At 44.0% G+C, this 72,089-nt stretch overlaps 1 protein-coding gene across 1 annotated transcript; it reads left to right on the forward strand.

The window, feature by feature from the left end:
• The first annotated feature begins 4,269 nt into the window (after positions 1-4,269).
• On the forward strand, positions 4,270-50,792 carry LOC115203995 (patatin-like phospholipase domain-containing protein 7). Its single transcript, XM_029769164.1, has 35 exons — positions 4,270-4,458; positions 16,213-16,304; positions 16,492-16,575; positions 17,279-17,366; positions 17,620-17,699; positions 20,590-20,678; positions 20,755-20,895; positions 21,001-21,160; positions 21,514-21,594; positions 22,303-22,431; positions 22,707-22,787; positions 23,191-23,407; positions 23,496-23,584; positions 23,735-23,890; positions 24,246-24,323; positions 27,988-28,193; positions 28,298-28,429; positions 29,125-29,248; positions 30,081-30,194; positions 32,348-32,414; positions 32,555-32,704; positions 33,224-33,287; positions 33,449-33,617; positions 34,603-34,785; positions 38,154-38,272; positions 41,781-41,937; positions 42,629-42,745; positions 43,047-43,116; positions 43,266-43,382; positions 43,631-43,779; positions 44,169-44,321; positions 44,730-44,846; positions 48,177-48,264; positions 48,867-48,985; positions 49,319-50,792. Exons 2-35 carry the CDS (start codon positions 16,215-16,217, stop codon positions 49,436-49,438), a joined length of 4,098 nt encoding a protein of 1,365 aa, XP_029625024.1. The 5' UTR covers positions 4,270-4,458; positions 16,213-16,214; the 3' UTR covers positions 49,439-50,792.
• Positions 50,793-72,089: the final 21,297 nt, after the last annotated feature.

Raw genomic sequence — 72,089 nt, forward strand, 5'->3', positions numbered from 1 at the left:
ACGCCGTGGAGAACGTTCTGCTGCCTGCAACATCCTCCAGCATGACCGGTTTGGCGGTGGGTCAGTCATGGTGTGGGGTGGCATTTCTTTGGGGGGCTGCACAGCCCTCCATGTGCTCGCCAGAGGTAGCCTGACTTCAATTAGGTACTGAGATGAGGTCCTCAGACCCCTTGTGAGACCATATGCTGGTGCGGTTGGCCCTGGGTTCCTCCTAATGCAAGACAATGCTAGACCTCATGTGGCTGGAGTGTGTCAGCAGTTCCTGCAAGAGGAAGGCATTGATGCTATGGACTGGCCCGCCCGTTCCCCAGACCTGAATCCAATTGAGCACATCTGGGACATCATGTCTCGCTCCATCCACCAACGCCACGTTACACCACAGACTGTCCAGGAGTTGGCGGATGCTTTAGTCCAGGTCTGGGAGGAGATCCCTCAGGAGACCATCCGCCACCTCATCAGGAGCATGCCCAGGCGTTGTAGGGAGGTCATACAGGCACGTGGAGGCCACACACACTACTGAGCCTCATTTTGACTTGTTTTAAGGACATTACATCAAAGTTGGATCAGCCTGTAGTGTGGTTTTCCACTTTAATTTTGAGTGTGACTCCAAATCCAGACCTCCATGGGTTGATAAATTGGATTTCCATTGATTATTTTTGTGTGATTTTGTTGTCAGCACATTCAACTATGTAAAGAAAAAAGTATTTAATAAGATTATTTCATTCATTCAGATCTAGGATGTGTTATTTTCGTGTTCCCTTTATTTTTTTGAGCAGTGTATTAATAATTCCCTAAAAATTGCATGTCATTGTCTTTCAGAACTGTTGCAATAAAAAACGTTGAAAAGTTGTTAAATATGTGTTACTTTGGTATACATTGAGAGAGGTAGTGGAGAGAGAGAGTAATATTACACTATTAACTTCTTACATCTAGACATTCCGCTAGCGGAACACCGCTCCAATATCCAATGATAGGGCGTGGCGCGAAATACAAACTCCTCGAAAACTTACATTTTTCAAACATATGACTATTTTACACCATTTTAAAGACAAGACTCTCATTAATCTAACCACACTGTCCGATTTCAAAAAGGCTTTACAACGAAAGCAAAACATTAGATTATGTCAGGAGAGTGCCCAGCCAGAAATAATCAGACACCCATTTTTCAAGCTAGCATATAATGTCACAAAAACCCAAACCACAGCTAAATGCAGCACTAACCTTTTATGATCTTCATCAGATGACACACCTAGGACATTATGTTATACAATACATGCATGTCTGTTCAATCAAGTTCATATTTATATCAAAAACCAGCTTTTTACATTAGCATGTGACGTTCAGAAAAAGCATACCCCCCGCAAACTTCCGGGGAATTTACTAACAATTTGCTAAATTACTCACGATAAACGTTCACAAAAAGCATAACAATTATTTTAAGAATTATAGATACATTACTCCTCTATGCACTCGATATGTCCGATTTTAAAATAGCTTTTCGGATGAAGCACATTTTGCAATATTCTAAGTACATAGCCCAGCCATCACGGGCTAGCTATTTAGACACCCACCCAGTTTAGCCTTCACCAAAATCACATTTCCTATAAGAAAAATGATCTTACCTTTCCTGTTCTTCGTCAGAATGCACTCCCAGGACTTCTACTTCAATAACAAATGTAGGTTTGGTCCCAAATAATCCATCGTTATATCCAAACAGCGGCGTTTTGTTCGTGCGTTCTAGACACTATCCCAATGGTAAATCACGGTCACGCGCATGGCGCAGAACGTGACAAAAAATTTCTAAATATTCCATTACCGTACTTCGAAGCATGTCAACCGCTGTTTAAAATCAATTTTTATGCAATTTATCTCGTAGAAAAGCGATAATATTCCGACCGGGAATCTGCAATTAGCTAAACAGCCGAAGGAAAATACTGCACTGGGTCGAATCGCGCATGCGCCTAATTCTATTGTCCTCTGATGGGACACTTGGAAAAGGGGATTCTGTGTTTCAGCCTGAGGCTGCCTCGTCATCGTTCAGGTTTTTCCCGGGTTCTGAGAGCCTATTAGAGCCCTAGGAATTGTCACGTTACAGCTAAGATCCTGACTCTTCAATAAACAGAAGCAAGAACAACAACACCTTGTCAGACAGGGTACTTCCTGCATGAAACCTTCTCAGGTTTTTGCCTGCCATAGGAGTTCTGTTATACTCACAGACAACATTCAAACAGTTTTAGAAACTTTAGGGTGTTTTCTATAATAATATGCATATTCTAGCTTCTGAGTTGGTGTAGGAGGCAGTTAAAAATGGGCACATATTTTTTCCAAAATTCTCAATACTGCCCCCTAGCCCGTAGAGGTTAAGGACTATTGGAAGACTAGTCCAAATGAGAACTAAAAGAGATCATAATAAAATAAAATAAATAAAATCAATCCTTTATGACAACAGGCACAACCCAGATATAAAATTATTTTTTGGTAGGTTGCCGAAATGCCAGGTGCATACACTTACAGGATATCCGTGCATTCATAACAACCTAAACATTACGAAACATATTTTACATAAAATAAGCCTCATGTAGCAAATTAGCTATGAACAAAAATATAAACGTAACATGCAACAATTTCAAAGATTTTAGCGAGTTACAATTCACAAGGAAATCATTAGATTAAGGCCTAATTGATTTATTTTAATCTATGGATTTCTCATGACTGGGCAGGGGTGCAGCCCCTGTGAAAATGGCTATGACAAATTACCTGGTATACATGTGCATTTATAGCTAGCTAAGATATTATTTATATTATGGCACCATGTTTCAGCTCACTAACAATTGCTAAGGTGAACAACAAATTCCACTATTGTGGCTAATACGTATTGTGGCTAGCTTCACATAGATGACTTATTACATCATAACAATATACTTCTCCTAATTTGACTGTAGTTAAGCTAGCTGCTAACTTAGATACCTGTGATTGTTGAGACCTAATTTTGCAGCCAAACTGCTTCAAAGATGGATGAGGTCAATAATTAGCCAATGTAGCTAGCTAGCTAACTAAATGACAACCCTATTAATTAAGTATCCACTATATTGCTTAATAAATGATCTAGTAAGTGATCCTGCTTACAGATATTTAGCTACTGTATCTAGCTAGATAATAATGGTTTATGATAATTGCAGTTTAGTTCCTTATCTAGCTAGCTAGCTAAGTGTAAAACTGAGAGTTTGTCTGTAAAATGCAGCTAGCTAACCCCCTTGACTATATTAGTTGTAGCCAAGCTAGCTAGCTTGATACTCACTAACGTTATCTTTTCCAGCCAACTGGACATTCCTCTCGCCCATCCCGGGTTGAATCCTTCTTGGTTGTCTTCTAGGTTCAAAACTATATGGCTGTAGTCCAGTGACTTATTGTCAAAAGCAACCTAGTTGTAACACAGCCACCTGGTGCAGGCAGTCAATGGCTCAGTGTCCTAAAACTGTTCACCTGTCTTTACATCAAGGAAGGACAATTTTGCATTTGTTATTTTTGTTGCGCTTGCAACACAGCAGCATATAATAGATTGTATCTCCTATTTCCCCCCCAAAAAAGTGCCATCATATTGATACATATCTATATGCGCTACACATTTATTTATTTATATGTGCATTTATTGATTTATGTGTGCATTTATTGATTTAATTCTAATTACTGCAGGTTTGGTCCTCCATATTCTCATTGACCTCCATACAAAAATTCCTCACTTGGTTGGCTTATTTTGGAAAGGAATGTGTAGCATTGGGGAAAGTAGTGGTATGTGTTAATTGTAGGGGTGCCCATGGGGCTGGGGATCAGAAATGTCCCATGCGAGATAGGCAGGTTGAGGTTTCCAGGGTTAGAGTAGTGCAGAAGCTGACATATGCTGAGGCAGTGAAGAAAGTAGAGGAAGATGGGTCAAGGCCAACAAGTGATATATGTTTCAGTAAGATTAGATTTTTAGCATTTATATCAATGGTTATCAACTGAACTGCAGGGATGGAACGTACATTGCAGAAAATGGAGGTTGTGGTGGCAGCTGCAGAGAGGTACTTGGGTGTGCGAGACTTGACATCAGACGAGTTACAGGATGTGTTAAGTGGTGGTGTCCCATCCTTTCAGGTTGTTGGCCTGAGGTAGGACAAAATACATTTTAGTAAAACCTCTCGCTTCGCCTCTTCCTCTCTGACCGTGCTCGTGTAAACAGGAAGTACATAGCTAACTGAGAATATAAGCACGACTCTGATAGGATGAGTGCATATAACGATAGCCAATTGGAATTAATGACACTGTGTGTAGTTCTTACGGCAACAGCAGGGATTGACTAGTGATGTAAATGGGTGGGGTTGGGCAGCCAGGATGAATATCTTATTTTATTCAACTGTATCATATGGCTAGCTATGTTGGACGAGAAAGAAAGACATAGCGAGTCAAGAAAGTTCTAAAGTAAGTTTCCAGCTCCTACATTTCATGGGCTTTATCTATATGTGATTAGACTTTGTGTGGTTTCAATTGATTGTGACTGTTCCCAACGTTAACCAGCTTTTCTGCTTACTAGTAACGTTAGCCAGGTAACGTAAGCTAGTACATGAACAGTCTATGCATGTCTTCTTGTACACACCAGCGTGCACGTAATGTTTATTGTAGCTAACTTAGCTAGGTCAAACGCAAGTCAGCTAACTAGCTAGCGTCTCGCTTGAAGTTGCATGGATAGTGACAGGGACGTCTATCGTTCAGCCTGCTGCCAGAAGTTCTAACTTACCTCTAACGTTACTAGAGGCTCTAGGACTTGATCATGACTCTCAGTTTCGTGATAACTCCCACTCTTTCAGTCCATCAAATGTCCATAACTCCCTCCCCAGGCTCCGGGGCCCGAGAGGGGGGTATTGTTCGTGACCGGTGGAAAAAGTAATACCCAATTGTTGGGTAAAAGTAAAGATACCTTAATAGAAAATGACTCGAGTAAAAGTCTTCCAGTAAAATACTACTTCAGTAAAAGTCAAAAAGTATTTTGTTTTAAATATACTCAAGTATCAAAAGTATAAATCAAATTCCTTATATTAAGCAAACCAGACGCAACCATTCTTGTTTTTAAAATGTACGGCTAGCAAGGGGCACAGTCCCACTCAGACATTTAAAAACGAAGCATTTGTGTTTAGTAAGTCTGCCAGATCAGAGGCAGTAGGGATGACAAGGGATGTTCTCTTTAAGTACGTGAACTGGACCATTTTCCTGTCCTGCTAAGCATTCAAAATGTAACGAGTACTTTTGGGTGTCAGGGAAAATGTATGGAGTAAAGAGTACATTATTTTCTTTAGGAATGTAGTAACGTAAAAGTTGTCAAAGATAAAAAGTAAAGTACAGATACCCCCCAAAAAACACTTTAGTACTTTAAGGTATTTTTACTTAAGTACTTTACACCTCTGCTCATGCCAGTACCACATGTTAATCCTTTTCCCAAAAACCCGTTAGTCTCAGGAACCGCTCTGCCACATCCACAATAACATCCATCCTTCTGGACCTCTTCTCCACCTTAACTGTGCCACCTTCACATGCAACATCTCTGGGTCCTGCTGGTGAGAGCCCGCCCGTAGAGAATGCCTACCGACCACCGTGGACTCTTCAGGACCACTCAATCCCTACACCTTTCTCACTGCTGCTGCATATGAGATGATCTGATTAATCCTGACTCTAGCCACCTCATCCTCGTCGGGCACTCCAAAGATGTCCCTTCATGGTTCCCACCACAATTGCAACACTTCACTTTCTCCTCACTTCTACAATACATTATAACTCACATATCCCAACTTCACCTGGGTAGGGAGGGGCTCCGCTTTAAAAAAAGAACAGACCGACATTTCACTTTTGCTCCATTAACCACTCGATTCAACCGACGTGCATCATTCACTCCAGGAATATGTTTAATCTGTGCAACATCGACTTCCCACGAGATACCAGATATTACCACCTTGAAGTGCGCCCTGTTCAGAAGAGACACGGAAAACTTCTCGAATCAGGTGAGATGCAACACACGTACCTTCTGATCCTCCGAAGTACATAAAACAAGCCTGCCTTGTGATTCTCACAGCCTTTACTTTACCCAGCACTCTCTCCACCAGTTTGGATATCTCAAATTAATTCTTCAAGATTGGTAATCCAATCAACTGCTCATCATCAACAAACCGTATTCCTTCCTACAAGATACAAAGGAACATTCTCAGCACTATACGCTACTTTGCATTTTTTGTTGTCATATTTTCTTTAATTCTACCGCCATTAGATTCAAGATCCTTAACAGCTTCTGCTTCCGCCATCTTTTTCTCCTCCCGAAAACAAAAGGTTAAATTGATACACACCTTTTTAGGGTTAGTGTTCCCACAAGGCCATATCTTCATGTTACATTACATTTCAGTCATTTAGCAGACGCTCTTATCCAGAGCGACTTACAGTAGTGAATGCATACATTTCATACATTTCATTTCATGCATTTTTTTTTTTGTACTGGCCCCCCGTGGGAATCGAACCCACAACCCTGGCGTTGCACACACCATGCTCTACCAACTGAGCACATGTTTACGGAAAACAGACGGAAGACCTGTTTGAATGAACTATTTGTGTCTAACACCTGTGAGGATATGGAAGACGGACACCATAAACATGTTGTCTCTGAAAAATACTGTCGGCTGAAACTGTTAAAACAGTGTTACAGTAAGCGGTATTTTGCATTGGTGAAATCATTTTGATTGATATTATTTGTTTCTAGAACCGTACCGCAATTGAGAATCGATTCACATTTAGATGGAGTATTTGGCAGTTTAGGCTTCCAGAGCCAATTCACCTTTAAACAGAGCATGTAAGGTCCTTGGACTATAAGGGGTAACGTTAGCCCAATAATGGACTGAAGGAGTCTAATTTACCACTAGTCTAGAGTACCTGGTTAAATTGTGCTTAGGAGAATTTTTAAACTCTCCATTTTTAAAGTTGGAAAAAATAGATGTCATTCCTGTAAAAATGTGTGTGCTACATTTTACTATCATATATATATATATATATATATATATATATATATATATATATATTTATTTATTTATTAGCGTATTATAGATAACATCATTAAAATATGTCAAAAAATAAATATATATTTATTAGCGTATTATAGCTAACATTAAAATATGTAAAAAAATAAATATAAATATATTTATTTTTTTATTGGCACATTTTAATGTTAGCTATAATACGCTAATTCCCCTATGGTCAGACAAAACGTGTTAATCATTGCACTGGTTAGCTACTAACGTCACATTACACAAGCTTGCATTTTCACCAAAACATTTAGTGGAATTAGCTACACATTCGTTTTTTGCTTCAGATTGGTGATGTTTATAGAAAAGTTTAGTCATCACGAATACATTCAATTGATTGCTTTAATATATTTGGTTTTGGTGCCGTTTATTTTGTTATACACGCCTGTCCGTCGCCGTTATCATTTTAAGCTCAAATGGCACAGAAAGTTCCATTAATATCCGTCTGTGGACTGCAGTAACTACACAACACACCGAGTTCACTGCCATTGAAAGTACTTGTAGCGTGCACGCTAGCTAGTGCACATCTTCTTTGGTATAATGGCGTTCGCAACAATGATGTGCATTCCACCACCTGTCGATAATGATCCAATAAGGAAATGAGGGGTAATTTTTTTAAATCGGTAACAATGTTAATTAAACTAAATCAGCTTGCTTTTCGGTTTTAATCAGGTCCCTACACAGGCTTAGAAGGTTATTGTGACAGCGGGACGTTTCCTGGCAACCGTAGTCCATGCAGTGCTTCTGCCGTTAAGTCTTAGAGGTCCAAAAACTTCTCGTGTGCAGATATAATGATGTCCAGCTTCTTGGACACTTTTGCAGTACAATTAATAAATGCCACAAAATCCACCTTCACAATAAGTGGACCTAGATCACTTGATTGACATATAACGTTGGCAACTGGTTGTGGTGCATCCACCGCCATATCTTCTTCAGAACTGTGGCCTCTTGCCCCTTCGACGCTCTTCACCGCCTCCACATAGGAGGTCTGCTGTACAGCCCTGATCCTTGGCACCTCAACCTCTTTCACCCTAACAGGGCACTCTGGGAATTCCGAAATATGATCCCCACCACAGTTGTAACATTTTACATTCACAGACTCTTCAATAACATATTCCTTCCGTCTGCGAACACTTGACACATGGCCAAACTTTTTACACTTCTTGCATTGCATCGGGTTTTGCACGAATGCTCTTACGCCATATCTTATATATCCAACTTTAAATATGGTGGTAAATACTCATCAAACCTGCCAACCCCTCTTTTATGCTACTGCTACTCTCTGTTCATCATATATGCATAGTCACTTTAACCATATCTACATGTACATCCTACCTCAATCAGCCTGACTAACCGGTGTCTGTATGTAGCCTCGCTACTTTTATAGCCTCGCTACTGTATATAGCCTGTCTTTTTACTGTTTCTATTTCTTTACCTCCCTATTGTTCACCTAATACCTTTTTTGCACTATTGGTTAGAGCCTGTAAGTAAGCATTTCACTGTAAGGTCTACACCTGTTGCATTCAGCGCACGTGACAAATAAACTTTGATTTGATACAAATAAACTTTGATTTGATACCGATAAACTTTGTTCCTTTTTCCCCATTTTCCATACGGGTCAAGCCACGTGCATTAACTACTCCTGGCATTTTTAGCCCAAGATATTGATTATCAATGTCCAGCGGGACACCATAGTTTTACTGATTGCGTTTTTTCTTTCTGTTGGTGACCACCATATTTAAATCAACATTCCAAAATGTCACTGACTGTCTTCTGCAGGTTGTCCTCTAAGCAGTGATGTAAAAATATCTACGTTTCCATTTTTTTTTAGTTGTGGAAGTTTCAACAGTGCATACAACCTGATATATATATATTTTCCCTCATCCATATGAGTGATTTTATTGCCACTTGTCAAAACAACAGGGTTTTTCTTGCGTGTGCAGTTTATAAAGTGCTAGATTAAAAAAAATACAAGTCATATGATTACTGTTGTTGCACATGTATGTGTAATAAAATGTACTATGTTTTCAATATATCACAAACTGTTTCTGCATATTGGTTACTGATTTGGACAGGGAGATTTTTGGCTATTTATCAAAATCTCTTGTCAACAGGAAGCGACAGCATCATTTTCAACTTAAATTTTAGGAATATAAATGGAACTTTCAACACATTTCCAATGGCATTGCACTTACTCAGGTTAAATGTTGAATGAGTCCAAAAACATGTCACCACAGATTTGTCACTATAATTGGCAGGATTATGAACTAGCTAGCTAAGTGTTTTGGGAGTAGCTACAGATTGTACGCCAGATAATGTGCTATAACCAAAGAGTTTTGGTGTCCATTACTGGGTTGCTACAGGAAAGCCCCATACAAACCGCCGCCATAGATTTTTCAACTAACCTGTTCTTGCCGATTTACTTTCTTCTTTCTGGATTCGGTGAAGATACTTTTATCTTGGAAATGTCCGTTTCCCAGTTGCAGGTGGCTGTACAAAAAACATACATTCAGAAAGATCCATATTTTGTATCGAGTGAGATATGCCTCTTGCATGTGTGTAGATCTTTGTTTTGGTCGCACTGTGTGACGAGCTATCATCTACTAGTACGAATGGCTGCGTCGCATAGAAACAACTAGATCCTGCAAAGATGCTGGGAAATGCTAGATGTGTGGCAGTTAAGATTGCGAGGAACCTCCTCGCGTGGTACAAAACAGGGATTTAATATCTTTGACTTTTGGCTGTTTTTTGTAGAACCACCTGCGACTGGAAACGGACGTTTCTAAAGATACTTTTTTTTCACAGAATCGAGAACAAAGAAAGTGTCGCCAGTAACGGGTTAGTTGAAAAATCGATGGCGCCGGTTTGTATGGGGCTTTCCTATAACACCCAGTAATGGACACCAAAAATCTTTGCTTAAACGGTGCTGTGAAAAAGTATTTGCCACCTTTCTGATTTTCTCTATTTTTGCATAATTCTGACACTCAATGTTATCAGATCTTCAACCAAAACCTAATATTAGATAAAGGGAACCTGAGTGAACAAATAAAAATGTTGATACACAGAACAAAAATATAAACGCAACATGCAACAATCTCAAAGATTTTACTGAGTTACAGTTCATATAAGGATATCAGTCCAAAAAATAATTAGGCCCTAATCTATGGATTTCACATGACTGGGAATACAGATGCATATGTTGGTCACAGATAACTTTTTAAAAAAAGGTAGGGGCGTGGATCAGAAAACCAGTCAGTATCTGGTGTGACCACCATTTGCCTCATGCAGCGCAACACATGTCCTTCGCTTAGAGTTGATCACGCTGTTGATTGTGGAATCGTGTCCCACTCCTCTTTAATGGCTGTGCAAAGTTGCTGGATATTGGCGGAACTGGAACATGCTGTCGTACACGCCAGAGCATCCCTAACAGCTCAATGGGTGACGTCTGGGAGTATGCAGGCCATGGAAGAACTGGGATATTTCCAGCTTCCAGGAATTCTGTACAGATCCTTGTGACATGGGGCCGTGCATTATCATGCTGAGACATGAGGTGATGGCGGAGGATGAATGGCATGACAATGGGCCTCAGGACCTCGTCACTGTATTTTACATTTTACATTTTAGTCATTTAGCAGACGCCCTTATCCAGAGCGACTTACAGTAGTGAATGCATACATTTCATGTCATTTCATACATTATTTTTCTGTGCTGGCCCCCCGTGGGAATCAAACCCACAACCCTGGTGTTGCAAACACCATGCTCTACCAACTGAGCTACAGGGAAGGCTTGTGCATTCAAATTGCCATCGATAAAATGCAGTGGTGTTCATTGTCCGTAGGGTATGGCAAGGCATAAGCTAACTAGAGGTCGACCGATTTATGATTTTTCAACGCCGATACAATACCGATTATTGGAGGACCAAAAAGCCGATACCGATTAATGGGACTATTATTTTTTTACATTTTTTAAATATTTTTTGGTAATATTTTTTTAATTATTATTTTTTATTTATTTAATTATAACATTTTTTTATTTATTTTTTAATATTTTTTTTATTATTAATATTATAATTATTTTACATTTATTTGTAATAATGACAATTACAACAATACTGAATGAACACTTATTTTAACTTAATATAATACATAAATACTATCAATTTAGCCTCAAATAAATAATGAAACGTTCAATTTGGTTTAAATAATGCAAAAACAAACTGTTGGAGAAGAAAGTAAAAGTGCAATATGTGCCATGTAAAAAAGCTAACGCTTAAGTTCCTTGCTCAGAACATGAGAACATATGAAAGCTGGTGGTTCCTTTTAACATGAGTCTTCAATATTCCCAGGTAAGAAGTTTTAGGTTGTAGTTATTATAGGAATTATAGGACTATTTCTCTCTATACGATTTGTATTTCATATACCTTTGACTATTGGATGTTCTTATAGGCACTTTAGTATTGCCAGTGTAACAGTATAGCTTCCGTCCCTCTCCTCGCTCCTACCTGGGCTCGAACCAGGAACACATCGACAACAGCCACCCTCGAAGCAGCATTACCCATGCAGAGCAAGGGGAACAACTACTCCAAGTCTCAGAGCAAGTGACGTTTGAAACGCTATTAGCGCGCACCCGGCTAACTAGCTAGCCATTTCGCATCGGTTACACCAGCCTAATCTTGGGAGTTGAAGTCATAAACAGCGCAATGCTTGAAGAATTGCAAAGGGCTGCTGGCAAATGCACGAAAGGGCTGTTTGAATGAATGCTTACGAGCCTGCTGGTGCCTACCACCGCTCAGTCAGACTGCTCTATCAAATCATAGACTTAATTATAATATAATAAACACAGAAATACGAGCCTTAGGTCATTAATATGGTCGAATCCGGAAACTATCATCTCGAAAACACAACGCTTATTTTTTCAGTGAAATACGGAACCGTTCCGTATTTTATCTAACGGGTGGCATCCATAAGTCTAAATATTCCTGTTACATTGCACAACCTTCAATGTTATGTCATAATTACGTAAAATTCTGGCAAATTAGTTCGCCACGAGCCAGGCGGCCCAAACTGTTGCATATACCCTGACTGCGTGCAATGAACGCAAGAGAAGTGACACAATTTCACCTGGTTAATATTGCCTGCTAACCTGGATTTCTTTTAGCTAAATATGCAGGTTTAAAAATATATACTTCTGTGTATTGATTTTAAGAAAGGCATTGATGTTTATGGTTAGGTACAGTCGCAAATGCGCTTTTGTTAAATCATCCCCGTTTGACGAAGTTGGCTGTCTTTGTTAGGAAGAAATAGTATTCACACAGTTCGCAACGAGCCAGGCGGCCCAAACTGCTGCATATACCCTGACTCTGTTGCAGAGGTGACACATTTTCCCTAGTTAAAAGAAATTCATGTTAGCAGGCAATATTAACTAAATATGCAGGTTTAAAAATATATATATGTAAAACTAATAATGACTCAATAATCCATGCATTCTGGGAATGTCCAAAAGTTATGGACGGGAGCTAGAAAGTTCACTGTCAGAAGTATTACAATGTAAAGCTACTTTGAGTCTGTTTGTCTGCATATTTCAAGACATACTATATGGGGGTTTGGTGAGATACCCAATGGGTTTGATGATTCTCTTCTCATTATTAACACAATGGAAAAATCAAATGTATTATTTAAATATTGAAATAGCATGGGCGACTGAGGAAAAACATGTGGCAAACAATAACGCAATCACAAAGGATGGGGGTGTGAGCATGCGGGTCAGGGCAGATGAGATGGATAGTGCCTTCAGAAAGTATTCATACCCCTTGGCTTATTCCACATTTTGTTGTTACAGCCTGAATTCAAAATGGATTAAATATATATTTTGTTCTCAACCATCTATACACAATACCCCATAATGATAAGGTGAAAATATGTTTTAGAATTTTTTGCTAATTTATTAAAAATAAAACAATCGAATTGACATAAGTATTCACACTCCTGAGTCAGTACTTTGTAGAACACCTTTGGCAGTGATTTACAGAGTCTTTCTGGGTACGTCTCTAAGAGATTTGCACACCTGGATTGTGCAACATTTGTCCATTTGTTCTTTTCAAAATTCTTAAGTTGGTTGTTGATCATTGCTAGACAACCGTTGTCAGGTCATAGATTTTCAAGTAGATTTAAGTCAACTGTAACTCGGCCACTCAGGAACATTCACTGTCTTGTTGGTAAGCAACTCCAGTGAAGGTTTGGCCTTTCGTTTTAGGTTATTGTCCTGCTGAAAGGTGAATTTCATCTCCCAGTTTCTGGTGGAAAGCAGACTGAACCAGGTTTTCCTCTAGGATTTTCCCTGTTCTTAGCTCCATTCTGTTTATTTTTTATCCTAAAAAAAATCCCCGTTCCTTAACGATTACAAGTATACCCATAACATGATGCAGCCACCATCAAGCTTCAAAATATGGAGTTGTGGTACTCAGTAATATGTTAGGGGCAAATCCAATACAACACAACACTTTGTATTCAGGACAAAAAGTGAACTGCTTTGACACATTTTTTGCAGTATTACATTTGTAAACAGGATGCAATGTTTTGGAATATATTTATTATGTACAGGCTTTCTTCTTTTCACTCTGTCATTTAGATTAGTATTGTGGAGTAACTACAATGTTGTTGATCCATCCACAGTTTTCTCCTTTCACAGCCACTAAACTTTGTAACTGTTTTAAAGTCACCATTGGCCTTGTGGTGAGATCCTTGAGCAAGTTTCCTTCCTCTCCGGCAACTAAGTTAGGAAGGACACCTGTATCTTTGTAGAGACTGGGTGCATTGATACACCATCCAAAGTGTAATGAATAATTTCACCATGCTCAAAGGGATATTCAGTGTCAATTTTATTTGTTTTTCTACCCATCTACAAATAGGTGCTCTTCTTTGCCATGCATTGGAAAACATCCATGGTCTTTGTGGTTGAATCTGTGTTTGAAATTCAGTGCTCGACTGCCAGACCTTACAGATGTGTGTGGGGTACAGAGATGAGGTAGTCATATTGGACACAGAATGAGTCCATGCAACTTACTATGTGACTTGTTAAGCACATTTTTAATCCTCAACTTATTTAGGCTTGCTATAACAAAGAGGTTGAATCCTTATTGACTCAAGACATTTCAGCTTTGAATTTTTTATTCATTTGTAATAAGAAAAATATTCCACTTTGTCATTATGGGCTATTGTATGTAGGCCAGTGACAAAAAAAATCAGAATTGAATTCATTTTAAATTGCTGTAACACAACAAAATGTGGAATAGTCAAGGTGTGTGTGAATACTTTCTGAAGGCACTGTAGTCGTTTGTGTGAGTCTAAGTTGTTGTTTGTACAGTACCAGTCAAAAGTTTGGACACACCTACTCATTCCAGGGTTTTTCTTTATTTTTACTATTTTCTATATTGTACAATAATAGTGTAGACATCAAAGCTATGAAATAACACCATGTGGTAACCAAAAAAACACAAATCAAAATATTTTATATTTGAGATTCTTCAAAGTAGCCACCCTTTGCCTTGATGACAGCTTTGGACACTTGGCATTGCCTCAACCATCTTTCCTTAATGCGTTTGAGCCAATCTGTTGTGTTGTGACGACAAGGTAGGGGTGGTATACAGAAGATATCCCTATTTGGTTAAATACCAAGTCCGTATTATGGCAAAAACAGCTCAAATAAGCAAAGAGAAACGATAGTCCGTCATTAATTTAAGACATGAAGGTCAGTCAATCCGGAACATTTCAAGAACTTTGAAAGTTTCTTCAGTTGCAGTTGTAAAAACCAAGAACTGGCTAATGAGGACCGCCCCAGGAAAGGAAGACCCAAAGTTACCTCTGCTGCCGAGGATAAATTCATTAGGGTTAATTGCACCTGAGATTGCAGCCCAAATAAATGCTTCAGAGTTCAAGTAACGGACACATCTCAACATCAGCTGTTCTGAGGAGACTGCGTGAATCAGGCCTTCATGGTCGAATTGCTGCAAAGAAACCACTACTAAAGGACACCAATAAGAAGAAGAGACTTGTTTGGGTCAAGAAACACGAGCAATGGACATTAGACCAGTGGAAATCTGTCCTTTGGTCTGATGAGTCCAAATGTGAGATTTTTGGTTGCAACCGCCGTGTCTTTGTGAGACGCAGAGTAGGTGAACGGATGATCTCCATGTGTGGTTCCCACCGTGAAGCATGGAGGAGGTGTGGCGGTGCTTTGCTGGTGACCCTGTCTGTGATTTATTTAGAATTTAAGGCACACTTAACCAGCATGGCTACCACAGCATTCTGCAGCGACACACCATCCCATCTGGTTTGGGCTTAGTGGGACTATCATTTGTTTTTCAACAGGACAATGACCCAGCACACCTCCAGCCTGTGGAAGGGCTATTTGACCAAGTAGACTGATGGAGTGCTGCATCAGATGATCTGGCCTCCACAATCACCCAACCTCAACTCAATTGAGATGGTTTGTGATGAGTTGGACCGCAGAGTGAAGGAAAGGCAGCCAATGAGTGCTCAGCATATGTGGGAACTCCTTTCCATACTTTTGGGGGGGGGGGAAGCATTCCCGGTAACACTTTTTTTAAATTTAAAAAAAAAAAATTCTCGTTACTATATGATGTCTTCAATATTATTCTACAATGTAGAAAATAGTAAAAATAAAGATAAACCCTGGAATGAGTAGGTGTGTCTAAGTTTGTAACCCTAAACATTTAAATATTATTTAAAAAATAAGAATTCTCTGATACAAGGCAGAATTCATGGTTCCTTCAATGATGGCAAGTCATCCAGCTCCTGAGGCAGCAAAGCATCTCCAAAGCATCACACTACCACCGTTGGTATGAAGTACTTTCTGTGGAATGCAGTGTTTGTTCCCTTTATCTAATATTAGGTTTCGGTTGAAGATCTGATGACATTCAGTGTCAGAAATATGTAAAAATATAGGCTCAGAAAGGGGTAAATACTTGTTTGCGGCGCTGTATCACATTTAAAAACCAGATAATCTGTAGCTGGAATGTGCGAGCTACTTTAGCAACTTTCTCCATCCTTGCTTTTCTCACCCCATTTTTTTTGGTGTGTGTGTGTGTGTGTGTGTGTAGGAATGGCTGGTGAAGAGGATCCTGATGACCAGTGCAGTTGGACCAGTGCATTGAGTCACAATCTCAACGATGACATGTCAGGACTGAAAACGGTATCTTAAGTCCAGCAAAATGCCATGTTCTATTACACCATGTATTTTCAAACACTCCTATCACAATATTGATTCCTGTGTGTGTGTGTGTGTGTGGTTGTGGTTACTGGGTCTATAAATCTTTGCATTTGTCTGCACTCTACATCAATTCTTTATTTTATGACTTTGTTTGCCTGTTTCTCCACAGTACTTGGCAGGAAAGGTGCCTAGCAGGGAGGATATCAGGGCACGTGTCCAGCAGTTTGTGGAGGAGAGGATGCAGACTACCATGGTACAGAGATCCACTAAGCTTCATGAAAGTGAATGTGTACTTAGCTAGGGTGTATTTATTGTTGCACACCGTAGAAAAACTTTTTCGCAACAGCATCCATTTTTTTTGCTAGACAAATTCAGGTTGGTCCCTCCCTGTTTCGCTCTGTTAGCTTCTGTTTACCTCCGTTCGGTTCTGATGCTTCCTAGTGAGTACACCCGGGTGTATTCACTAAGACGCTAACGGAACGAAATGGGGAGGGACATACCTGAACTTGTCCAATAGAAACTTGTTTACATTGCAAAACGTTTTTAGTTTGTGAAACGTTTTGGTACTGTTTGCTACGGTGTGCATGCACTAATGAATACACCCCAGATAAACTTCTATTTCCATGCGTGCAAAACATTTTAATAAAGCAAAAAACCTAACATAATAACCATAGTAAAGTCTCTGGCCTTCTGAAAGTAAATCCTACATCAACAATGTCTAGTAAATCCTCCTTAGACACCAAGAATAAACAAAAAGAGGGAGGTCTTTGATGTAGCCCCCCCACAACCCCCTTTGGTCTCTCCATGACTTCTTGATCAGACTTCAGTGACCATGTTTGTTGTTGTTGGAATGTTCTGTGGTTCCCAGTGTCTGTGTCTGACACCCAAACTAGCCATAGAATAGAACAGTGTAATTGAATGGATCTTTATGGTAATAACTTTGTTTTGTTGTCCAGTTGACTGGCGTGCTGATCGGGGCTGTGGTGGCAGTTTCTCTAATTGGCATCGTGGTGCTCTTCCTCTATAGAAGATACAAGCTGGCCAGTGAGTCATCTATCCTCTTCCTCCCCACTTCATGGGACAAACACGAGGGGCAATGAAACTGATATTAAACTTGACATTAAAGTAACTGAACACATTTTGTGGCAAATGACAAAGTGCAACCACATCAGCATAATAATAGGAATCCTATGTTTTACAGGACATCATTCATTGTTCATTCGTTGTATGCTCAGTAGCCACTGTTGCGTAAGTGCTGTTATCTTTGTTGATAGCATGTTGTTGTGTCTATTCGAAGGTGGACAGCAGGCTGTTCCCCGCTATCGCTTCAGGAAGAGAGACAAGGTGCTCTTCTACGGCAGGAAGATTATGAGGAAGGTTAGTCATTATTGGTCTGTGTTCCAAATGGCCCCCCAGTCCCTTTATAGTGCCACTACTTTTGGCCAGGGACCATAGGGATCTCTGAGCGCAACGGCTAAGGTGTTTAGTTTACAGTCTCTGGACCCGGGTTGGAATTCCGGCCAGGGCTATCACCCGAATTCGCGACAATACTACTTTTACCTGGGAAAATGGAAGTGAATCTTCACCAAGTCACTCAGCTCTATGCCATGCATTACATATCAGGGCCCCTATTCATAAAGCGAATAAGAGTAGGAGTGCTGATCTAGTGTCAGTCTTGCCTTTTAGATTATAATTATTACAATTGCATGGACAGCTGGGAACTGATGCTAAATCAGCAATTACTACTTTTCTGAAACACTTTATGAATACAGGCCCAGGAGTTTCAACACTCATATAATGCTGGAGGGCCCTCAGCCAATACTCATTGCTATCCAATAAAATGTCAGGATATTACATATCAATTTTAATGCACTCATTGCAATTATCAAGTTTGAAATCCTTTAGCACACTCATTTAGCACTCGTATGGGGTTCTTGGAATTGATACTGTGATACAGTTGCGTCAATATACAGTGCATTCGGAAAGTATTTAGACCCCTTGACTTTTTCCAAATCTTGTTACTTACAGCCTTATTCTATAATTGATTAAAAAAAAGTATCCTCAGTCGACACAACATCCCATAATGACTAAGCGAAAACAGGACATTTTTGCAAATTTATGAAAAATAACTAGCAGAAATACCTTATTTCCATAAGTATTCAGACCCTTTGCTATGAGACTCGAAATTAAATTGCACTCGGCTGCTTCGTGTTAACATCGATCATCCTTGATGTTTCTACAACTTGATTGGAGTCCACCTGTGACATGATTTGGAAAGGCACACACCTGTCTATATAAGGTCCCACAGCTCATGTCAGAGCAAAAACCAAGCCATGAGGTTGAAGGAATTGTCCGTAGAGCTCCGAGACAGGATTGTGTCGAGGCACAGATCTGGGGAGGGTACCAAAAATGTCTGCTGCATTGAAGGTTGCCAAGAACACATTCTTAAATGGAAGAAGTTGGAAGCACCAAGAGTCTTCCTAGAGCTGGCCGCCCGGCCAAACTGAGCAATCCAAATTGAACAATCAGGGGAGAAGGGCCTTGGTCAGGGAGGTCACTCTGACAGAGCTCCAGAGTTCCTCTGTGGAGATGGGAGAACCTTCCAGAAGAACAATCATCTCTGCAGCACTCCACCAATCAGGCCTTTATGGTAAAGTGGCCAGATGGGAGTCACTCCTCAGTAAAAGGCACATGACAGGTGCCTTTTTGGCAAACTCCAAGCAGGCTAAAGGCTCTCAGACGATGAGAAACAAGATTCTCTGGTCTGATGAAACCAAGATTGAACTCTTTGGCCTGAATGCCAAGCGTCACGTTTGGAGGAAACCTGGCACCGTTACGGTGAAGCATGGTGGTGGCAGCATCATGCTGTGGGGATGTTTTTAGCGGCAGGGACTGGGAGACTAGTCAGGATCGAGGGCAAGATTAACGGAGCAAAGTACAGAGAGATTCTTGATGAAAACCTGCTCCAGAGCGCTCAGGACCTCAGACTGGGGGCGAAGGTTCACCTTCCAACAGGACAATGACCCTAAGCACACAGCCAAGGCAACACAGGAGTGGCTTCGGGAGAACCCGGACTTGAACCCGATCGAACATCTCTGGAGAGACCTGAAAATAGCTGTGCAGCGATGCTCCCCATCCAACCTGACAGAGCTTGAGAGGATCTGCAGAGAAAAAAACAAACATTTTAATACATTTTTAAATAGGCTGTAACGTAACAGAATGTGGAAAAAGTCAAGGGGTCTGAATACTTTCCGACTGCACTGTATATATTGACACCCTTGCACTTTTATTGAATAATTATTTATTTCTTCTAAAATCAGGTAGAGAATTTTTTTTTTAAACTTTTGGTCACTGTTACAGTTATTGCAGAACCAATTTATTTTTGTAAACTTAAGTTTACAATTTTAATTAGAAAAATAAAGACAAAGGGCATGTGCAAAATTATTGGCACCCCGTAGCTAGTACTTTGTTGTACAGCTTTAGGCCAAGAGAACTGTCAACAAATACTTGTTGTAGCCATCAATGAGCTTGCTGCACCTTTCTACTGGCAAATTGGCCGATTCTTCTGCAGCAAACTGCTCTAATTAAAGTTTGAGGCAGCAACAATCAATACATTACAGAATTAAAACACAACAACATGATCCAGCCTTAAAAAAAGCATTTACACTCCTCTGTAACAGTCTCCCATCAAAATTTTAAATTCATTCAGTGGCACTAACATATCTAGATGAAGCATGGATTGTAGACTATTCCATGCCTCTGGTGCACGAGAAGAGAAGGCAGTCTTGCCTAATACTGTGAATGTCTTGGGGACATTTAAGTAGCAACCACCTAGCAGACCAGGTATGGTAACTGCTGGTGGTGAAGGAGACCAGACTACAGAGGTAAAGAGGGAGTTTACCCAAAAGGTCTTTGTAGATTAACACACAAATGTGTATCTTTCTGCGCATATAAAGTGAGGTCCAACCTACCATTTGGTGCAAGGTGCAATGGTGGGTGAGTGACTTGGCATTTGTTTATCATGCATCCTTGCTCTTTATTACAGAGTCCAGTCTCTTAACCATAATTGCTCCAGGACAAATAAGCACCACAAAGTGCAAGGGGTGCCAATATATTTGGCTGCAACTGTGTCTTCTGATGATAAGAAATGTCAGTTACATGTTTCCCCACTAGAGGGCAGAACGAAATAGCATTTTGTGCTTTTTTGGGAACTCATTCCTTCATCCCCTTCCTTCCTTCGTTGTCTCTTTCTCTCTGTCACTCACAGGTCCAGACCCTTTCCTCCCCTCCATCTTCTACCTCGGTGTCCAAGCAGCGCCCTCGGAAGAGACCCAAAGTCCTGAGTATAGCTCGCAGGTACCATCTCTACTCAAAACCGACCGACGAGGAAGGGATGCACTAGTCTCTGCTATTTAATGTGTTTGTGTTGTAGAATCCTGCGTATCCGTAAGGAGCCCCCTACTCTGCAGCCCAAGGAGCCCCCTCCCTCCCTGCTGGAGGCGGACCTGACTGAGTTTGATGTTCAGAACTCCAACCTGCCCTCAGAGGTCCTCTACATGCTCAAAAATGTCAGGTAATCACAACCTTGTTGCACACACGCACACCAGTAGCATTGTGTGTGTGTGTGTGTGTGTGTGTGTGTTCTGTGTCACTCTTTGCGGTCTCCCTCTGCTCTCAGGGTGCTGGGCCACTTTGAAAAGCCTCTGTTCCTGGAGCTGTGTCGTCACATGGTCTTTGTGGAGCTGCAGGAGGGGGAAGGGCTGTTCCGGCCAGGCGACGACGACGACAGCATCTACGTTGTCCAGGATGGACGTCTGGAACTCTGCATCCACGAGAACGTAAGACTGGGCTAGAATACCTGCTGGGAATACACAATGAAACCGACCAGCTCAGAGCCAGCTAAGTCAATATCAGACTTATTTTTATAAATTATTCTGTCCACCTAGGGGAACAAACATTAGACCAACAGAGGACATTTTGTTAGTCCCCACAAGGTGAAATGCTATGTATAGAGGGTTTAGGATCAAGGTTAGGGTTAGAATTGGGTTTAGTGTTAGGGTTAACGTTAGGTTTTTGGGTTAGGGTTAGGTGCAGTGAAAATAGGATTTTGAATGAGACTGAATTGTGTGTCCCCACAAGGTTAGTTATCTCTGTGTGTGTGTGTGTGTGTGTGTGTGTGTGTGGTGTACAGGATGGCACAGAGCCGGTTGTGAAGGACGTGCTCCCGGGGGACAGTGTCCACAGCCTGCTGAGTATTCTGGACATCATCACCGTGAGTTTACTGCGGTCTTATAGGGCACCCTATTCCCTTTTATAGTCCACTACTTTCAACCATAGGGCTGTGGTCAAAAGTGGTGCACCATACAAGGAATTAGCTGTCATTTGGGACGCGTCTTATATCTTCCCTCCATCTGATGCGTGTCACACCCCACCTCTGTCCTCCTCACCTCTGTCCTCCTCACCCCTGTCCTCCTCACCCCTGTCCTCCTCACCCCTGTCCTCCTCACCCCTGTCCTCCTCACCCCTGTCCTCCTCACCTCTGTCCTCCTCACCTCTGGCTTATCCTCCACCCACTTCTCCATCCATCCATCTCTCCAACGTCCCCGTCCTGTCCTCCATCTCTCCCTCCTCCCTGTCCTGTCCTCCATCCATCCATCTCTCCCTCCTCCCTGTCCTGTCCTCCATCCATCCATCTCTCCCTCCCCCCCATCCTGTCATCCATCTCTCCCTCCTCCTCGTCCTGTCATCCATCTCTCCCTCCTCCTCGTCCTGTCCTCCATCCATCCATCTCTCTGCTTTTTGTCTTTTAACTACTGTACCTCGATTCATCTGTTCATGTTTCCCCCTCTCTTTTCAGACATCTCTCCTCCTCCTTCCTGTTTTTCTGATTTCAGTGTTCCATTCACCTCCTCCCCTGTCTCTTTTGTCCTCTCTCTCTCTCTCTCCCCCTGTGTGATTGGTTGGTTCCTGTGTTCCTCAGGGTTACCCCGCCCCCTATAAGACTGTGTCAGCGCGGGCTGCGTCTCGCTCCACTATCCTGCGTCTGCCCGCCTCAGCCTTCCAGTCTGTGTTTGAGAAGTACCCCGAGACTCTGGTGCGCGTCATTCAGGTACGGCCCCAACCCGAACACACTTCAAACAAACAACTCTTTGGATGAGACCCCCCCCCCCCCTCTAATGGCAAGGGCTGCATCCCAAACTGCACTGTATTCCCTATTGGCCCGTTTGGGACACACCCAAGGGTGAATACTCTGCCTAACCTGAGTTGAAAGCACACCCTGATTGTTCTGGAGAAGTCTTTATGTTAGCTGTATCACAGGCATTGTGTCGTGGTGTTTGATCCACCTTGGTGTTTGATCCACCTTGGTGTTTGTGTGTGTTCCAGATAATCATGGTGCGACTCCAGAGAGTGACTTTCCTGGCGTTACATAACTACCTGGGCCTAACCACAGAGCTCTTCAACCCGGTAATACACACACACACGCACACACATCATCATAACGCTATCCTCCGTGCAGAATCATAAAGCTCAGTGAAAAATGAATAACATGGATCCCAAGCCTCTTTTAAATAACGTAAAGGGCAGTAACACTGATGGAAGAGCAACGGCAAGAGGGTTTAAAAATTATGTCACTCAGACCCTCCCTGACCCAATCTTCTCCAACAACCACATTATTCTACAGTGGAATTCTGTCATACAGATTGGATTTTCTCTAGTATTCTATTGTTCACCCACATCATATTGCATTCTCTTTATAGCCAATCAAACATGCATCCAAGGACACATTTGTTGTGTTATTAGTGAAATGCATGATTAAGTTGATATGGTGTGAATAGTTCATGTAATATTTTGCCTCTTTGATTGACAGGAGCGCCAGGCGGTCCCCTTGGTGGCGGTTGCTGGGGTGATAGAGGGGAGTCCGGGCAGGATCCCACGCAGACCCCACTTTCAGGAGGACCCGGTCTTCGCCCCCATCCCCACACCTGCACTCGCAGAAACCTCCTCGGACACAGACGCCGGGAAAGATAGCCCCTCCAACACCTTTAGGAAGACTCGCTCTATCTCTATGCCCACTGACGGCACAGGTAGGCTTGTCCCCTGCCCAGTGCTGCAACTACATTCACTTGTGACTTCACACGTACACTATGCCCATCAATACCTCTCTCTGCTCAGCGGGGGTGACAGGGATCGACCTGAACATGGCGTACGAGCGAGCCAGAGTCACCATAGACGAGCGCCCCTCCAGCCCTGTCATTTACAAGGTGAGCCTCCTTTCTCCCTCTGCCTATGGGCGCTGGTCCAAAGTAGTGCACTAAATATGGAATAGGGTGCCATATGGGGCGCAGTCACTGACAGACCTCTGCCTCACTCATGTCTGAACCCCCTCCCTCTCTCCCCTCACCTTCCTCCAGTCCATCCTGAAGAAGAGCGTGACCATGCAGCACACGCCCTCTGCCGTGTTCCACTACACGGACAGCGGGGGGCGGTCTGACACCGTCCACCCCAGCAAGGTCAGCTCCATCTTCCAGGCTGCCAAGAAAGACCTGCTGGGCATCATCCAGCTGCAGGTGAGACGTTTCGGACAGGGAGTACCATATAGATCTATAGTATATTGTTAAATACACTGAAATATAATTACTAGACATTCCAATTTAAGTCATTCCAGTGTGATGGGTGGATCGGCAGCCACATATATTCTGTCTCACAGTAATGCTCTCCATAGAAATAGAATAACTAGAACAGTCGTTACCTTTCAAGTCATTCTTCTGTCCGTGTGTGGCTCGGCGGCCATATGCAGTTCTACATCTATGGAGAGCACTACTGTGAGACAGTACCGGGTGTGTTCCGTCAAGGTCTGAATCCCTAGCAGTCTCTCACACCTGCCTTAATCCTGCTGTACCATAATCTCTCCCTCTCTGTCAGGACCCTGGTCTGTTGGAGGGCAGGGTGACTCTGCACCAGGTCAAAGCAGGTTCTGTGGTGGCCAGACAGGGAGATCAGGTCAGAGCACCATACTGTCTGCTTTACTTCATCAACCATAAGCTGGTTCTCCTCTTTGGTCATACCTATCCACACCTGGGTTCATATACTACTGGGAAGCATTCCTTTATCTGTGCTTGATTGAACGTCGGTAGCTTAATGGACCAATGGAATAATCCGAACACTGGGGAAATTACAACATTTCCTCCCCAATGACGCGTTGATGCAATTCCACAAAATACGCAACATGTGCAGCAGAAGATTGAAACAACTTAAATGGGACATTATACAAACAGGTTGTCACATGAAAGCCTTTAGGCTAATGTATTTACTTCACACACATTCGCCATAAATTCAAAGCACACGCGTAATTGACACTGGATTGGACAATTGACAGCACACGAAACCCGAATGCGTTTAGAGTTCTCGTCAGAACTGAAAATTCTATACCCTTCTATCCCCCTCTGACCCAAAACTTAAAGCCCAGGATTGGTCCAACATCACAGAAATGAAAGAGCCAACGCGGCAGATGCGGGCGGCAGTGAAGTGAGGAGACGAGGAAACCGTTGTGCCTAGAAAAAGCGCAGAGACAGAAACTCTTTAGTTACGATCAACTGAATGATGAAAATATTGGAATTAAGTAGGCTAATGCAATTTTAATAATTGATCAAATTCTGGCTTCTACTGAAACTCCCAAAGTCATATCCAACCGTCATACTAATTTAAAGCAATAGTCGTGTGTGTGTGTGTGTGTGTGTGTGTGTGTGTGGTCACCTAGGTTATCATTTCAGCACTGTTTTGATTGGGATCGCGCTGCTTTGAGACAAACACGGGACTCGTTTAGATAAATTTGACATTGATTGATTTTTGTTTTAACACTGAATCTCCATTTGGATATTTGGTAACAATTAGGCTGGGAAAATGTTAGCTAAGTTAAGGTGAGTGCTAATGATCATATTTACTCTTGTTTGCTCATATACAGTTGAAGTCGGAAGTTTACATACACTTAGGTTGGAGTCATTAAAACTCATTTTTTTAACCACTCCACAAATTTCTTGTTAACAAACTATAGTTTTGGCAAGTCGGTTAGGACATCTACTTTGTTCATGACACAAGTAATTTTTCCAACAAATGTTTACAGACAGATTATTTCACTTATAATTCACTGTATCACAATTCCAGTGGGTCAGAAGTGCACACACATTAAGTTGACTGTGCCTTTAAACAGCTTGGAAAATTCCCGAAAATGATGTCATGGCTTTAGAAACTTCTGATAGGCAATTGACATCATTTGAGTCAATTGGAGGTGTACCTGTGGAAGTATTTCAAGGCCTAACTTCAAACTCAGTGTCTCTTTGCTTGACATCATGGAAAATCAAAAGAAATCAGCCAAGACTTCAGAAAACAAATTGTATACCTCCACAAGTCTGGTTCATCCTTGGGAGCAATTTCCAAATGCCTGAAGGTACCACGTTCATCTTTACAAACAATAGTACGCAAGTATAAACACCATGGGACCACACAGCCGTCATACCACTCAGGAAGGAGACGTGTTCTGTCTCCTAGAGATGAATGTACTTTGGTGCGAAAAGTGAAAATCAATCAAAGAACAACAGTAAAAGACCTTGTGAAGATGCTGGAGGAAACGGGTACAAAAGTATCTATATCCACAGTAAAAGGAGTCCTATATCGACGTAACCTGAAAGGCCGCTCAGCAAGGAAGAAGCCACAGCTCCAAAACCGCCATAAAAAAGCCAGACTACAGTTTGCAACTGCACTTGGGGACAAAGATTGTACGTTTTGGAGAAATGTCCTCTGGTCTGATGAAACAAAAATATAAATATTTTGCCATAATGACCATTGTTATGTTTGGAGGAAAAAGGGGATGCTTGCAAGCCAAAGAACACCATCCCAACCGTGAAGCGCGGGGGTGGCAGCATCATGTTGTGGGGGTGCTTTGCTGCAGGAGGGACTGGTGCACTTCACAAAATAGATGGCATTATGTGGATATATTGAAGCAACATCTCAAGACATCAGTCAGGAAGTTAAAGCTTGGTCGCGAATGGGTCTTCCAAATGGACAATGACCCCAAGCATACTTCCAAAGTTGTGGCAAAATGGCTTAAGGACAACAAAGTCAATGTATTGGAGTGGCCATCACAACGCCCTGACCTCAATCCCATATAACATTTGTGGGCAGAACTGGAAAAAGTGTGTGCGAGCAAGGAGGCCTACAAACCTGACTGTTACACCAGCTCTGTCAGGAGGAATGGGACAAAATTCACCCAACTTATTGTGGGATGCTTGTGGAAGGCTACCCAAAATGTTTCACCCAAGTTAAACAATTTAAAGGCAATGCTACCAAATAATAATTGAGTGTATGTACACTTTTGACCCACTGCGAATGTGATGAAATAAATAAAAGCTGAAATAAATCCTTCTGTTATTCTGACATTTCACATTCTTAAAATAAGGTGGTGATCCTAACTGACCTAAGACAGAGAATTTTTACTAGAATTAAATGTCAGAAATTGTGAAAACTTGAGTTTAAATGTATTTGGCTAAGGTGTATGTAAACTTCTGACTTCAACTGTATTAGCTGATTTTGCAAGCATGTTATACAAGTAGATTTTTCTCTTCAGCCTTGTCCTATTCCTGACCAAAAGCCTTTGTCTTGTCTGATAATCAATGTGATTTTGTTTCACTGAATCTGTCTGTATATTTGGTTAATTGACCTCTGGCTGGACAAGTGGAAGTGGCTCATTTATTAGTTTGCGCATCTATCACTGATCAGAAACATTGAGCATGTGATAACGTAGCCTAAATCAAGTGTATTATTGACGCAAGTAGTAGCCTTATGTAGAGCCACGGCTATTTCCCTGACGTCCCAATCCCACTGAAATCCTGACTCCTGTCTCGCATGAAAATTCCTAACTTTATTCTGTAATCCGTAGGTTGCATGTCAAAATACCGCTATGACATTTCCCCTGCTTCTCTGCACTGTCTCGTATCGCTGCCCATATGAGAGCTTAGTTAGAAAATGTGTGATCAACAAACTGTATGAAGGTCGATATGGATATATGTATTTTTAAGAGTTGGTCCCCGTTAAGAGCTTGATATTTAAACAATTTCCTCTCTTCATCTCCCTGTTATTCATGAGCTGATCTGCTATCTGCATAATCATCAACTCGATTTTTGCCAAATCGGAGATATTCTGTCATTCGTTAGAGGTTATCTTGCAAGCTTAGCAACTTTGGTTATTTGTTTGTCTGCCGTTAATAAGTTTGTATGATTTGTCAACGCTATAGCCTACTCGTGGTGCATTCTGAGCGCGCTCTGTGTTGAGGTAGCCTAGGCCTACTGCTGAAAATGCGCTGAATTAATTGAGGAACATCATCACGCTCCGAATTGATGAACATCCTGTTTCGCAATTCACAACAATGTCATTGGTGATCAAAGTTACACTCATGACCAAATATCAGTTTCACTTGCTGTGAAATCTTGATATCGAGGCGCAGCCAAGTCGGCAATGTGGCCCAGCGACAATCTTATTTTGGGAAGAACCCTGGCATAGTGACCATTTCTTGGTTTTAAATTGGCACTTCCAATTTTTTGGCTATAAATTATTCCCAGGATAGGAACTTGGTCGATTTCCTGGAAAGTATTCATCCCAGTGTGTTTTGCAGGAGGTGAGTGTGCAGTTTGTGATCTTGGGCCTGCTGCATGTGTACCAGCGGATGATCGACCGCGAGGAGGACACATGTCTGTTCGTGACCCACCCCGGGGAGCTGGTGGGCCAGCTGGCTGTTCTGACCGGCGAGCCCCTCATCTTCACTGTCCGAGCCCACCGAGACTGCAGCTTCCTCTCCATTTCCAAGACCCACTTCTACGAGTGAGGCACAGGGACTACACACTGTCGTGCACATGTATTTCACACGCATACATGCACGCACACTCCAACATTTACGTGTGTGTGTCTGTGTCCCCCCCTCTCAGGATCATGCGTGCAGAACCCACAGTGGTGCTAAACGTAGCTCACACGGTCGTTCGGAGGATGTCGTCCTTCGTCAGGCAGATAGACTTTGCTCTGGATTGGATGGCTGTGGAGGCCGGCCGGGCAGTCTACAGGTAGGTAACCCCTCTGTCCACACCGATGTCTATCACGCTCAGTTCAGCTTTACTGCCTTCACTGATCTGCAGTATTTCCACCTCATCTAGAGATGGTACATCTACAATGAATCCCCAAGCGTGATTAGTCTTAAAGGGATACTGTGAGATTTCAAGATTTTAGGTCGTTTTTCTACTTCCCCAGTGACAGACGAACTCATGGATACCATTTTTATGTATCTGCGTGCAGGTTTGGAGATGATTAAAGTTAGCATATCTTTATTTTAGCGTAATTGCTGGAAGTCTCAGTAGCCAGCTCCTCTCAAAAGCAGGGAAATAGACTTAACTACTCCAAAGCTGGGTGGTTGGTCATTTATAGTCTCACACAGTAATCGTTATTTTATCATCTTTTTAATTTGACTGATAATAATAAGAAACAAGATTCTATCCACTTCCTTGTTCTCTGTCGCATAGAGATTTATAGAGATGGCAGCGCATCTGTCCCGTTATTGCGTCTGTTAGCGCACGGGCAGCGCCATTGAGCGCTAACTTCAATAATCTCCAAATGGCACCCGGAGACATAAAAATGGTTTCCATGAGTTCGTCTGACTCTGGGTAAGTAGAAAAAAGACAGAAATCACGCAATATCCCTTTTAACCTCAAATATGATATTACTACAATCCAATTGGCTACAGTTGAACAATTCTCTCTCTCAGACAGGGGGATAAGTCAGACAGCACCTTCATAGTTCTGAGTGGCCGTCTGCGCTCCGTCATCATGAAGGAGGACGGCAAGAAGGAGCTGACCGGAGAGTACGGCCGCGGTGACCTCATCGGCGTGGTAAGGGGTCAAATGTCTGATGGCACAATGGGTGGTACCATTTTAAAAACGCAGCGGCCGTAGAATAAACAATCCCAGGCTTTTAAAGAATTCATAGTTTTATTGATTGTAGATGTAAGCAAACCCATTTAGACACCGACACGGTTTCATGCAGGGTCATGAGTAAGCCCCACCATGACAGGGCTATACACACACCTCGAAGATGTTGTGAGTGTGTGTGTGTGTGTGTGTGTGTCTCTGCTGTCCAGAGAGGATTTAGCTCTGTTTGGTAACCCCTCTCCCTTTAATTCACTGCATCACGCTCCCATTGGCTGACGTGGATTTGCATCGCTGTGGCAATGCCTATGCTGCTAAGAATACCTGCCCGAGGCGAATCGTCCGATGCCATGGTTACCGGCTCCAGACGGTAGCCGTAGTTACGGTGTCCATGAGGACAGAGTCAGGAGAGCGTGGAATGCTAGGATACAGAATTAGACCATGTGTGTACCAGCAGCACAGTGTTATTACAGAGAGAGAGATCAATCACTTTGATATGAAAGGTCACTGCCTGGCTGGCTTGTTGACGCTGATGAAAATGGACACGAGAATCACCGGGGCTTAAAAAGTCTGGCTCACCATGCTTTTCTTGATCCGTTCCTCTGATCACATTTTCTGCACCAGTGAGTGCTTTTTTTAACTAAATATGTTCCTATTTGTAGGGCTAAGATCACTTCAACTCCATATGAAAACAAGGAATGTGCAATGATTATTAAATCAATTGCAAGAGTGTTAAGGGGTGAGTTCGGTGCATAGTTCCTGTATAATGATTGGTTGTGGTTGTGTCCCCGCCCAGGTGGAGGCCCTGACCCATCAGAACAGAGCGACCACGGTGCATGCAGTACGTGACTCAGAGCTGGCCAAACTACCAGAGGGAGCACTCAGCTACATTAAGAGGAAGTTCCCACAGGTATGTAGGTCAACTGGCTTCATAGACTTAGATAGACGACTCTAATACCCAAAAGCACGTTTTAACATTGACAGCGACATTGAGGACTTTCACCATTTGTGTAGTTAACTGGGTGGGAAGGATCATATTCCATTAAGGTCATCCGGAGGGATCAGCCAATGAATTGTGAGTATGGCTGTTGCGGTGACCGTATTACCGCCACACCGGCGGTCACGAGTCATGAAGGCAGTCAAATTCCACATGACCGTTTAGTCACGGTAATTAGGTTTCTCCATGCTCTGATGCTGCTGATGGTCATTAGTAGCCTACCAAACTTGATAACTGCCTGGTACTCAGCACTCTATTGTCCCTCTAATCACTCTGACGTCAATGCAAATAGTTTGAAAATCTAATCAGACACTTCATGAGCTCATGCTGCTGAACATTTCTATAGGCTATGCAGTTGCATGAGAAAACAGTGATGGCCTCTACTAAAAAGAGGAGGAGCCCATCAGCTTTCTATAGGCTAGGCCTACTATATTTATTTGTCAACTTTCCTAATATTAAGCACATTGTTTATCTTTTACAACCGGAGTAGCCTTTTGTTAAGAAGCCTTTTGGACTTAGACTTGGCGCTCCGGTACCGCTTGCCATGCGGTAACAGAGAGAACAGTCTATGGCTAGGGTGGTTGGAGTCTTTGACAATTTTAGGGCCTTTCTCTGACATCGCCTGGTATAGAGGTCCTAGATGGCAGGAAGCTTGGCCTCCGTGATGTACTGGGCTGTACGCACTACCCTCTGTAGTGCCTTGCGGTCTGAGGCCGAGCAGTTGCCATACCAGACAGTGATGCAACCAGTCAGGATGCTCTCAATGGTGCAGCTGTAGAACCGTTTGAGGATCTGAGGACCCATGCAAAATCTTTTTAGTCTCCTGTGGGGAAATAAGCTTTGTCTTCACGACTGTCTTGGTGTGTTTGGACTATGACAGTTTGTTGGTGATGTGGACACCAAGGAACTTGAAGCTCTCAACCTACTCCACTACAGCCCCGTCGATGAGAATGGGGACGTGCTCGGTCCTCCTTTTCCTGTAGTCCACATTCATCTCCTTTGTCTTGATCACATTGAGGGAGAGGTTGTTGTCCTGGCACCACACAGTCAGGTCTCTGACCTCCTCCCTATAGGCCGTCTCATCGTTCGGTGATCAGGCCTACCATTGTTGTGCGGACTTAAAATGTTTTAAAAATCAAAACATATAGCCCGTTTTGTAGAACAACAAGTTACATTAATAACTCTAAATGAAGCATATAGGAGTACCTGTTTCTTTGTTAACCGCTCAACATAGAATAGCCGCATGTGCAGACTCCCTCAAATCGTTTGGAGAAAATATTGATATTTTATTCAGGTTTGTTCAATTGTATTCTTCATACTATAAAATAATGCCACGGAATTCTAAGCAAATCTTGTCTGCTTAATGAACTAGTGTAGCCCACAGCCATATGGCATAGCCAGATCAGGACCTAACATAAGGACAACTCAGAGTATGCTATTCTGTTCTTCTGAAATAGACTACATTTTCTTCATATTATGCTTCTTTAGACCTGTCTAAAATAAATCATTGATTTATTGTGAAGGTTTAGGCTATATTACATGGATTTATTAGACTTGTTAAAATGTAGGTGTTTCAAAGGTCTCCATCAGTGGCTTGTAAGCTATGTGTGGAAGCCAGGAGATGCTAAATGTGTTTGTTAATTAATGGTCAATTACCACGAGACCGACAGTTATTTGCTTGACAATCACCGGCTGACGAAAATAGGTGACCGCCACATACCTATGAGCAAACGTTCCATAATTGAAGGTGGCAGTAAATCACCAACCTTGGGTTTTATACCTGTTCAAACAGGTATAACAGGTATGCACCCTTTCAGTTTGTTTACCAACTCATAGAAGTAGACGAAGAAATGGACTACTTTAAACTAGAGATGGCCTCTATGGTGCTGCCCGTGCTTTCACAGATGCCATGATGGGACAGATACAAAGATGAGAAGTCTAACTTGGTCTATGACTGGCTTTCACTCACTCACTCACCCACACACACTTCTCACTCACTCATTCACACACATGACACTCCTCCACACACACACACACACGCTAACGCTCTCTTTCTTGTGTTTTAGGTAGTCACGAGGTTGATCCACCTTCTTGGCCAGAAGATCCTTCAGCAGGTCAATGGCCCTCTGACAGGTGTGTAGGCGTGCGCGTGTGTTTACAGGCATCTTTTGTACCCAGAAGGATCTAACGCCTCATTTACCTGCTATGTGTAATATATCTTTATGATAATGTTGCTCTCTCCATCCATGGCTGTGTGTCTGTCCTCCTCCCAGCTCGGAGCCTGGCCCTGCACACCCCAGGCAGTAAGTGGGATGCAGGGAACCCGGCGTCCAACCTGTCCACTGTCACCGTGCTGCCTGTGTCTGAGGAGGTACCTCTCACAGCCTTCACCCTGGAGCTGCAGCACGCACTCATCGCCATTGGTAACCACACACACTTTCCACCTCTCTCTTCATCACGTCAGTTCAAGGCTGTCTAGACATTGCAGTTCAGCAGCGCTGCCCTTCTATAGATTTCTCATCTATATAGATAGGGGGGGGGGTGACATTGTGTTTATGCCCAGGTGCCCTTTCCTATGATTTAATACTCTGCTGGGGCTGAATTAATGATCTCCATTCATGGGGACCTTGAATTGGCCGTCGTCCCTCCTCAGTAGAATGAGCTGATTCTGTGTCCCGGTGGCCAGTTCATCTCTTAGAAAGCTTTAGGGCCTGGGGAATGAAATGAGTTAGTACAGTTGTACTATGACTGTGTCTTTATTCCTTGTCTTTTCATTTTGTATTATCTTTATCTTTAATTCTGCATTGTTGGAAAAGGACCCGTAAGTAAGCATTTCACTGTTAGTCGACACCTGTTGTTTACCAAGCACGTTGCAAATACAATGTGATTTGATTTAGGTATGCCCGTTCCACAGACCTGACCTAAATTGTCCTTCTTCATAGGCCCCACACTTCTACTGACCAGCGACAGCATCAAGCAGTGCCTGGGAGCGGCCGCACTGGACAGGTGAGCTTGACTGAACGGGTTTGTGTGCATCTTGAACTACCCACATGCATTATAAAGGGTTCCTTATATTTTTTAAAAGAAGTAAATCATTGTCTCTCTCTCACTTCACCCTCTTGTGTCCTGTCTGATCTGTCTGTCTGTCTGTCTGTCTCATCTGTCAGTGTTCATGAGTATCGTCTGTCCAGTTGGCTGGGCCAGCAGGAGGACATCCACCGCATCGTGCTCTACCAGACGGACTACACCCTGACCCCCTGGACCCAGCGATGTATCCGCCAGGCCGACTGCATCATCATTGTGGGACTGGGGGAGCAAGACCCCGCTGTGGGGGAGGTACGGGGGGAACCAGGAGGGACTGGGGGCTCTGTCTGGGAGGGGAACTGATTTTGGGAAATGGAATTCTACTGAGCCATCCTATGAGTCTGTCACTTGTAACACATTTGGACTGTTACAGAATCATTTATGTGCTTCCACAGAGGGTGTAGACAGAGAGTGGAGCAATACGTTTGTGTGCGTGACCACATTTACTAAATCTGCCTAGCCTTTGAATATCTTCAAGGGCAGCAAAAGCTTCAGAAGCAGAGGAAATAGGCCCCTCTCCTGGGGTGTAATCCTTAGTGCACATCGAGGCAAACAGTTGCAACCAAAACAAGCGTTTCTATTGGACAAATTCCGGTAGGTTGCTCACCGTTCTCTTTGAGTGATGGACGGAGAAAACAGGGAGGGACCTGCCGTTTTTGTTGCAAAACTAGCATTAGGCTTTTGGAGAGGTTAGCGTGTTAGCATGATGCTTAGGGAGAGGTTAGCTAGCTTAGCGTAATTCCATGGTGCTTAGGGAGAGGTTAGCTAGCTTAGCGTAATTCCATGGTGCTTAGGGAGAGGTTAGCTAGCTTAGCGTAATTCCATGGTGCTTAGGGAGAGGTTAGCTAGCTTAGCGTAATTCCATGGTGCTTAGGGAGAGGTTAGCTAGCTTAGCGTAATTCCATGGTGCTTGGGGAGAGGTTAGCTAGCTTGGCGTGTTAGCAGGCCACTTTGTTTGATGTGGGATTAGGGTCAGTGCAGATCCTTGGGTTCTTTAGTCATGTCTGGGGCTTGGTGGCAGGGTCGACCTCGCTGACCTCTTATCCCTGATATGATATCCATTTACTAAGATAAAGAGAGGAATACCAACCAGTCACAGACTCAAGTGGCTTGATACTATTGTGTAAGACACTCCTCTCCTCTCAGTATGCAGTACATGCCTGTTTAATTCTGGACAAACTATGTCCCACTTCTCCTTGGCCAACCTCTAGTTGACCCCTGGCCTTTGACCCTGTAGTTGGAGCGGATGCTGGAGGGCAGTGCGGTGAGGGCCCAGAAGCAGCTGGTGTTGTTACACAGGGAGGACGGCCCCCCGCCCCAGGGCACTGTGGAGTGGCTCAACATGAGGAGCTGGATCTCCAGACACCTGCACCTCTCCTGCCCACGCAGAGTCTTCTCCAAGAGGAGCCTGCCCAAACTGGTACACACACACACACCTGATCTTCCCAAACTGGTACACACACACACCTGATCTTCCCAATCTGGTACACACACACACCTGATCTTCCCAAACTGGTACACACACACACACACACACCTGATCTGCCCAAACTGGTACACACACACACACACACACACACACACACACACCTGATCTGCCCAAACTGGTACACACACACACACCTGATCTGCCCAAACTGGTACACACACACACACACACACACACCTGATCTGCCCAAACTGGTACACACACACACACACCTGATCTGCCCAAACTGGTACACACACACACACACACACACACACACACACACACACACACACACACACACACCTGATCTGCCCAAACTGGTACACACACACACACACACACACACACCTGATCTGCCCAAACTGGTACACACACACACACACCTGATCTGCCCAAACTGGTACACACACACACACACACACACACACACACCTGATCTGCCCAAACTGGTACACACACACACACACACACACCTGATCTGCCCAAACTGGTACACACACACACACCTGATCTGCCCAAACTGGTACACACACACACACACCTGATCTGCCCAAACTGGTACACACACACACACACCTGATCTGCCCAAACTGGTACACACACACACACACCTGATCTGCCCAAACTGGTACACACACACACACACACACCTGATCTGCCCAAACTGGTACACACACACACACCTGATCTGCCCAAACTGGTACACACACACACACCTGATCTGCCCAAACTGGTACACACACACACACACCTGATCTGCCCAAACTGGTACACACACACACACACCTGATCTGCCCAAACTGGTACACACACACACACCTGATCTGCCCAAACTGGTACACACACACACACACACACACACACACACCTGATCTGCCCAAACTGGTACACACACACCTGATAAGGATGTGGCAAATGGTACATTTTTTCTTTAATGTTTAAACTGCCATTTTTATTCGGTTTTCCGTTAAAACAATAAGAAAATGTATAAAATTCCAGGTGAATTCACAAGGCTGCTGCCAGCTACAGTTTGGGTCTCTTCCAGAAGGTGAAGCACTGCACCTGTACTACCGTTACTGCACCTGTACTACCATCACTGCACCTGTACTACCATCACTGCACCTGTACTACCATCACTGCACCTGTACTACCATTACTGCACCTGTACTACCATTACTGCACCTGTACTACCATTACTGCACCTGTACTACCATCACAGCACCTGTACTACCATCACTGCACCTGTACTACCATCACTGCACCTGTACTACCATTACTGCACCTGTACTACCATCACTGCACCTGTACTACCATCACTGCACCTGTACTACCATCACTGCACCTGTACTACCATCACTGCACCTGTACTACCATCACTGCACCTGTACTACCATCACTGCACCTGTACTACCATCACTGCACCTGTACTACCATTACTGCACCTGTACTACCATCACTGCACCTGTACTACCATCACTGCACCTGTACTACCATCACTGCACCTGTACTACCATCACTGCACCTGTACTACCATCACTGCATCTGTACTACCATCACTGCACCTGTACTACCATCACTGCACCTGTACTACCATCACGGCACCTGTACTACCATTACTGCACCTGTACTACCATTACTGCACCTGTACTACCATTACTGCACCTGTACTACCATTACTGCACCTGTACTACCATCACTGCACCTGTACTACCATCACGGCACCTGTACTACCATCACTGCACCTGTACTACCATCACGGCACCTGTACTACCATCACTGCACCTGTACTACCATTACTGCACCTGTACTACCATCACGGCACCTGTACTACCATCACGGCACCTGTACTACCATCACGGCACCTGTACTACCATCACGGCACCTGTACTACCATTACTGCACCTGTACTACCATTACTGCACCTGTACTACCATTACGGCACCTGTACTACCATCACGGCACCTGTACTACCATCACTGCACCTGTACTACCATTACTGCACCTGTACTACCATCACTGCACCTGTACTACCATCACTGCACCTGTACTACCATCACTGCACCTGTACTACCATCACTGCACCTGTACTACCATTACTGCACCTGTACTACCATTACTGCACCTGTACTACCATTACTGCACCTGTACTACCATCACTGCACCTGTACTACCATCACTGCACCTGTACTACCATCACTGCACCTGTACTACCATCACTGCACCTGTACTACCATCACTGCACCTGTACTACCATCACTGCACCTGTACTACCATCACTGCACCTGTACTACCATCACTGCACCTGTACTACCATCACTGCACCTGTACTACCATCACGGCACCTGTACTACCATCACTGCACCTGTACTACCATCACGGCACCTGTACTACCATCACGGCACCTGTACTACCATCACGGCACCTGTACTACCATCACGGCACCTGTACTACCATTACTGCACCTGTACTACCATCACGGCACCTGTACTACCATCACGGCACCTGTACTACCATCACGGCACCTGTACTACCATCACTGCACCTGTACTACCATCCCGGCACCTGTACTACCATCACTGCACCTGTACTACCATTACTGCACCTGTACTACCATTACTGCACCTGTACTACCATTACTGCACCTGTACTACCATCACGGCACCTGTACTACCATTACTGCACCTGTACTACCATTACTGCACCTGTACTACCATTACTGCACCTGTACTACCATTACTGCACCTGTACTACCATTACTGTATCTCAACTCCACCTGGCGAGGTTTCCATTTCCTTCTCATTTAACCTTCAGTATTTCCATACAGGACTTCGCTGCCGTCGCTTGCCTTTCCTCTGCCGTTTTTCCAACTGTTAACGACGATGTCATAGTGGTGAAGTGTCGACTCCTCGACTCCTTGCACGTCGACTCCCGGTATCGACTCCCATTTAGTGTCAAGATTTGTTTCCTCTAAGAATTGACTCCTAAGATTCAGTATTTTTGGAGACTGATTTGTTGACGTATCTGCGCGTGTGTATTGGCTCGCTTCGTGCACCTAAACAGAGGAGAAGTTGAGCATCGCGTTTCAACGCTCTTAGTTGTTGCGGAAATGCTGTTTACTTTCTGCATCGACGTAAAACAACGGAAAAATATTTTTCTTAACGTTAAGCATCCCAATTTTGTTTTAACATTTTTAATGTTCACGACCCTAACCCATAACTAAGGAAGGAATTGCCTCACAACCCCACAGTTATTTCCAGTGTCCCACCGTTTGAGGAAACCGTGTTTAATTATCTGCTGTGTATTGCTCTCCTCTCCAGATTGAGATGTACCAGCGTGTGTTCCAGAAGCCGGCTGACCGCCACTCAGACTTCTCCCGCCTGGCCAGGGTCCTGACCGGGAACGCCATCGCCCTCATACTGGGGGGAGGAGGGGCCAGGTACGCCCCAATGACCCCTGATCTCTAACCTCCGTCCTCTAGGTCACTGACATCACTAGGCCCCATGTATAGTCTTTTCTATGGGGGAGGGGGTCTTTCCTAATGCATGAAACACAAAGCAGACTGCTTCCACTTTTCTGCCAAGTGTAATATCTTGCTCATTTCATTTTCCCTTCTTCTCCTGTCTGTCTCTCTTCTCCTTCCGTTTGTCCTGTTTTTGTGTTGTGTTCAGGAGATGTTTCAAGGTTGGTTCCTCTTGTCTCTCTCTCGCTCTTAACTCGTGCCTGTTAAATGCTTTGGACTAATATTTGTCTTGTTCCCCTTGGGGAATTCAGACTTGAGTTAAGCACGCGTAAATGGAAGGTCATTTCCTTTTCATGCCCCTTTCTCTACGCTTATTCTGACCTTGAATTTAAGCATGAGAATAGCATGCTATTCACCTGCTATTCCTTTGGGGGGGAGATGCACTGTATTCTGACCTTGATTTAATCCCCTAATAATTCCACCCTCTTTTCACACGAGGAAACCATGAATGAGGTTCAGCGACCCTGCCGGTTCCAAGTGGAAAAAGCATCTGCTTTATTTTTCCCCGATTTTTAGAATCTCAATGCACTGTAATTTAGACATTTATAAGAGCTAGGTAAATTAGTAATCTGTTTGGAGATTGTAAATACACGTAGCAATTGTTTTAGATCATTTTCCCTTGAACACGAAGGTGAAACCATACCAGCAAACTGAAAATCATATCAACGTGACATGTATTGCGGGCCATTTTCCACAGTAAATAGGCTATAAATAGCTGTGCCGTCATTCCAAATTTTTATTGTATGCCCTTATAATTTGCTGGGATAAAATCTGTTTTTATTTGACAATTTCTAGCATGTTAAATATTAGCCACTATCGGGAGCCACCATTTGTAATACCCACATACATTTATAACTGTCACTTTAGTGTTTCCTACAATTTGTATCTTGCATCATTCCATTCCAATGTACCTTTCTTTCCCCTGTCACATCAGTGTAGTTTTTCCTGGATTAGTGGATCACATTAGGCTAACGTTGTGCGCTTAATTTGGGACATGTAGCCTGTTTGAATCGTTATGGAAGTCATCGTTATAGACCCAACGTAGCAGTTTAAACCTGGAGCCTGCCGCACTGTTCGTGATGACTGGACCGTTGTCATACAGGTCCATGATTAGGGTAGATTTATAGGACCGTTGTCATACAGGTCCATGATTAGGGTAGATTTATAGGACCGTTGTCATACAGGTCCATGATTAGGGTAGATTTATAGTACCGTTGTCATACAGGTCCATGATTAGGGTAGATTTCTAGGACCGTTGTCATACAGGTCCATGATTAGGGTAGATTTCTAGGACCGTTGTCATACAGGTCCATGATTAGGGTAGATTTATAGGACCGTTGTCATACAGGTCCATGATTAGGGTAGATTTCTAGGACCGTTGTCATACAGGTCCATGATTAGGGTAGATTTCTAGGACCGTTGTCATACAGGTCCATGATTAGGGTAGATTTATAGGACCGTTGTCATACAGGTCCATGATTAGGGTAGATTTATAGGACCGTTGTCATACAGGTCCATGATTAGGGTAGATTTCTAGGACCGTTGTCATACAGGTCCATGATTAGGGTAGATTTATAGGACCGTTGTCATACAGGTCCATGATTAGGGTAGATTTATAGGACCGTTGTCATACAGGTCCATGATTAGGGTAGATTTCTAGGACCGTTGTCATACAGGTCCATGATTAGGGTAGATTTCTAGGACCGTTGTCATACAGGTCCATGATTAGGGTAGATTTATAGGACCGTTGTCATACAGGTCCATGATTAGGGTAGATTTCTAGGACCGTTGTCATACAGGTCCATGATTAGGGTAGATTTCTAGGACCGTTGTCATACAGGTCCATGATTAGGGTAGATTTATAGGACCGTTGTCATACAGGTCCATGATTAGGGTAGATTTCTAGGACCGTTGTCATACAGGTCCATGATTAGGGTAGATTTCTAGGACCGTTGTCATACAGGTCCATGATTAGGGTAGATTTCTAGGACCGTTGTCATACAGGTCCATGATTAGGGTAGATTTATAGGACCGTTGTCATACAGGTCCATGATTAGGGTAGATTTATAGGACCGTTGTCATACAGGTCCATGATTAGGGTAGATTTCTAGGACCGTTGTCATACAGGTCCATGATTAGGGTAGATTTATAGGACCGTTGTCATACAGGTCCATGATTAGGGTAGATTTCTAGGACCGTTGTCATACAGGTCCATGATTAGGGTAGATTTCTAGGACCGTTGTCATACAGGTCCATGATTAGGGTAGATTTCTAGGACCGTTGTCATACAGGTCCATAATTAGGGTAGATTTCTAGGACCGTTGTCATACAGGTCCATGATTAGGGTAGATTTCTAGGACCGTTGTCATACAGGTCCATGATTAGGGTAGATTTCTAGGACCGTTGTCATACAGGTCCATGATTAGGGTAGATTTATAGGACCGTTGTCATACAGGTCCATGATTAGGGTAGATTTCTAGGACTATTGTCCCACCCATATTGTACTCTTTTTCTTTTCTTTTTTTTCTCTACCTTCCTTGAATATGGCAACTTTCAGGTTGAAGCAAACCACTGTATTTTTGATTCCTCAATATATTTTGTGCGTAAAGCCTCTTAACTCAGTTTTTTTTAATGATTCATCAATATTTTCCTAACCCTAAAATGTGCCTAAGTAATCTCCAAGATCAGAGTATTTTTAAATCTACCAGTTGGTGCTGAAAGGGAGACAAATATACATACATTTAGATGGCTGTCTTTTATTGATCCCTATATTCTGAACCCGTTCTCTCAATGTCTTCTAGTGAGTCTGTCAACAAAACGTTATTAAAGGTACAGTACACCGTATTTAAAGGGATGGCTTAAGCTAAGTAGACTGAAAACCCTATTGAATGCAAACTCCACAAGAAAATGTGTTGTCCAGCAAATGGGAGGATTTTCAGTGGTTGAATTAAATGTATTCAGCGCACGCAAGGGAACCACGCCTGCAAAGCCCGTTTACATACCTGCATAAGGTAAGCCTGAATACCAACTACTGAGAAGTGTGTAGGAAAAGCGTGCGTAGGATAAGGCGTATGTTTCGGGCCCCTTGTGAATTGTTGTGGTACTGGTGTTGACATACTGTATGTGGTAGTGTTAAACAAGTTGGCTACTTGGCAGTTACAATCACTAACAGTACATGGAGATGTATGTATGGTGTGTGAAACCATTTCCAAGAACCTGCAATGCAATCTGTTAGTACACCTGCCAAATACAGGGAACACTGCAGAGACTGGTTAGTCATCAGAACCACAAACATAATGATGAAAGCCAAGACCTTACCTCAATCTACAGTCCTATACGTTTTAATGAGGGAGCTTGTAGGTGTGGAGATTCAAATGTCTCTCGCTCCTCTTCCTCTCATCCTCTCTCTCCCGTCCTCTCTCAGGGGCTGCTCTCAGGTGGGTATCATGCATGCTCTGAGCGAGGCAGGGATCCCTGTGGATCTGGTGGGAGGTGTTTCCATCGGCTCCCTGATGGGGGGGCTGTACGCAGAGGACCGCAGTCACTGCCGCATGAGGATGAGGGCACGAGAGTGGGCTATGGTGAGAGGAATTCACCACGGCTAGTCTCTTTCGCAACGCATCTTTCCGCGATTCCTCGCATCCTCTGTCATTTTACGTTGACGTTTTAGTCATTTGGTAGACGCTGTGATCCAGAGCGACTTTTTTAGGGTTGTGCCTTGCTAAAGGGCACATCAACTAATATTTTTTTTCGTCTCCGGGATTCGAACCAGAAACCTTTTGGTTACTGGCCAAACGCTCTTAACCGCTAGGGTACTTGCCGCCCCACCTGTCCTCACCGCCTTCTCGAAATGCGTTAGGAGGAACAAGTCCAAGGGGAAGGACATTGTATCATTTTGTCCAAAATGCCTTGAGAAGGAGGCAAGGAGAGAGGATGCGAGGAATCGAGAAAAGACAAAATCGAGAAATATTAACTTGATGTTCACTCAACCTTCAAGTGTTTAAATGTTGTCCTGGCCGGTCAACCTTCAAGTGTTTAAATGTTGTCCTGGCCGGTCAACCTTCAAGTGTTTAAATGTTGTCCAGGCCGGTCAACCTTCAAGTGTTTAAATGTTGTCCAGGCCGGTCAACCTTCAAGTGTTTAAATGTTGTCCAGGCCGGTCAACCTTGAAGAAACATTATTTTGACCTCAATGGGACAACTTAGTCAAATAAAGGTGAAATAAACGTGTTCTCATGGATTTGTTCCCGGTCTTCTTGGTGGTGTATTGCAGGGAATGACGTCGGTGTTCAAGAAGGTGTTGGACCTGACCTACCCCATCACTTCTATGTTTTCTGGCGCTGCCTTCAACTCCAGCATTTACACGGTGTTCAAGGGCAAGCAGATAGAGGTGAGGAACTCTCGCAGGGCAGCTGGAGTTAGACGGTCTTGCGACTCTCTTGTAAAAGGCATTTTTCATCGCAATGTGACCAACTGTGTAAACAAAGAGTAGATTAAATACATCAAAAAATGTCCTGTCGTACACAGTCTGAAAGATTTGTTAACTTATTATACTAATAAGACGAGGAGCCTGCTTTGAAACGCGTTAGCAATAAATATAATTGAAGGGAATTAAGTCTCCGCCCAGAACCTTCTTTTACAATTGCAATATTTCCATAATCATTTAATGACTGGTGGTGTTGTTTGTTCAGGACCTGTGGATCCCATATTTCAACATCACCACTGACATCACTGCCTCCACCATGAGAGTGCACACTGACGGTTAGGCATCAAGTCTCTCTACCTCTCTCTCTCTAACCCTCTTTCCTTCTCTGTTTTAACTGATTGAATTGTGAGAAATTGAATTGTGAAGAAGCCACCTGGTCCTCTTTATATCTGCCTCCACGTGTTTTTAATGTTCCCTCTCTCAGGCTCTCTGTGGAGGTATGTGCGTGCCAGCATGTCTCTCTCTGGCTACCTGCCCCCTCTATGTGACCCTAAAGACGGACACCTACTGATGGACGGAGGCTACATCAACAACCTACCAGGTCAGCAACACACACGCACGCGCGCACACACACACTGCAGTGGCAAGATAAGACAAGGTGGGGATATCCATAGGTGTCACAGTACACAGAGTACTTCTCTCCTGCTCAGCGATTGTACCACTAATAATTATTATTTGGTTGGTGCTTCTATGTGTCCGATGTACATGTTCAAGTGTGTGAAAAAGTGAAACTCCCCAATGTTCATTGTTACTCTAAGCCCTGAACCTGCGTCTCTGCCCCTTTCCCAGCGGACGTGGCTCGCTCCATGGGTGCCAAGGTGGTGATCGCCATAGACGTGGGCAGCCAGGACGAGACCAACCTCACCAACTACGGCGACTCGCTTTCCGGCTGGTGGCTGCTATGGAAACGCCTCAACCCGCTGGCAGAGAAAGTCAAGGTGAGCCTCTCATAGCACTGTATAGGACTACAGCCTCGGAGACTGTGTAAACCGAAAGATATGGTGTAATGATATGGCATTCATGTTTTGTCCTACTTTGCAATTCATTGTTATGAAATGGTATTGGGTTCAAATCAGAGTGAAAATGTGTTGTCGTTCACTGAGAATATTTCTGCCGTTTTTCAAGAACTCTGAATGTGTAGAGTTACTTAGTGTGTCCAAAATGGTACCCTCTTCCCTATTTAGTGCTCTACTTTTGCTCTGGTCAAAACTTGTGCACTATATAAGGATTAGGGTGCCATTTTGGACACAATAGACACTGGAAGTATGTGCACAGTTGTCACCCTGCTGTGCTAAGTGTTGTGGCATTTGACCCTTGACCCCTGTAGGTGTTGAACATGGCAGAGATTCAGACACGGCTGGCATACGTGTGCTGTGTGCGTCAGCTGGAGTCAGTGAAGAGCAGTGACTACTGCGAGTACATCAGGCCTCCCATAGACCGCTACCGCACACTGGAGTTTGGCAAGTTCGACGAGATCGCTGTGAGTCTCTGTCTCTCTCTCTCTCTCTCTCTCTCTCTCTCTCTCTCTCTCTCTGTCTTTCTCTCTGTCTTTGACCTGGGCAGTCAGTCTGTTATTCTCTCTGTCTCTCTGTCTCTCTGTCTCTCTGTCTCTCTGTCTCTCTGTCTGTCTGTCTGTCTGTCTGTCTGTCTGTCTGTCTGTCTGTCTATGTCTCTCTCTCTCGCTCTCTCTCTCTCGCTCGCTCTCTCGCTCTCCCATGACCCCCTCTTACTCTAGACCTCACCTCTTCACACTTCACTATTTGTCTCTTTTGCCTCCATCTTCAGTCAAAAGTGTGAGAAGGTTTTCAAGGATTGCATGAGATCCCCCCCCCATTAGCTACATTACATACAGCCTTGTATGTGTATATTGTGTTTGTTTGTCCTGCAGGAGGTGGGCTACCAGCACGGCAAGACGGTATTTGACGTGTGGAGTCGCAGTGGAGTGGTGGAGAAGATGCTGAAGGACCGCCACCAGGAAGAGTTTCACAACACACACAGCAACAACGTGAGGGAGGGTCAGGGAGGGAGGGTCAGGGAGGGAGGGTCAGGAAGGGCCACGGAGCTGAGTAACTAAAACAATTTCTACCATGACCTGTTATAATTATCGGTACTGTTAAAAGCAAATGAGAATGGGACCGTAATTGATATTTATTTACTGACCTGATTTAAAAAAGAACAGAGATAGATAGTGCTCTCAGGGTAGTGGTTGAGGCCTGCAGTGCATTCGGAAAGTTTTCAGACCCATTGACTTTTTCCACATTTTGTTACATTACAGCCTTATTCTAAAATGGATTAAATAGTTTTTGTTTCATCATCAATCTACACACAATACCCTATAATGACAAAGCAAAAACAGGTTTTTAGAATTTTTAGCAAATTTATAAAAAAAAATAAGTATTCAGTCCCTTTACTCAGTACCTTGTTGAAGCACCTTTGGCAGCGATTACAGCCTCGAGTCTTCTTGGGTATGATGCTACAAGCTTGGCACACCTGTATTTGGGGCGTTTCTCTCATTTTTCTCTGTGGATCTTCTCAAGCTTTGTCAGGTTGGATGGGGAGCGTTGCAGCACAGCTATTTTCAGGTCTCTCCAGAGATGTTCGATCGGGTTCAAGTCCGGGCTCTGGCTGGGCCACTCAAGAACATTTAGAGACTTGCCCCAAAGCCACTCCTGCATTGTCTTGGGTTGTTGTCCTGTTGGAAGGTGAACCTTCGCCCCAGTCTGAGGTCCTGACGTCTCTGGAGCAGGTTATCAAGGCTCTGTCTGTACTTTTCTCCATTCATCTTTCCCTCGATCCTGACTAGTCTCCCAGTCCCTACCGCTGGAAAACATCACCACAGCATGATGCTGCCACCACCATGCTTCACCGTAGGGATGGTGCCAGGTTTTCTCCAGATGTGACGCTTGGCATTCAGGTCAAAAGGTTAAAACTTGGTTTCATCAGACCAGACAATCTTGTTTCTCATGGTCTGAAAGTCTTTAGGGGCCTTTTGGCAAACTCCAAGCAGAGGAGTGACTTCCGTCTGGCCACTCTACCATAAAGGCCTGATTGGTGGAGTACTGCAGAGATGGCTGTCCTTCTGGAAGGTTCTCCAATCTCCACAGAGGAACTCGGGAGCTGTCAGAGTGACCATCTGGTTCTTGGTCACCTCTCTGACCAACTCCTTCTCCCCTTCTTGCTCAGTTTGGCTGGGCGGCCAGCTCTAGGAAGAGTTGTGGTAGTTCCAAACTTCTTCCATTTAAGAATGATGGAGGCCACTGTGTTCTTGGGGATCTACAATGCTGCAGAATTGTTTTGGTGCCCTTCACCAGATCTGTGTCTCGACATAATCCTGTCTCGGAGCTCTACGGACATGTCCTTCGACCTCATGGCTTGGTTTTTACTCTGGCATGCACTGTCAACCTTGGGACCTTATATAGACAGGTGTGTGCCCTTCCAAATCATGTCCAATCAATTGAATTTACCACAGGTGGACTGCAACCAAGTTGTAAAAACATCTCAAGGATGATCAGGGGAAACAGGATGCACCTGAGCTCAATTTTGAGTCTGATAGCAAAGGGTCTGAATACTTATGTAAATAAGGTATTTCTGATTTTTGCTTTGTCATTATGGGGTATTGTTTGTAGATTGAGGATTTTTTATTTATTTAATCCATTTAGAATTAGGCTGTAACAAAATGTGGAAAAAGTCAAGGGGGCTGAATACTTCCCGAATGCACTCTATAACTGGCGCAGCGGTCTAAGGCACTGCATCTCAGTGCTAGAGGCGTCACTACAGACCGATTCCAGGTTGTATCACATGATTGGGAGTCCAGAGGGCAGCGCACAATTGGCCAAGCGTCGTCCGGGTTAGGATTTGGCCGGGGTAGACCGCCATTGTAAATATGAATTTGTTCTTAACTGACTTTCCTAGTTAAATAAAGGTTCAATTATATCTAAAGCCACCAGTAATGTACATAATACCAGCTCCTTCCTGGCCTCCAGAGAAAAACAAGCCTCATGCCGGTAATAAAAATAGCTTCAAATCATGCAGATTTTGCTGTATGGTGTTAAGTGCTCTTTGGGCATTTTCAAAAACTGAAGATAAACTACTACCACTTGAATAAAAAACAGTATCATCTGCATAAAAATGAACACCCGCTGTTTCAATAGGATCCCCAATGTTGTTGATATACAAAATGAACAACAGTGGGCCCAAAATAGAACCTTGCGGAACACCTGAGAACAACTCTGTAGACTGAGATTTACAACAACCCACCATTACACATTGTGTACGATTTGATAGGTAATTTATAAACAAATCTAGAGCATGACCAGTAATTCACAGGGGGCTCATGTAGACCTTTAACCTTTTCAAATAAACTGCCTGCATCTAGAAAGTTCTGATTTTAAGGCTTTCAGAATAGAGGTTCTCTCAGTTACAAGCTGTGTGTCTACCAACAATTGTTTGGGAAGCTGTGTATCTTTTTTGCACTCTAAACCTTTCACTACTTGCCAGTTTGGAGGGATTATTTAAATTACCTGAAGTAGATAGTGGTCTGCTTTTAGTTTTCGGGTCATAGCCACACCCAGATTTCAAAGACCTTTAAAAGCCATCCAATCATCCACCGAACCAGACCCTCTTGCTTTAGCACACATAGCATTTCATTCGCTTATGATTTGAGTAAGTTCTTCAGTAAACCAAGGGTTCTCGCTGCCCTTAATCCTGCATTTTTTTAAGGGGCATGCCTATTGCATAGATCCTGGAATGTGTTGTGGAAGTAAGAAAAGGCTAATTCAACAACGGGAATGAATTCTATTCCATTCAATGCTAAACACATCATGTAAAAAAACCTTGAATATCGAACTGCTTCCAGTTTCTTTTCGTAACAACACGTGGAGATTGCTTAGGAATTTTACCATCTCTCACACAGGCAATAGCACAGTGATCACTAATGTCATTTGCAGCAAAAAAAAATCACTAATCAAATAGTCCAACAGCAGATCAGTAAAAGGTTTGCGACGTAGGCGAGCAAAGCTCCGGGGGGAGAGAGAGAGAGTGGCAGGGGCACCTGTACCAGACAGGGCAGGCGGGAAGCAGTGCAGCAGGTAGCAGGAGGAGGTCGAAGAGGCCCTCAACTAGGCAGACATTCAGGGCGACAATAGATGATAAAATAACCGTTGGTCGAAAAAACAAAACCATGACGGTTATAAAATCGCTAAAATCCAGACCAGAATGGATGGTCATGACTAGATAATGTAGAATTGTGTATTTTAATGCTATTTTTCTGAATGATTTCTGTATGAGGCCTCTAGTGAATGATACCTGTGTGCTGTCTGTCCTATGTGTTCTGCAGGGACCTGTGACCTGTCCCAATGCCTCCTTCACTGACCTGGCAGAGATCGTGTCCCGCATCGAGCTGGCCAAACCAGCTCTGGTTGATGGTGAGACTGGCAGATGATCTGATCTGCACATAGAGCAGCAGAGTGCTATGGAGGTCAACAAGACACATGACCTCTGGGACCCCAGATATTTGGCAACAAGAGAGGGGAAAAGCTGTAACTGTGTTATTTTAACTGTAAAAGGCCTTTTTTTTATTATTGTAAACTGGGAAGCGCATGCGAGCCAATAGCTAGCTAGCAGTTGACCTTCCTGTTACCATCACAGCTGGAGTAATTGAATATTTATGTTTTTAATGCCGCTCTGCTAGCTTTTCACCCCCCTCCCCTCTCTTTCATGGGTTTGGCACTCTGCCTCCTGCTGTCCTGGGAAAGATAAGCTTATTTCCTATCTTGTCTTTCTCCTTGCTTGTTGTTGACTATTGTTTGGGCTCTGTGAATGCAGCCACACTCACTTAGCAGATACATTTGTTTTGGTTAAACGATGATTAATATGCAGCTATGACAGTTCCTGTACACACCCCTCCTTCCTCTTTCATCACCCCTATCCACTCTTTTCTTCACTACCCTTTCTCTTTATGCCACCTTTCCATCTCTCTCTATCCACCCCGCCACGCTTCCCTCTCCATTACCCTTCCCTATCTCAGAAGAGTCCGACTACCCCACAGACTATGAGGAGGAGGCAGTGGAGAGTGCCTACTCAGACTTTGAGCTGTCCAATCACTACAGCGAACACACCACTGAGGGGGAGGAGACTGCGGACACGGTGCGGTGAAGGGTTTCCATTTTTCCATTTTGAGTCATTTAGCAGACGCTATTATCCAGAGTGACATAGTTTACAGTCATACGTTTTTGTCCTAGTTCCCCGTGGGAATCGAACCCACAGCCTGGCGTTGCAAGCACCATGCTCTACCAACTGAGCTAGACATTGTTGAATGTTGATTCTTTTCCTTAACTCGATATTGCACGACAGTCTAAAATAAGAGGACATTTTAGGACTTGGGCCGTCTGATTATTTTCTCTCTCCTTTTTGAGACTTTTAAGCCTGAGATTAGCCTAATGACATATCAGCTAATCACTGTGTCCTCCTCATCCTCAGGATGAAGAGCTGCTGGACATGGGGAGAAGACGTCGCCCACCTCCCCCGGGCTCTAGCGATGTGAGCCCCCTCTCCACCCCCCACCCCCCGCCTACAGCCCCACCCCTTGGAGGAAACTGAGGGGAACCCCACCACTGAGCGAAGACCATGCCAAGAGTCACTGAACCCACAGTCTGGAAGCCCAAGGAACTGACTCTCTGGCTGTCTGTCCCTCCAGCACTAGTGCTAACACAGTGCCTTACAGACCCACAACAAATACAGGACCAATGCATAATCATATTCCTGTCTGAGTCTGTCTGACTAGCCACCTAGAGATGGTGGAGATTGATTCACTGTTTGTCTCCCGTGTTCTTCCCTCTTAATATAAATCATTCTAGTTTATTGGGACACACTACTGGTGTTTGGAGCTCACACTTTCTGTACGCCTCACGTCAGCTTCAGTGTCTGAGGTCCTAGATTGCGATAAAACGAGAAGAAGGAGACATCCTTTCCGGGTATGGGCGCAGGGTATGGGCGCAGTGTGACGGGAATGGACACATAGCATCAGTTTATCCTTCTCTGTTTTCTGGCTTCAATCAATTAGACGAAGGGGTGGTTAAATGCAAACTACACTGTTAATGCTATATAGCATTTATATATGTACAGGCACATCCAAGACAGCTGGACAATTGACCATTGTAACACACAGTTGATTTGACTAATGAATGATTAACCTTTACTTACCTCTTGAGCTAACTTTATAGATGTGCTGACACAACATTAAGCAAATCGATGCGATGTATTTTTGTTTTTTACTTGTGTTTATCCGTGCAGTGCCTTTAACCCAGCTGATACTGACGCTGCAACCACCGGTAGTAGCCTTTCATTGTGTTGTAGATCTGGGAAAGTCCTATTTGGTACAGTCCCCTGGGGTTGTAAGTCTGCGTCCTAAATGGCACCCTATTCCTTCTACGGTGTACTACTTTAGACCAGGGCCCATAGGGCTCGGATCAGAGGTAATGCGTTATATAGGGGATAGGATGCCACTTGGGAGTCAACCTGTCTAAATGCAGAAGAGACACTGTGTGTCTGTGTGTCAGTGTGTGTGTCAGTGTGTGTGTCAGTGTGTGTGTCAGTGTGTGTGCGTGAGCATGTCAGTAACAGGAAGCTGTTTATAAAATGCATGCATATGTTCAGTGACTGGAACAAAGCTTTTTGTGAGCCCTTACTGAACTATACTGGCCAACTTGACCTTTTAACACATTTCAAGCTATTTAATTGTGCCTTTGGTGACTGACAATCACATGCTGATTAGTTAAACTTGAATGTTGAGCACAGTTTGCCAATGACCCTGTAAAACAATGAAGGACTCATGTACTATTTAGGCGTTGCTTGTGTGTGAATGTTATTTGTACCACATAATTGATGTTTTTGATAATCCATTGTATAACACAACTCACTAATAATAATAAACACTATTGGTTAGCTGAGTCTCTTTACATTGGTGTTTGTCTATTTCCCCAGCTTTGTTCTAATTTGTTGGGGATTTGTTTAAAGGCTGAATGCAGCTGTTTTTTATCACTATCAAATCATTTCTGGGTAACAATTAAGTGCCTTACTGCGGTTGTTTTCAATTCAAATGGTCAAAAAGAAACAAAAGAGCTTTTTAGCAAGATCCATTTTTCAAGCAATCATTTTTCTAGGACTCTGGGAGCGGTCTGAGTGGGGATGGGAAAACTAGCTTTTAAAGCCGCAATATGTAACTTTTTTGGAAACCCAAACAAATTCACATATACATGTGTGTTAGATCTATCATTCTCATCTAAAGCAAGTCTAAGAAGCGGTAGATTTGTTCTATGTGAGCTATTTCTAGCCTTCCCGTTCTTAAGTTTTGTTTTTGTGTCTTACTTCAGGTTTTGTACAACAGCTTCAATCAGCTGAAAATACAATATTTTTGGTTATAGTAAAGATATTTCATAGCGGTTTAGATGGCACAATGATTCTCTACCTGCTTGTTTGTCACGAACTACACTGAACAAAAATAGAAACGTAACATGCAACAATTTAGAAGATTTTACCAAGTTACAATTCTTAAGGAAATCAGTCGATTGAAATACATTCATTAGGCCCTAATCTAAGGATTTCACATGACTGAGAATCTGTTGGTCACAGATACAGGACATGCTCATTGAACATCTCATTCCAAAATCATGGGCATTAATATGGAGTTGGTCCCCCCTTTGATGCTATAACAGCCTCCACTCTTCTGGGAAGGCTTTCCACCAGATGTTGGAACATTTCTGCAGGGACTTGCTTCCACTCAGCCATAAGATAATTAGTGAGATTGGGCACTGTTGGGCGATTAGGCTTGGCACGCAGTCGGAGTTCCAATTCACCCAAAAGGTTTGATGGGGTTGAGGTCAGGGCTCTGTAAAGGTCAGTCAAGTTCTTCCACACCGATCTCGACAAACCATTTCTGTATGGACCTCGATTTGTGCACGGGGGCATTGTGATGCTGAAAGAGGAAAGGGCCTTCCCCAAACTGTTGCCAAGTTGGAAGCGCAGAACTGCTAGAATGTCATTGTACGCTGTAGCATTAATATTTCCCTTCACTGGAACTAGGGGGCCTAGCCCAAACTGCACCAGACCATTATTCATCCTCCACCAAACTTTACAGTTGACACTATGTATTCGTGCGGGTAGTGTTCTGGCATCCGCCAAATCCAGATTCATCCATCGGACTGCCAGATGGTGCAGCGTGATTCATCACTCCAGAGAACGCTTGTGTGCGGCTGCTTGGCCATGGACACCCATTTCGTGAAGCTCCCGATGAACAGTTATTGTGCTGACGTTGCTTCCAGAGGCAGTTTGTAACACGGTAGGGAGTGTTGCAGACGATTTGTACGCACTACACCCTTCAGCACTCGGCGGTCCCGTTCTTGCGTGGCCTACCACTTCGCGGCTGAGCCGTTGTTGCTCCTAGACTTTTTTACTTTACAATAATAGCACTTAAAGTTGACCAGGGCAGCTCTAGCAGGACAGAAATTTACAAACTGACTTGTTGGAAAGGTGGCATCCTATGACGGTACCACATTGATAATCACTGAGCTCTTCAGTAAGGCCATTCTACTGCCAATGTTTGTCTATGAAGATTGCATGGCTGATTGCATGGCTGTGTGCATGGCTGTGTGTCGATCTTCACCAGATCTGTGCCTTGACACAGTCCTGTCTCGGCGCTCTACGGACAATTCCTTCAACCTCATGGCTTGACACTAGAGGAAGATGGGGAGGAAGATGGGGGGGAAGGTGGGTGTGATCAGATGTGAGGAAGTCCAGTACTGAATGTCTTCGACAGGACTTTAAACACACAGACGGATGGGCTGTTATGGGAATATGTGGGCTGAGGAGTCATTTTTGAACTGAGGCTAAGTTGATTTATGGAAAGTCATTCTTCATGGTCATACACCTCTTTGTCTCTCTGTCTCTCTCTCTGACCAGTTCATCTGGGACACAGATTACTTAAACAGGTAAGTGGGTCACTTTCAACGCTTCAGGTATTTGAATACCTAATTCTGATGCATGAATACAAATAGAAACACATGGACGCTCAACTTCCTCAATTACACAAACACTCACTTACAGTACATATAGTATGTCCTTATGTTTACTTGCAGGTAAACTCCCACACACTTCCTTCTACTCACATAGTCGCCTATGCACCACAATCTCTTCAGTTGAGACATCATTCTTTCCTCATTTAATCACTGCAATTGTCTGTGTAATTGTTTTTATCTGTTCTTTGCCCCACTAAATATTCACAGGACTTTAAATGGAAGAAAATCAATTTCCTAACAAAATTAGTTTTGATTCAACTTTTCTGTATGCGTGAGTGCTTGCCCGTGCGTGTTTTTTGGCACACTGGCTCAGTGGAGGATTAGATGTGTCATTTCCACAGATGCAGACTGGCCTCGTCTCCTCAAGGAGCTCCGAGTGAAATTGAGCCAAGCCCCATAGTTCAGGTCGGCCTGGACGAGTCACTTCATCTCGTCTGTATGAACTGAACATTGTGCTCTGACAGTTCATCTGCCAATCAGCCTGCAGACTTCTGTGCAGTAAGACTCTCTCTCCCAGTATATACCTGCATCCCAAATAGCACCTTATTCCCTATATAGTTCACTACTTTTGACCAGGGCCCAGATGTAAGGAATAGGGTGCTTTTTGGGACATATCTAATAGTGTCTATGTCCGTCTGTGTTAGTGATAACATGACACCAATATCCCTTCACCTGAAAGGCACCAGGAGGAATCAGTGTTCTGAGAGAATGGGTGTACTGATGGGTAAGTTTGCCTTAAGACAGAATCCATTCATCCATAATAGTGCCTGGTTCTGTAGACGGGTGTAGCTTGTTCTGCCGTTGTTGAGGTTCCCATTTGTCTGCAGTGTTCAATACTTCTAGTAGATGAAAATGTGGATTAGATTAGTGGCCAGTGGCCATGTCCTGTATTTGACTTACCTCTTTCTGGCATTATGATCAGTGCCCACTGCTGCACAGGCCAAATCACTATAAGATTTGTTACCACCGTTTTTTTCTCTCCTGTCGTCCATGATGAGGCCCAGCAGTCTGCTCTGTCTACTCCGTGCTTTACCGTGCTGCAGGTAATTCAGAATGACGTTAATCTTTGTGTTTGTGAATTAAGTTTTCCATCTGGGTCATGTCTGGATGCAGATGTGTTAGTTTAAATATATATATATATTTTTTACTATAGGCTTAAATAGGCAGGATACACAGTTCAAGAATGGGATGTTTTTCTGTATTTTTAAGATTAAGTTTTAAGATCACTTTATTGGTCAATTGCATACAAGGTCCAACCAAAATTTCCGCTTTTAACTTCCGCTTTTAACCCAGCCCCTCCGAAAGACACACATACACAGATTTTTTTGGAGAGGTGCGGGGGCAGCCAAATTGTCCACTGGGCACACGCTGGTTGAATCAACGTTGTTTTCAAGTGGAATAGACGTTGAATTGACATCTGTGTCCTGTTGGTGGGTGCCCGGGGAGCTGTTGTTGTGGTGGCTTTAAGTGCCTTGCTCAAGGGCACACCGGCAGGCAATGGTATCTAGGATTTGATACCAGCAACCATCCGGCTGCCAGCTCACTTCCCAACAGATTTTTCCTGCCGGACCCTTGATTTGAACTGCCAGCCCTCCGGTTGCTGGCGCACTGCTAGGCGATCATTTCCTCTCTCAAATACATGCATCCCATACCTTCCTGGTTTTAATTTAACAACCTTATTTACCTCTGTCTCTCTCTCTTTCTCTCTCTCACACACACACACACACACACACACACACACACACACACACACACACACACACACACACACACACACACACACACACACACACACACACACACACACACACACACACACACACACACACACACACACACACACCTCTCCTTATCTCTCTGTGTTCCCTGGCGGCCTGCTCTGGTTTTTGGGGCGACCAGGAGGTGGTTCTTCTGTGGGTAATCACTCACTTCCATCTCCCCTGACAACGGCGGGGCGCTGTAATTACACTCTGGTTGCCGTGGTACACCTGCTGATGTGGACGACGCCACACATCCTTCAGACAGCACAGCCCTCAGGCGACAGAGTAGGCACCAGGACGAGACATGGGAGCAACACACTGTGATTGGCAGTGCAGGTGGCCAATAGGCATCAGTGTAGGAGACAATGGGGAGGAGTCCCAGAGGGAGATGCACAGCAGTGGGTGGAGACACACTGGGAGAGAACAGATGTGAATGTAGTACCTGGCTTGTGTTCTGGATTGCATTCCACCTCGGCTTATTACACACCACGTAGTTTTTGACCTTAATAGTTTTACTTTTTGGAACGATAAGAAGAACACAGTGGTTGATGACCTTTGTAGGTTACATTGTTATGAATGTGTTGTTGTTTTTTATGATTAAAAAAAAAGGAAGCATAGAAATAAATGATTGGATTGATACAATAGGCTTTACAGGAGGGGTGTCAAACAAATGTTGTACTGGGGGCTGCACTGGAAATGGTTTACATTTCCTCGCCGTCAAATGTGCAAAAAATGGTCCTGTATCAATAGTTTTGGGGATTTTCAGTGCTGATTACCTATATGGCAAACAGTATAGTTAGATAACTTCATATGGAATCGTTTAAGAGGCGTAGTGAAAAGCCCCTATGAAATGGATGAGCTGATGAGCTGCGTTTCTGGAGGAGAAGAAAGTATTGTCCCATACTCCCAACCTTTTTTGGGTACTGTACCACTAAAACACTTTGACCTGCCTGAAGTACCCCCTCACGCGCCTCCGACCGGCATGATTCCTAGATTACATTTAAATTGGACTAAATTAGGTTTAATATCAATATTATTTGTCTATGTCTGTCATAACTGCGAATAATGATAATAAGTTTACTATAATAATACTTGTGTACTCTTTTCAGTTTAATAATAATACTTGTGTACTCAACATCAGTTTAATAATAATACTTGTGTATTCTTAACATCGTTTAATATTTTTTATTGGATTTTTTCACATCTTCATGCGTCCAGACAAATTATACAAAAACAAAGATCACATTTTATACACGTACTCCCAATACATGTAACCCATATTTACAGAGTAGACTTATGTATGACACAAACAATGAGAAACTTGACCCTGTCCCTCACTCATAAGCTTTGTCAATCTTAGGGGCAGCGTGGCAACAACAGTGATCAGGCTTTTCTCCATGTCGAGTCTGTTCCTGTGCTTGAGCTTGATTAGGGCCACGGATGAAAACGTCACTTTACGTAAGCACGTAGATCCGAAAGGCAGCAGTTCATTCTGTGCATGTTTCCACAAATCAGGATAGTCCTTCTCCACATCACACCAGAATTGTGACGGTCTTGTCTCTGAGTACCTCGTCTTCAGGACACGGTTTGAGAACACATACGGAAGATTTGTCTGCGGTCTGGTGGGAATGTTGTTGTTGGCGCTGTCAGTCATGAAATGGTTACACCCCCAGTCCAGTTTGGCAGACTGCTTCTCAATGTGAAGTAGGAGTTGAACTCACTGAGTTTGGATATATGTGAGCTTACTATTTGCACCAGAGGAGCTCTGTCAACATCACCTGTAGAAAGTCAGTTATATCCCCATTTTCACATTTCCTCTCCCAGAGTTTGATCTTCTTCATTTTTTTTATTTTTATTTCACCTTTATTTAACCAGGTAGGCTAGTTGAGAACAAGTTCTCATTTACAACTGCGACCTGACCAAGATAAAGCAAAGCAGTGCGACACAAACAACACAGTTACACATGGAATAAACAAACATACAGTCAATAATACAGTAGAAAAAGTCTATATACAGTGTGTGAAAATGAGGTAGGATAACGGAGGTAAGGCAATGAATAGGCCATAGTGGCGAAATAATTACAGTTTAGCAATTAACCACTGGAGTGATAGATGTGCAGAAGATGAATGTGCAAGTAGAGATACTGGGGTGCAAAGGAGCAAGATAAATAAATAAATACAGTATGGGGATGAGGTAGTTGGATGGGCTGTTTACAGATGGGCTATGTACAGGTGCAGTGATCTATGAGCTGCTCTGACAGCTGGTGCTTAAAGCTAGTATTCATGAAACCACACACTTTATCTTTACCTTGCAGAGTTAGATTCAGATTGTTCAGTTTGCTGAATACAGCAAGATAGACGATTGAGGCCACCCAGTCTGTGTCCTCAAACACAGCCACAAGGGGGTGTGAGTACTCAGACAGAAAATCCCTTCAACGTGCAGCTCAAAAGGCCTCTGTAGTGTTTTCCCTCTGGATGGCCAACTGAGGTCGGTGTAAAGCAGTAGCTGCTGGTGCACAGTCCCATTGTCATCACAAAGCCTTTAAAACAGTCAGTGATTCAGAGCCACCTGGTCTCAGAGCATTTTGTATTATTCTGTACGTAAATCCGTGACACTCCATTTAGTGTGATATGTTACGTTTCGTATGGTATGTATTAATCTGTGGATGTCCATCACACCATTTCATATGATATGTTACGAATGACAATTTATATGAAATGTTACGATTTGCAAAATGTACAATGATGTGATGAATTTGCTTAATATACAATATGTTATGGATTTCCTAAATGTTTTTGCCCTAGCACTAAACACCTGATTTATGTGACCAACTCATCATCGATCTTCGATTATATGAATCAGCTCTGTAGTGCTAGGGCAAAAACAAAAACGTGCACCCAGGAAGGAAGGACCCTGATCTAGGTCATTACTGGCACAGTCACCTAATATATCCCTCCTCCTCTCTCCTCTTTAGATGAAGTGACAGGGCACTGAGCCATCATCATAGGGTAGACCCAGGGATTCTACAGTGATCCCCCTCAAAGTAGTATACAACTGTGATGCCGGAAATATCTTACTTTAGCTTGAAAGGAATTCTCTTAAAAGGTGGTATACGGCTTGATGTGAGGAAAAACTATTTACTACTCGCATTTCATTTCAATTTAATTATCCTCTAATTCAGTCATCTGATTTCACCCTAGGCAATGACTAACAGTATTCAGAGAGTTAATGATGCAATGTTCTCTCTTATGGTAGTAGATTAGAAATTCATTAGATTAGAAATTCAGTACAGAGAGAGAGAGACAGAGAGTAAGAGAGTAAGAGAGAAAATAAAATGGGGAAAAGGAAGGATAGAGAGATTTAAAGCTAGGAAGAAATTAACAGAGGAGAGAATGGCAGAGTTGACCTCACATAAACAAAGTGACTCAGCACTATGCTCAAAATGGCTGCCTGATCAAGTGGAGTGTTTTTTTTTCTCATGTCCATGCAGACACAGTTTCTGAAGGGTTATGCTGTTGTTTTTGAAACAGTACTACTACTTTTTATTTACTCCTTCATGCAGTATCCCACGTTATCTGCTATTTTATGCCACTACGTCCCCTCATGTTAGTGTTTAGAATTCTCTTTGTTGGATGGGGACGACAAATATTTCAAGTGACCTACTGTATATCTTGAGCAACATACTTTTTCAGATAACAGTGTAAACTTGATGACACATTATGTCATGTCCCTTTGAAGGTTTCAGTACCATTGGTGACCCCATCTCTCTGTGCCTCTATTGACACATTGATTCGTTAAATAATATAATACGGTGGGTTCTGGATCAAATCAAATCAAATCAAATGTATTTATATAGCCCTTCGTACATCAGCTGATATCTCAAAGTGCTGTACAGAAACCCAGCCTAAAACCCCAAACAGCAAGCAATGCATGTGAAAGAAGCACGGTGGCTAGGAAAAACTCCCTAGGAAAAACTCCCTAGAAAGGCCAAAAACCTAGGAAGAAACCTAGAGAGGATGGTTGTATACACATCATTACGTCTTATCAAAAGTGTATTTTCTAAGAGAGACATTTTGAAGGCATCAGTGTAGCGATGTAACGCCTGAGCCACTGTGGAGGTGTGATGAAGACATGTTGTCTGATGTCTCTCCATGAAGATCAGTCGAACATTCTGCCCTAGAGGTCCTGCTAAGCAGTTAGACACATGGGCCAGCTATCACTCAGCGATCCCCTATGTGACGTAGGTTGGGTCTATACATTTTCTCGTCTGGCTGAACAACTTTCATCGCCCATTTAATAGGTGATGACAGTGAAGGTGTCATCACCTATTAAAGGAGGAAAGAGAAAGAGAGGAAAAGGGAGAGAGAAAGCAAGTGAGAGGGAGTGAAAAACAAAACTTAATGTGATGAGAGCCAGAGTTTCTGATTGATCCAGAATCAGAGTGTGTGGTGCTGGGAGGCTAAACGCGGTTCCTGGTTGGTTATTTATACCCACTGGTGTTGCTAAGTGGGAGCGTGAGGCGCTATGTGGAAGGTGAGTGGAAGCTCAGCCCTGTCGATGTGCGTCACTGGGGTTCAGGAGCTTCTAAATACAGAATCGCGTTCTATCACACACCAACTGCGTCCCAAATGGCACCCTATTCCCTATATAGTGCACAGCTTTCGACCAGAGCCATATGGGGAATAGGGTGCCATGTAGGACGCAGAGACGGATACACACGTTGCATTGCACACTGTCAGGAACACAGCGTAGGCCCAGATCAACACACTTTAAGCCAAGTGAGCAAAGGCGCAAACTTAGCCAGAGTCATATTTACTTTCTCATTTGACTTTTGCTTACAAAGCTCATGGAGGTTCTTGTAAATAGCTAAAGCAATTTTCCCAGCACAATATCAACAGTTTGAAATGATTAAAGAATGAGTTAGATGTATTAATATGCAACGTCAATGACATTTCATGGGCTCTTTAATGCAAATGAACTACAGTTAATGAATATGCCAATGAATTAGACATGCCAGGTCAATATGATAACCTTTTGTATTATAGACCTGCATTCAAATACTTTTCAAAATCATTTCAAATACTTTATCTGTGCTTGAGTGAGCTTGCCGCTATTAAGAAACATTGGAATGTGCTCACGGCCGATCCTACTTGCCAAAAGATTTTCTCAGACTCTCCTCTTTTCATACTGCAGGGCCAGGAATGTCAGGGACTTCGTTGTTCAGGCTGACACTCATGTCACCCCGAAAATAACTGACTGAAGACTGACTGGCTTCTACCCCTGCTGCCGTAGTTGTGCAGCATGTAGGGATTCCTGTAAAAAGGGGAGCGTGTTCAGCAGCTCTGCCACTGGCAAACAATACACTATTAAACAGTTCCTCACATGCAGCTCTCCTAACGTCATATATCTTATCTATTTCCCATGCAATAAGCAATACGTGGGCTATACAGCAGATAAAACGTTCACGTAGAGGTGGTCATCTTGAACTTAGTTTTCTCCAGACAGAATGCAGGTGGATGTTCTATTTAAAAACCTCACCTTGTCCGAGAGAGATTTACACGGTTATCAAAACATCACGCCAGGGTAAGCCTACACAAAACACAGCCCTTATTTTAAATGTTTTTAAAATCTCCTATGGGAAAAATTAACTGGTGACAATGATTGGAACCATTTCCCTGTTTGACCGCTAGGTTTTATGGGTATTGTGACACGTCCACTGTGGGGCTCTATTGCCTCTTATTGGTGTTCATACCGCCATCTAGTGGTCCACCTGCATTTGATAGTGTATCTCCAAGCTCCCTACTCTTACAGTCCTGTGTTATTTATTCTGAGGAAATGTTCACATGGTATATGTAAAAGCAATAATTGATGATATTGCTCTGTTCGCTTTTGTATATGTTGTATATAATCTAGATCATGCAGTCTACTGATTCATTCATTTTCTGATGTGTTTTCTTGCTGACATACAGTACCATTCAAAAGTTTGTACACACCTACTCATTCAAGGGTTTTTCTTTATTTGTACTATTTTCTACATTATAGAATAATAGTGAAGACATCAAAACTATGAAATAACACATATGGAATCATGTAGTAACCAAAAAACTGTTAAACAAATCACAATGTATTTTATATTTCAGATTCTTCAAAGTAGCCACCCTTTGCCTTGATGACAGTTATGCACACTCTTGTCATTCTCTCAACAAGCTTCACCTGGAATGCTTTTTCAACAGTCTTGAAGGAGTTCCCACATATGCTGAGCACTTGTTAGATGCTTTTCCTTCACTCTACGGCCCAGCTCATCCCAAACCATCTCAATTGGGTTGAGTTCGGGGGATTGTGGAGGCCAGGTCATCTGATGCAGCACTCCATCACTCTCCTTCTTGGTCAAATAGCCCTTACACAGCCTGGAGGTGTATTGGATCATCGTCCTGTTGAAAAACAAATGATAGTCCCACAAAGTGCAAACCAGATGGGATGGCGTATCGCTGCAGAATGCTGTAGTAGCCATGCTGCTTAAGTGTGCCTTGTTGGTGACCATGATGTTTTAATATCTTTATTTTGCATTCAAGCCTCGGAACATACAGAACATTAATAGACAAGAACAGCTCAAGGACATGATTGGTTCTGACTCTTAAACTTGAAATATTGTTAATTATCAGGTATCCTATGGAAATGATGAGTGCCATAGTCTGGTTTCTACGCCAGAAGTTAATGGTTACCTGTAGGAGGAACGTAAATGGTGGATGCAATTAAGCTTGGAATGTACTGAGTAAAGGAAAGGCCATCACATTTGTTGCAGTCACTGATAAGGGTGGAGAGACTTGGTTTAGTGAGGAATGGAGGTCAGGTCAGGTCACAATAAGGGAGAAGGAACCGTTTATTGCCTGCATCACTTAATTTCCTGCCTAGCATCAAATATGTGATGCTTAGAGAGAAGGAGGATACTCCACCCAAATCGGGGTATATATACTACCAGTGGTGGAAACATGTCTTTGTCTGTGAAGCTGTCCGACCCTTGAGTGAATAAACTTGGTTTGAGCTTTACTAAGCGTCCGTGAGTTTTTTACTCTGTTTATTTAGAACTTAACAGACAGAACTACATCAATTAAATGAGCTATTCAGAAGTAAGGACCTTAAAAGAGTGCAGACATCCTCTTATCATTTAAGAATCCAGTATATAAATACAGGCGGTGTGTATAAACAGTGTAACTACAAAGCAATGTATAGTAGTAGAAATATTAGAGTGAGCTAGAATACAGTATTTAAATACACAGTACAAAAAACATGACAAAATGGATAGAATTCCAGGAAATTAGCTTCCGGACCAGAATCCAGAGTATAAATATACACTATATGTATGTGAATGGTGTATGCCCCTGGCAGCCCAACAACTACTCATTAATCACTCTCTCCTCTCTCTCTCATTCCTCATTTAATACACTTCTCCATTCATCTCCACTCTGGATGGGCTGTCACCAGCCATCCCATTCCCTCCATCATTCATCTCTCCATGCTGTATATCCCTCTCTTCAGCAGACTGGAAAATGTCCCTCTTTCTTTCTTACTCTTTCATTTCTCTCCTCCTCTTTCTCTCCCATTCTACCTCTCCCTTTAGAGCCATTCTTTCTGTCTACTACTCTGCTTAGAACCCATTTGACTCTTAAAAAGAGAGAGGGGGGTAGAGAAAAATTGGCCTTTACCATTGAGCAGAGATGATGCCAGGTTTAATCGGATCACTGTGCCCTTTGTCATTTCCCTGTCCTCCCTGTCTGTCCCTTTGCCTGGAGGACCTATCTGGGTCAGCACAGACGTGACTTACTTTGTGCTCCTCTGGTTTGGGACCTGTCTCAGAGTAGGCCTGTTGCTCCTAACAACATTATCCCCAAAGGAACATCCTGTTCTTAATGGACCATGTCATGCAGGACCTGAGTCCCCAGTCTGACTTGCCCAGGGCAAGAGGTGTGTGTGTGTGTGTGTGTGTGTGTGTGTGTGTGTGTGTGTGTGTGTGTGTGTGTGTGTGTGTGTGTGTGTGTGTGTGTGTGTGTGTGTGTGTGTGTGTGTGTGTGTGTGTGTGTGTGTGTGTGTGTGCCCGTGCGTGTGTGTAAACACAGGGAAACTCAAACTTTCTCAGAGTCAATGGGCGGCCGATATCCGATGACATCATTGAGCTCCATTTCAGCCTTAGCTGCCAGCTACTCACACACAAATAAAAGGGGGAAGGTGAGACAAGGTGGGGATAGGCATGGGCATCACGTACGTTGAAGGCCTCCACACACACACACACACACACACACACACACACACACACACACACACACACACACACACACACACACACACACACACACACACACACACACACACACACACACACACACACACACACACACACACACACACACACACACACACACACACACACACACACACACACACACACACACGCTGAACCTAAAGCCCCGGCAGGAATGTCATTAGTTCCAAGCGACGGCTGTACTGAGGCAGTAATGAGATTGGTGAACTGGCATAGTGTTATGTCACTAACAAGACTGTAAATTTAGCTCACTCAGATGAGGAGATTTTTATCTACGTTCACATACCTTATAGCTCATTCCACGTCACAGAATATAATGACGCAGGGCCATAAGGGAAATGTATGAATTAGAGCCATGTGAATATCCCTTGTCGTGCTTAACACGGAACCCAAACCGGCTGCGCACGTGTGGGGAGACAAAATAAATGTGTGGGGAGCCATCGTGCATACATTTATTTTGTCTCCCCACACCAAACGCGACCACGACACGCAGGTTAAAATATCAAAACAAACTCTGAACCAATCACATTAATTTGGGGACAGGGCAAAAAGCATTAAACATTTTTGGCAATTTAGCTTGCATTTGTCCTATTTAGCTAGCTTGCTGTTGCTAGCTAATTTGTCCTGGGATATAAACATTAGGTTGTTATTTTACCTGAAATGCACAAGGTCCTCTACTCCAACAATTAATCCACACGTAAAACGGTCAACCGAATCGTTTCTAGTCATCTCTCCTCCTTCCAGGCTTTTTCATCGTTTAACTTATATGGTGATAGGCATCTAAACTTTCATAGTATTACCACGACAACCGGCAACAGTTTGTCTTTCAATCACCCACGTGGGTATAACCAATGAGGAGATGGCACGTGGGTACCTGCTTCTATAAACCAATGAGGAGATGGGAGAGGCAGGACTTGCAGCGCAATCTGCGTCACAAATAGAACTGACTTCTATTTTAGCCCTTGGCAACACAGACGCTCGTTGGCGCGCAAGCAGTGTGGGTGCAATAATTGAATAACATAGATTCCTACATTTATTTTGAAATGCTCGCGCAAGCAACGCGACCGGTGTAGTCAGGGTATAAGGGTGATTTAAAACTTTTGCTATGTAGACGGGTGTGTGACTTAGTGATGTGATCCACTGTTCCTCTATATGCGTTTAAGGACCTCTTTTCTCGTGCATGCACATACAGTGTCCAAATGTCTAGAAAACCAATACACACAGACACAAACACAAACACAGGTTCATCTATCTGAACTGGAATCAGTTCTGTTGAGAGATCATATTTGATATTGTCACAGTTTACGTCGGTGAAGGAGGACCAAAACGCAGCAGGTATGAGTAAGCTCATCTTGAGATTTATTCACTCCAAAATGAACGCCAAAATAACAAACGAGAACGAACGATAAACTGACAGTCCTGTAATGTTGACACACACTAAACACGGAACAATCTCCCACAAGTGACAAACACACCCTCATATATAGGACTCTCAATCAAAGGCAAAAGGGAAAACACCTGCCTTCAATTGAGAATCCCAATCCCAATTAATCAACCATAGAAACACACTTACTAGACTAACATAGAAATACATAAACATAGACCATAAACCAAACACCCCAGAAATACTAAATCAAACACCCTTTTAACAAACACACCACGCTGAACCACATAAAACAAATACCCACTGCCACGTCCTGACCAAACTACAAAACTAATTAACCCTTATACTGGCCAGGACGTGACAGTACCCCCCCCTTAAAGGTGCTAACCCCGGAAGCACCTTAAAAACAAAAAACAAAACAAAAAAACAACAACAACCCCAAACAACAAAACAAATTTCCCCTCTAATAAAAGGGAGGGAAGGGAGGGTGGCTGCCGTCAACGACGGCACTGTGCTACACCCCCCCTCCCCAACCCACCTATATCAGGAGGTGGCTCCGGTTCTGGCCGTTCCAGGCAGTCGGGCCACTCTGGCAGTTCGGGGCAGTCTGGCCAGTCTGGCAGCTTGGGGCAGTCTGACCAGTCTGGCAGCTCGGGGTAGTCTAGCAGCTCGGGACAGTCTGGGCAGTCTGGCAGCTCGGGACAGTCTGGGCAGTCTGGCAGCTCGGGACAGTCTGGGCAGTCTGGTAGCTCGGGACAGTCTGGGCAGTCTGGCAGCTCGGGGCAGTCTGGCAGCTCCGGCCGTTCGGGGCAGTCTGGCCACTCCGGCCATTCGGGGCAGTCTGGCCACTCCGGCAGTTCGGGGCAGTCTGGCCACTCCGGCAGTTCGGGGCAGTCTGGCCACTCCGGCAGTTCGGGGCAGTCTGGCCACTCCGGCAGTTCAGGGCAGTCTGGCCACTCCGGCAGTTCAGGGCAGTCTGGCAACTCCGGCAGTTCAGGGCAGTCTGGCCACTCCGGCAGTTCAGGGCAGTCTGGCCTCTCTGGCGACTGTTGACTGGCGGGCAGCTCTGACGACGGTTGACTGGCGGGCAGCTCTGGCGACGGTTGACTGGCGGGCAGCTCTGGCGACTGTTGACTGGCGGGCAGCTCTGACGACGGTTGACTGGCGGGCAGCTCTGGCGACGGTTGACTGGCGGGCAGCTCTGGCGACTGTTGACTGGCGGGCAGCTCTGGCGACTGTTGACTGGCGGGCAGCTCTGGCGACTGTTGACTGGCGGGCAGCTCTGGCGACTGTTGACTGGCGGGCAGCTCTGGTGACTGTTGACTGGCGGGCAGCTCTGGTGACTGTTGACTGGCGGGCAGCTCTGGTGACTGTTGACTGGCGGGCAGCTCTCGTGACTGTTGACTGGCGAGGCTGGGTTTACGCACTTGAAGCCTGGTGCGTGGTGCTGGTACTGGGCGTACCAGATTGTGAACACGCACCTCCAGGCTAGTGCGGGGAGCGGTCCCAGGACGAGTCGGACTGGGTTGACGCACTTCCGGGTCCGCACGAGAGACAGGCGCTGGAAACCCAGGACTATGGAGGCGCACAGTCGGTCTTGATCTTACCTCCTGCACAACCCGCCTTGGCTGGATGGAACTAGTAGCCCTGTACGAGCGGGGTGCTCGTACAGGGCAGACTGGGCTGTGCAGGGGTGTTACGTGTTACGTTTTTCTTGTTCCCCATTTTCCCCTGTTAGTGTGTTTGTGTCCTGGGCATTACAGGTGTACCGAGTTGCGGCTAACGATGGTGGGCGTGGCTGTAGCTGATTACAGAGGATATCTGTTTGCCGTGTGAGAAGAGAGAGGGAGAGAGAGGACACTTGTTTTTTTTGGTTGATTATTGGTGTTCATTTCTTTGTTTGTGTTTCAGCCTGTCCTCCTGAGGCGCTCCACCCTACCTAGGTCCTGGAGAAGGGAAAAGGTAGATCTGCCCATGGGTGTACATTCTCACGTAGATAACCCATTGTTTTATACACTAGGTTAGCCGGGCGGGTGTCACCCTTGTATTTTCTTGGAACCAGGTAGGACAGTGGGTTAGGGTTTAGAATGTGTTAGGAAGGTTTAGGTGTGTAGAAGAGGAGGGACCTTTTGTTTATTTTCATTACTTGGACCCCGATCCCAAACATTCCCTTCTCTTACCTTCCCTTGTTGTTGTTTTGTTTCTTATTGATTATTTATGGGTGTGTTATATTGTTTGTTTAACTAATTCACTAAACATCCCCTGAGGGTTAAAATTGAGTTCTGGTTGTGGTCTGATTTATTTATCGCTCATTGCACCCCACATTTCTTCCCCTTTCATCCGTGTTACCTGGTGTGTTTAGGCCCAGGCATTTACATCTCCTCCTCAGACGAGCTACACCCGAGGGGAGAACGTAATAAGGGGCCTGATGGTAGCCGTGCGTAGAGCGGGAGTTGGGTAGCCTGGTCCTCGGAGGCGTACCGGCGACCAGATGCGCTGCGCAGGCATCCTCCTACCAGGCTGGATGCCCGCTCTAGCACGGCACCTGCGAGGGGCTGGAATAATGCGCACCGGACTGTGCGTGCGTATGGGTGAGATAGTGCGCTCCTCAGCGAAACATGGCGCTCTCCACCTCATACGCTCCTCCATATAACCACGGGTAGCTGGCTTCCGGCTCTTCCTAGGCCTAGCCAAACTACCCGTGTGCCCCCCCAAAAAAATGTCTTGGGGGTGCCTCTCGTGCTTCTCCCTCAGCGCTTCCAAGGCCACGTACCTCCGCCTCTCTGCCTTGGCTGCCTCAATTTCCTCCCATGGGCAACAGTACTCCCCAGCCTGGTGCCAGAACTTCCTCCCAGGTCCATCTCTCCCGCCAGTCCAACTTGAACTCCCCTTTCCTCTGCTGCTTGGTCCTTAGTTGGTGGGAGATTCTCCTTGGATTGCTGTGTTGCCTTCAAGGCTGTTATTTTGTCGTTCATCGTTTTGTTATTTTTGTATACGTGTTTGTTTGGTTTTTCCCTTCTTTTCCCATAAATAAAGAAGATGAGTATACATGTCCCTGCTGCGTTTTGGTCCTCCATTTCCAACGACAAGCGTGACAGAATCTCCCACCTCACCAGGACCAAACAGCAGAGGAACGAGGAGGAAGGATGGACGTGGGCAGAGCTAAGGAGGAGCGTTTCCAGGGCGATGGAGGAGTTTAGGAAACTCGAGAGGCCGCCCCAATAATTTTTTTGGGGGGGGCACAAGGGGAGTTTTGCGGGGCAAGAATGGAGCCCCAGGCCAGCTCCCCGCACTAGCATGGAGGTGCGTGTTCACAATCTGGTACGCCCAGTACCAGCACCACGCACCAGGCTTCAAGTGCGTGAACCCAGCCTCGCCAGTCAACAGTCACCAGAGCTGCCCGCCAGTCAACCATCACCAGAGCTGCCCGCCAGTCAACAGTCGTCAGAGCTGCCCGCCAGTCAACAGTCGTCAGAGCTGCCCGCCAGTCAAGGTCGTCAGAGCTGCCCGCCAGTCAACAGTCGTCAGAGCTGCCCGCCAGTCAACAGTCGTCAGAGCTGCCCGCCAGTCAACAGTCGTCAGAGCTGCCCGCCAGTCAACAGTCGCCAGAGAGGCCAGACTGCCCTGAACTGCCGGAGTGGCCAGACTGCCCTGAACTGCCGGAGTGGCCAGACTGCCCTGAACTGCCGGAGTGGCCAGACTGCCCTGAACTGCCGGAGTGGCCAGACTGCCCAGACTGTCCCGAGCTGCCAGACTGCCCAGACTGTCCCGAGCTGCCAGACTGCCCAGACTGTCCCGAGCTACCAGACTGTCCGGAGCTGCCAGACTGTCCCGAGCTGCCAGACGGCACCGAGCTGCCAGACTGCCCCGAGCTGCCAGACTGGCCAGACTGCCCCGAGCTGCCAGACTGGCCAGACTGCCCCGAACTGCCAGAGGGGCCCGACTGCCTGGAACGGCCAGAACCGGAGCCACCTCCTGATATAGGTGGGTTGGGGAGGGGGGGTGTAGCACAGTGCCGTCGTTGACGGCAGCCACCCTCCCTTCCCTCCCTTTTAGTAGAGGGGAAATTTGTTTTGTTGTTTGGGGTTGTGGTTTTTTGTTTTTTTGTTTTTTAAGTTGCTTCCGGGGTTAGCACCTTTAAGGGGGGGGGTACTGTCACGTCCTGGCCAGTATAAGGGTTAATTGTTATTGTAGTTTGGTCAGGACGTGGCAGAGGGTATTTGTTTTATGTGGTTCAGGGTGGTGTGTTAGTTAGGAGGGCGTTTGATTTATTATTTCAGGGTTTTGAGTTGTGGTCTATGTTTATGTATTTCTATGTGTAGTCTAGTGAGTGTGTTTCTATGTTGGGTTAATTGGGGTGGACTTCCAATTGAAGGCAGCTGTTTGGTGTTGCCTTTGATTGGAAGTCCTATATTAGTTGGGTGTGTTTGTCTGTGCATTTGTGGGAGATTGTCCTTGGATTGCTGTGTTGCCTTCAAGGCTGTTATTTTGTCGTTCATCGTTTTGTTATTTTTGTATACGTGTTTGTTTGGTTTTTCCCTTCTTTTCCCATAAATAAAGAAGATGAGTATACATGTCCCTGCTGCGTTTTGGTCCTCCATTTCCAACGACAAGCGTGACAGATATGAGGCAGAATCTAAGCATATGTGGATGTGTGCTGTAATCGACAGTAGCTACAGCACCAGTCAAAAGTTTGGACACACCTACTCATTCAAGGGTTTTTCTTTATTTTAACTATTTTCTACATTGTGGAATAATAGTGAAGACATGAAAACTATGAAATAACACATATGGAAACATGTAGTAACCAAGTGTTAAACAAATAAAAATATATTTTAGATTTTAGATTCTTCAAAGTAGCCACCCTTTGCCTTGATGACAGTTATGCACACTCTTGGCATTCTCTCAACCAGCTTCACCTGGAATGCTTTTACAACAGTCTTGAAGGAGTTCCCACATATTCTGAGCACTTGTTGGCTGCTTTTCCTTCACTCTGCAGTCCAACTCATCCCAAACATCTAAATTGCGTTGAGGTCGGGTGATAGTGGAGACCAGGTCATCTGACGCAGCACTCCATCATTCTCCTTCTTGGTCAAATAGCCCTTACACAGCTTGGAGGTGTGTTGGGTCATTGTCCTGTTGAAAAACAAATGATAGTCCCACTAAGCACAAACCAGAGCGTATGGCGTTTCACTGCAGAATGCTGTGGTAGCCATGTTGGTTAAGTATGCCTTGAATTCTAAATAAATCACAGACAGTGTCACCAGCAAAGCATCCCCACATCATCACATTTCCTCCTCCATGCTTCACGGTGGGAACCACACATGCGGAGTTCATCCGTTAACCTACTCTCTGTCTCAAAGACACGGCGGTTGGAACTAAACATCTCAAATTAGAACTCATCAGACCAAAGGACAGCTTTCCACCGGTCTAATGTTCATTGCTCGTGTTTCTTGGCCCAAGCAAGTCTCTTCTTATTATTGGTGTCCTTTAGTGGTGGTTTCTTTGCAGTAATTTGACCATGAAGGCCTGATTCTCCTCTGAACAGTTGATGTTGAGATGTGTCTTAACTCTGTGAAGCATTTATTTGGGCTGCAATTTCTGAGGCTGGTAACTTTAATGAACATATCCTCTGCAGCAGAGGTAACTCTTCCTTTCCTGTGGCGGTCCTCATGAGAGCCAGTTTCATCATAGCACTTCATGGTTTTTGCAACTGCACTTGAAGAAACTTTCAAAGTTCTTGAAATGTTCCGTATTGACTGACCTTCATGTCTTAAAGTAATGATTGACTGTCATTTCTCTTTGCTTATTTGAGCTGTGGTTGCAATAATATGGACTTGGTATTTTACCAAATAGGGCTATCTTCTGTATACCAACCCTTCCATGTCACAACACAACTGATTGGCTCAAACGCATAAAGAAGGAAAGTAATTCCACAAATGAACTTTTAACAAGACACACCTGCTAATGGAAATGCATTCCAGGCGACTTCCTCATGAAGCTGGTCGAGAGAATGCCAAGAGTGCAAAGCTGTCATCAAGACAAAGGGTGGTTACTTTGAAGAATCTCAAATATAAAATATTTGTTTAACACTTTTTTGGTTACTACATGAATCCATGTGTGTTATTTCATAGTTTTGATGTCTTCACTGTTATTCTACAATGTAGAAAATAGTACAAATAAAGAAAAACCCTTGAATGAGTTGGTGTGTCCAAACGTTTGATTGGTACTGTAGTAGAAGGGCTTCTTTGGTACAAGTGCGTCAATGGAACATGAGTAACAACGGCAGGTAAAGACTTTCATCAGCCCCTCTGCCTTGCCTTGCCATATACTCAGGGTACGTCCCAAATTGCACCCTATTCCCTAAATAGTGCACCAGTTTTGGCAAGGGCCCTATAGTCTCTGATATACCCTTGAAATATAGGGAATAGGGTGCCATTTGGAACCTAACCCCAGTGAGTAACAGCTGCTATTGTCCTGCAGGGCCTCTCCATTTCTGGACCTGTCACATCCACTTAATTGAACCCCTCCAAGCCCAGCCACTAATCCACACACACACACACACACACACACACACACACACACACACACACACACACACACACACACACACACACACACACACACACACACACACACACACACACACACACACACACACACACACACACACACACACACACACACACACAGGTATTGATACGTGTTGGGCTGTTAATAATCTCAGGGTGTCTGTGTGTATGTGTATGTGTGTGTTTCCCTGTCTAGGTTTGTGTGCCTCACCAATGTGCTGTATGCATCACTGGATTCTGGGGTGCGGATACGACGGATTGGGGATATGAGTATTTGACCTCACCTCAAGGTGTGCTGTGCTGCTGAGAGATAGTCCGTCTCCTTTGTTGAGCAGGCTCTAGACGCCAGAGTCAGCCGTGCTGCCTCTGTAGAGTAAAGAGTCATCTCATCACTGTCAACATCCCACAGTGATGCACTATGGGCTTGTTGTGGCTCACATACATAAAACAATCTGCTTCAAGGTTTGGCCAGAAGTCTGTTTGTAGATAGCGCTGAGGTGACATCATATTATGCAGAATGCCACTGAAACAGGGATTACTATCCTCCTAGTAGCCTGCAGGTGTAGGATCTTAATTTGAACCAGTTTGCTACAGCAGGAAAGTAATCCTGCAGCAACAGGAACTTTTAATTATTATGTGGATTATAATACATTGTAGGGGTTGATATATTTTTTGTAAGGGAAAATCAAGTCTGCAATTTCATATTGGAAAATATAGCTGCAAGCAGCAATGCTGCGGTTCAGCTGTGGGCACACTGTGCCACCATCCGGACAAATTGGGCACATCACCATAGGATGAACTACTTCTGAAATGTTTACCATGCTTGCCAAATATCGGAACTTAGAATGAAACTGATCATACAATATACTTTTGATGTATTTTGGACTGTTTTTAATGATCGGCACCAAATATCGCATTGCAAGACCTTGTTCCATGGATGCTATATATACATTTTAGTGCAGAACAGGGATTTGGTTCTGAGGAGTAGCATTTTAAGTGTTTTTCACAAATATCAAAATGGAAGAAAACCCATTATGGGTCCTTGAGGCAAATTCTTTCCTTGTGAGGGACCTATGTCACATCCTGACCATAGTAAGATGTTATTTTCTATGGTAGAGTAGGTCAGGGTGTGACAGGGGGTGTTT

The sequence above is a fragment of the Salmo trutta genome, chromosome 12 (assembly GCF_901001165.1).
Source record: "Salmo trutta chromosome 12, fSalTru1.1, whole genome shotgun sequence".
NCBI lineage: Eukaryota > Metazoa > Chordata > Actinopteri > Salmoniformes > Salmonidae > Salmo > Salmo trutta.

Bases quoted from the DNA above. Each gene is read 5' to 3' on its own strand.
- LOC115203995 (XM_029769164.1), top strand. From the start codon at position 16,215: ATGGCTGGTGAAGAGGATCCTGATGACCAGTGCAGTTGGACCAGTGCA. The intron at 20,679-20,754 runs GTACCATCTCTA...TTTGTGTTGTAG, and splicing joins GTCCTGAGTATAGCTCGCAG to AATCCTGCGTATCCGTAAGG. The intron at 44,322-44,729 runs GTGAGTCTCTGT...TTTGTCCTGCAG, and splicing joins GCAAGTTCGACGAGATCGCT to GAGGTGGGCTACCAGCACGG.